We start from the raw sequence: 72,089 nt of genomic DNA, 5'->3' as shown, positions 1-72,089 counted from the left end.
ACTAAATTTCATAGTTGTATATGCCCCTCATAGAACTCTTTCTTGTAATACGATCTAAAATTTAAACTCTACCAATACAATCTTTCTTGATATATTTGGACACGTGATACTTTCAGATTTGTGTTCATTAAGTTAAGTTTAATAGTAATTTTCAAATATCAAACTTCAGGTGTATCACAAAAACAAAAGATCCTTATGTAAGTTATCGTAACATTTACATAAATGAAGCTTCATTAAACTTTTAAATCCATAGGTTAGTTCGTTTTAGATATACTAAAAGGACAGAGACCGAAAAATGGACATATACTAATTTTTAAAGCATTTCTAATGATAGACTTTGTACCGTTTTACTGGCACATTAGGGGTTAGCTTCTAAATTTAAACTTTTGTGAAGCTTCAAAAAATAAAAGAAAATCTTCATAAATAAATAAGGTTTAAACTAAAATAAAACCTCTTCTTGAAAATAATTACTGGATTTAAAATTAAAATAATAACCTCTTGATAACTTTAAATTCAAACTTATAATTTATTCGTCACTCAAAACTGTACAAAGTTCTTACAGCTTGTCTTTTATTCAATTTTCAAAATTCAAAACTTTCACACTCTAATCTGATCTGGCAATTCTTCACTTGAATTTATCTTCAAAATTCTATTTTATTTTGTAACTAATTTTCTTTACTTTACTTTAAATATTACTACTTTTCAGTGTTAGAAATTTTTATTATAAAAATTCTTCAGTGTTAGAGAATTAAACATTTCTTCAGTGTTAGAGATTTAAAAATTTCTTCAGTGTTAGAGAATTAAAAATTATTGCTGAAAGCATCCGCAGGTTCGATGACGATGAGCAAAAGATTAACTCTAGGCACTTTCAAAGTCTACTCGTTACAATAACTTCCCATCAACTGAGACGGGAGGTACGGCACGTCTACCTCACCCCACCTCTCAATTTCGTTATCAAGCACTGCCATCTGCGATGCGCGCCTCGCTGATAGCAGCCTCTTTTGTACATTCCAGTCCTTATCTTTCTTCTGGGCCTACTCCTTCCACCGGTAATCCAGTTACCCCAGAATTACAATTTAATACAATCGGTACAGACTTCAATAAAACTCAGCGAATTAGTAGAATACATTAGGATCCTAATAGCAGTATAATACGGTAGTGTGTTGTTAAGGATTCGTCAAGGCCTTCTTCACATAATACCATTAACTATCTGTATGTAAGTATATTCTTCTGTTTGTCCATACATACGATAACTCTTGATTGAATAGACAAAGATGCTTAGACCAGGCTATAGATATAGACTCTTGGTTGACGGAAGTACGCTGTCGATTTAGAGGGCAGAAAATCAAATGACAGTCAGTTTGTTTGTATGTCAGTCCGTGTGCTGTCTCTTTACATCCCGTCGTATACCTCGATACTCGGTTGATTCGGTTCAATATTGAGGAACTGTATACATCATACTAAATAGACCTATCATATTGAACAGTTGCCATAAGTTCGACTGTGTTATCAAGCACTCATCAGAGCTAAGACTTCCTATTCGTACTATTCACAGAAAAATGTCTTTCAAGAAATATGAAAGTAGGAACAATTGCGTAATGTTTAGAAAAAAATACTACACAACATGATTCATTACAGAATCGATTCCAAGTGATTAGCTGTAAAGAACTATTAGTATACCGTATAACAATTGTTCTTTGTGAAATATCGGTGATGCCAAACTAGAACAATAAAACGGGAATAAATGCATAGTAAGAGTAATTCCTAATGCTAAAGTATTATATAACAGGATGTTTAGGGGTAGGTTCAACAGTACCAGGGAAAGAAAACGCCTGAAGAAAGGAAACATATTGTGAAAAGGAAAGATGTCTGGCTGTAAAATTCTCCAAATTGTACCGAGGGAGGAAGAGAGAAAACAATTTAGGCTTTACACATTTAGACATCTCTTCATTTATTTTGTTGGCAAGCTTTCCAGTAAAGTTAAAATAAGTGACATTAACTATTCATACCAGGTGGTCTAATTTATCACATCTCCATTGTTACTTATAATTGAAATAAATTATGTCAGTTAACCATTGTAGGTTCTTACATAATTTCTATTCATTTGAGAAATGTTTATACACATATATATATATATATATATATATATATATATATATATATATATATCTGTCTACCTGTAATGGATATTTAGACAAAGTTTGTATTATAAATATCTGTAATTAGACGTAATAAATTTGTAATTTACGTTGATCATGATTCACTATGCAATTAATGCTACTATGTATAATACATTTAATGTAAATTTTAGAACTCATTATACTGGAACATACAAACCATTGTGTACAAGGGAGGACTTCGGGTTTAAAACGTTTAGTATATTGACGATATACTTAGGCACTTTCACATGCTGTCATTATTTTCTGAGCTTTAATGAAGATGCTTAATTGAGTGCCATTAATCGAGATGCTGGCAAAATGTCATTTCTGTTCGTTCTGCCTGTCAGTCTGTCCGCACGATATCTCGAGAACGAACTGTCCTATAGACTACATATTTTACATGAAGTTTCCTTTTAATATTACCAACATTAAGTTTGTAGGTGGTGAGTACACATATTTACGTTTGTCTTATTGGCAATTGTGATAAATAGAACTGTACACAAATTGAGTACAGTGACGTGCCACTTTCACATATGATATCGTAGTGCATGTAGTCTAACTGTTTGTAAAATACCTATGCCTAAGATAGATTCAATATGTAGAATATAATTTTGCCAGAACCTTCATAGCTACATCCTTAAAAACAAGTTTTAACAAGAATTTTTCCGAACTTCTTTGATGACTATCACTTAGTAGGCGGATGGAAATATTTATTTTCTTCGTGTTACCTACGTATTACTAGCCGTTATACTGTGCTTTCATATAAATTACAACATATAATGAATGTTATGTGCATTTTCCTATGTTGCATAACGCTTCTAAGAGAACTGATTAATGTAATGGAATCAATATTCTCATATTTAGACCATTTTTTATTATTTAATGTAGTATTTAAGATTATATAGTAGTGTATTGTATATTTGGAGCCCGAGACAACTAAAGAGTTTCTACTAGCACTAACAACATAAATACAATTTTGAAACAAATTCCATGATAAAATATCTTCTAAAACTTAGTGGTTAACTATCTTTTTAAAATCTGTATTTACAATATTTATTTAAGACCAATGTGCAGTGCCCTAGAGTAGATTCCTTACACCTTTTTTTGTGAGCACCTGTGTTTCACCACAATTACGATTAATGTTGTTTTGGTGGGTATATTTAAAGTAAATTTTCTTTACTAAGTGTATCAAAATTATAAATATAGTGTACTATTTTAAATCTTATGACTTAGTTTTTGTGATATTCAAACTTTAATATTGTTGCATTAAAAGTATTCTCTAAGGAGGCAACCTTACCTACCATTCCGGGTCACTGTGCTGATTTACATTCTCGATTCACATTCTTTGAAAATATGCATATCGGCACTGTAAAGTTGGTCCAATATAGTAATGGTCAAAACAAAGTTAAAAGTCTATTAAAACAAAGTTAAACCAGATATTATATTTATCATTCAACGCCAGTTTCATATAACTACAGACTGTTACATTTGAACGTGACATTTTTTATTCTTAAAGCTGTTTTAATTTAAGCTTAAAAATTAATTGTTATTTTATTTATTCAATTTTACATTAACTATGAAGGAATATTATAATGCATACCAGAACTATTGGTATATGGTCGTTTATTAAAAACGCCCGCAACTATGGTTGGAAGGGTTGATTCAATACGAATGTCGATCTTATCTATTATTTAGCTTCTTCTTAGTTGGTGTCTGAAATCTGATGGTATCACAGACTTGATTCCTGGAATCTGGAGGAGTCCAGGTGTCTCGGATATATAGAGTTCGTTTACAGCTTATTCATCACCGACATGTTTTATCTCGGATATGAGGTACTGCAACTAACAGGAAGATGAACTATAGTTAAACTCAACATTCACAAACACATGTGTGTAGTGTACTTATAATTTATGTAATATTTAAAATAAAACGGAATCTTCAGTTACTATTGGTACACTGCTAAAAGACATCCATAGTATATGCTCTCTAAGCTGCCACCCATGGGACCGAAGCTTGGTCGGATAATAAGAGGTTAGGTTGAACGGAAAATTATCGTTGTAAAATCTATAGACTATATAATTTTATAATGAGCCTATTATTATTTATAGCCATTATTTTGTTTCACTAAATTCACAAAAAAGTGTCAAAACTAATTGAAAGTAAAAATATAAACTTCTAATAATTTGTTCATGGTTACTGGGCTGAGTGCTGTTGAAATATATGAAAAATATATTAGTAACTCACTTCCTGAAACGAAAATGGATAATGAGTTGAGCGGTAGATCCAAATCGATTAAAATGTCGCCTGCTGTATCTTAAAATAACTCTAGTACTTGAGAACGTTAACATCTTATTTTTTCATGATAAAAAACCGCTATTCATGAGTTGTGAGCAAATTAAATATCCTGATCACTGATTTTTCATAGTTTATTAACTACACTATTGATAAACGTGATTCAATTTACGTACTGCGGAAAATGTTGGGGTTTCTTTATAAATACCTGAAGTAAAAAAATAGGTCCTTTGCCATAAATTTCAATAGTGTTCTGTAGCTATATGCAGGAGCCGCGCCTCAGGGAAGGACTCTGATAATGTCACACGCGTTCTTTCATTGGCCTCGCTGTGTTTAACTTGCTCTGCCCGTAGTTATAAATATGTATCAATTTACAAAATAACTGAGTTATCCTCAACTACCATGTAATCATGTATGGTTTATTATTTGATTATATGTGTTTTTAGTAATACACAGATATGTATGAAAGATTTCTATTTCCATTTCCTAGATTCCAAACACAATCTAAGGCCTATATAAAATCGTTGGGTATGTTAATTACTTAATGAAAGGCTACAAATTAAATTGTTTCACATTACGCATTATTATACTTTCTCTTCAAAATAGTGCATTTAGCAATAGTACATGAGATAAACGATACATCTCGTTAATGATTCAAAATTAAATGCAGAATAACTCTTTAGCTCTCATTCATATTGTGCATACATTTTAAAAGATTTGTATAAAAAATCAACTTAACTATGCCATCAATCTCGTGGAACGTTACATTAAATTATATCCTCACTATCTACCGGATTGGGACGGAGGACATGGGATTAATTACATTCCTAAGTCAAAGCTAATTATATCATTTTCAGGGTAATGACGAGGTTAATGAGCCAGACTTAGCATAGAAACACATGAGTTGTTTAAGTTAAGAATTATTGCAAGTGTAACATTACGTCCTCTCAGAATTGTCCTATGAATATGTCAGCGCAGTTAGTTCAGAAAGGATGTTATGATAGGATTTCAAAACCGTAACTATTTACTTGATTTAATGTATAGTATCTGTCAAACAACTGATCCTAGATAAAGGTAAATTAATTGCTATGCTTTAAATATATACACACCATGTAAATGTTCAATAAGAATTGAAGTAACTAGTTTGGTAAGAGACACATTTTCCGTTGCCAAAGGTTCAAAGATTGAGAGCTAACATTCCTATAGAAAAGTGCCAAGCTGATCGTCTTAGTCTGTAATACCTTAGCAGTAGATATTTTTTTGAAGTAACAGATAGTATTTAATATTTTAACATTTGGTTGTAATGGCATAAGGTTTTTAAACCGTTTAAAAATTAAGAAAAATATCCATAATAACATCCGCCCTACAAACCTTATCAGATTTACAAAATAAAAATGTGTAAATATAGTTACAGTTCTTTCCCACGTAAAGAAAGATGCATTGTGAAGGTATTTCAAAAATTATAGTATGTGATGATTCCAGTATTCACCAGTATATATTCTTTTTAAATTTTGACTTTGATTTTTCAAAACAAGTGAAATAATACAATAACTTAGAATTTTGTTAAACTATATTTCCGTTTAAGCCTAAAGACAGAATCCTACACAAAGGGTAGTAGTACTTAAATTTAAATGTTTATGGAAAATTTTTGGACCTGGTAAATTTAAACACAGACCTCTACATACACGCAGCAATTTTACTATAGAGATGGAATCAAGTACATAAAGGCTGTTAAGGCTGTCAACTTCTCCTGTCACAAATTTATGATTTTGAAATTTTTTAGTAATCCATGTCTAAATTTTAAAAGTTAAGGTGATAAAAATAGTTGTTTTAAATCCTAATAATATAATATTATAAATGCGAAATTTCATTTGTTTGTTTTGTTTTCACGCAAAAAATACTCAACCAATTGTACTGAAAATTTATATGGATACTTTTACGGTTCCTGAAATAGATGTAGTCTATCGAAAATCACTCATGTTTTAAACATTCTCCTGGGAAATATACGTCACACCACTTTGAAATAAATCTCAATTATCGTGAGATCCTTCCTCAGCATGAACACAATACCATACTTATTGCATAATGTGCAATTTTTACGCGTCTAATTTACAATAATCTCTAGTTAGGTTAGGCATTAGTGTTCAGAATAAGACTGCTTAGTATCAAGTAAAATTGTTCAGAAAACTTCAATATAAAACCGTAAGCTGATTCAGTGAATCCAAGCCCAATGCGACATTGGCTAATTTCCATTAATTTCAAAGTTCAAAGTAAGTTTGCACGGAGTAAGGTTGTTCTGACAAACTTAATGTCTTAAAAAATTGCAATAACTACAACTGTAACAACCAATTGCCTGACTTCTCGAGAACTCAACTGAATAAACTGAACTTTAAAGTTTCATTGTATTGCCCGTACTGTTAATCTACAGATCATTGTGCGTTTACAGGGCTGACAACAGTGCTGGCTTATAGACCCTTTAGAATGATCATTATCATGCATTCAAAGTTCTTTATGTTCTTATATTTAAAATGTAATACACTTGAATAAAAGTATTCCACTTTTCATTTTTATGTTTTTTAATCAAATGTAATTATTTAAAACGAAAATCACGTTTATGAATTTCCATGTAAATAAAATGAGTCTGTCAGTATTTTATCGGTACGTCTAATAATATAGAAACATTATTTTAATATTAGTAGTAAATGAATACACATACTCCAATATTAATTGTTATTTTTTCGAGGACTTTTAGTATCAAATATTCCATCATCAGACAACTTCACAAATGAACATTATTAGTTGTTTGTATTTTTATTCGTTTGAGAAGTTGCCTGATAATGGAATTATTTATTGTGAAAGCATTATAAGAATAAAATTATTATTAGAAAAAGTGTATTAACTTATTAGTGATATTACATTAAACTTTTTCCAATGCTTCATGATTTTTCAAACAAATTTTGTTGATAACTTTTACTTACTACATGCAAATGAAAATCTGTAGCATAATTAACAATTATATTATTAAAACTAAGACGTGAATGTGCCATATTTACATAATTAAATGTTATATTTATGTAAAGTAATATTAAAATAATTCCTGTTTGAGATATATTTATTGGAAGTTGTTTACAGTAAATAACTTATGTGTATACATATTATGGATACTTATTAAACTTTAGTAGCTTGTTAAATATCAGGGATTATAAGAGTGTCAGGGAAGTTTTTATATTACTATGAGGCACACACACACCGATGTGACAATGACCTCTTGAATGTTATGTCTAAAGAACAATACGGATTTTAAAAATTCTTTGGCATTATTTTTACGTGTAATTTGACAAGGGCTGTAACACTAAAGGTGGCAAAATATCAGTGATCAATTTCATTCAGGGACGTAATAAATAGAAATTGCCTGGTGTAAACTGTCCATAGCATTATAATTATCACGGTGCTACTACACTGTTACTATTCTTCAGGAAATTAAATTACTTATTACATAACTCCATTCGTAATATATATTAAGTACATTAACGCCCTGAACGCCTAGGTTTTTAGATCAGTTTAAGTTACAGTAAGGTTTATAGTGATAAGATTTGAACGAACTAATATTTTTCTACCCAGATTATCATATGATTCAAAGAATGATCTCTTCTACCTTCTCAAAAGCAGTAACATTATTTGTTATGTTTTTTATAACTAGTTGCTTTTCCTATGCTTTAGTTTTTAGTGAAACAATAAGGTCACATAGACGAGATTCCAGCCTATATTGCACACCACGCCTAACCAGTATACACGAACTGTCCCTAGCCCATAGCCTAAAAACTTATTTAGGTAATTCTTTACAAGATTTACTCAACCAGTGCTGAGTAAAACAGACAATACTTGGATATAAGTTTAAAACTTAAGGAGTATCGCTGAGTTCGTAAATTATATGCAAACATACTTGTATGTTCCGATAACAAATAGAAAGTTTTTCCTAATAAGGAAAATAATCCATGCCTTTAAAATATTCCAAGGTCAGTGTATTGTGAAACCTCACAGAATTCCTGAGGGTCGTCACAAAATCGGGCAACGACTGAAAGTTTGATTAATGAATATTCTTTTAATACTGAAATCATATTATTTATTATTTTTACGTGAAATAAAATTTCCGCTTCTATATATATGCTAGAACAGTTATATACATGCATGCTACAACCTGCTCTTTATCTTGATTTATTATCTCCTCATGTGTTGCACAAGTAATCCATTCTTCATCAATAATTTAATATCATTACATTCAAGTGCATCAAACAAGTACGTTTCTCTTGATTTCGTGATTTTTCGTAATTGTACTAGGTCATCCATTTCATTTAGATATTTTATAACAGATTGGTGTAATAATATTTATGCTAAAACTGTATCATTGAGTAAAATCAACCTGCTACTGAGTGTTCTCTCCGTTTAAATCCGACTTCCAATTTATTGTGAATTGAATACCAACACTAGGGTTAGATCGCGTTATAATATGTTACTAGCAGTACCAAACTTAAATAACCTTTACGAGTACTCACCCGATCTAAGATTGAGTTTAAGTACTATATCGAGGGATGTTTTTCTTTTTTCCCCAGAAGTGTAAGCAAAAAGTTAAATAAAGTCTTTTATTTCTAATAATGTACTGTTAGGTTCACTTCAAGGAATTTCCAAAAATGGTGGCCTCCGGATAATCTCATAGTACCTAAATATAAAAAGTGATAAAAAATAAATGATACAAATTACTACGTAACTTTAAACTTTAAAAAAATAAATTCTAGATATTATAGTCTAATAATTATTATCTCGTCAATAACAAACTAAGATATTAATAAGTAACTTCTAGGCTATTGTTGGCTACTGGTCAAATAAAAACCACTCACCCAGTATTGTATTTCTTGCATCCGCCACTATTGGCTGATGGTGACCATATACGATGTTACTGGTCTGGCCTTACAGATAAAGAGATATGTTGGGGGCTGTCACTTGGTGATAAGAAGTTTCTAATTTGAAGGAAACATATACTCACATTCCCAGAACAAACAAGATAATGTATATACAGATGATAAGAATAATCTATTTGATACACAATATATTTGGTAGAATTTAGTAACTATCAAATAGTATAAATATAAAAAATGAAATATATAAGACCATAAGACGATAGGAGTTTTCTATTTGAATCAGATATACTATTCCGAAGAAGTCTGCGAACATATAATGATCAATACTGACGGTTACGCGACTTTAAGCACACATTTGGAGCAAACCATTAACACATAACAAAATAAAACAATATAAGGATATACTGCTTAGTAAATGCTTAATTTATTTAAAAACATATATTTGAACAAATAAGATAACACTCTACTTATTCCACAAATAGAAACAACATGGAAGTGATAGTAAATTTAAAAACAATTATTAACATATTATATTAACATATATTGTTAACATTTCCGATTCGGAAAATTTAATATTGCTCTGAGAACACCAAAGATTATTTACACACGAATAGGAGATTCCTTAAATTAACACACTATACAAACGTTTGTAACATTGGAAAAACGGTCCGACAGTATAAATCATTAATCATAAAACGTGATATGAATTTATTATTTTTATGTGAAATGCAGTAGTTGTAGAGCAAGTACTTGCAATTTAGTTGAGATATTTAAACAAACCCTATTGGAGCCCTCAGTAACACTCCACGATATAAAACACTATTTGCTCATAATGATAAGGATTATAAACTTGACAAAACAAAATTTCGAATCATAGAGTTCCAGTCTAATAATATAAAACACAACATAAACTTTGTGATAATAATTTAATTTTTTTTTGAAAAAATAAACGTTGTAGCATTACTGTAACCTTGAATGCTACACAAACATGCCAATCTTAATAATATTATAAATGTGAAAGTTCGTTTGTTTGTTTTCCTTTTACCCAAAAATTAAACCGATCGTACTTAAATTTTATGTGAAGATTCGTAGAATCCATGGTATAATTATAGGCCTATTTTTATTATGAATATCCCTCCGGACCTTGCCTCAATCGTCTCTAATGTAGAGAAAAAATACCATCTTGCCATTTAAAGTTGGAAGGTAATAATTGAAAGAGCCTGTTAATTGTAATCAACAGTTATGTATAAACATTGTTTTATGATAACATAACCATATATATAACATAACAACAAATTTCTATTTGGTTAAATTCATAATATTAAAGCGTAGAGTCTGATTAATAGTAACAACACCTCTTATTTCAACCATTTCTGCCACCTATGATGATCACAGAGTATGCAATTATCCTAGTAAAAAATTTTGAAAATATATTGTTAACTATAGGTTTTACCAAAAATATCGTTATAATACAGTCTAGAAAATATTTAAAAATGTTGTATAACAAAACTTTAAATCAAATTAGGAAACATTCCATGAAAAAATCTAGAGACACGGTCATACAAATTTAATAAATTGATTTTAGCATATTCTTAAGAAAACTCAGTAACATTCTTGAATTTATAAAATGACATGGTAACATAGTCGTAGAATACGCTACAATTTAGTATAATACATGCATGACTTTTAACTTTCAACAAATTTAAATAGCAAATTGTATGCATGGGGTCATCACAGGAAAGGTTTAGACCCCTCCCAGTGCTCTATGGTAGATATCAATCTTTTGTGTGAGGGCTTCAATTTAGTTTTTTACTGTTCCACTATTTTTTATACTGTTGAACTTTTCTGTTAGGAAAATAAATAAAACACTTTGTATATTAATTTTTTAGAAGAAAAAAGATAAATATTAGTCATTTGAGTTCAAAAACATTATTTGTAGAGGTAAAATCACCTTCTCCAGGAACAATCCCTATTAATACGTTAATTACCTTGTACAAGTTCCTTCAATCCTAGAAACGGGTATTGCGAAGGCTGGATGAACATCTGAGGGTTGGCAACGTCTCTTGCCGTGTATTTCTTCAGGCGTTCATTTTAAGGTTTAATCCAAGGAGGTCCTTGGGTCTGTAGTTGTATTTTGAACAGAATAAAAATCCGCGGCATGCGGGGTGGGGACCGCTACAGAGGTTGACGGAATTTCAACCTCACGTGCCTGCATTACACCCCAATTGCGTTTAGTACACCATTTACAGTATAACTCATTGTTATACGATAAAGGTATAAGAGACGCGCGTTGGGTGCCCTCTGCAACTATGTATTATATACATACTTAAGTGAGAATATAAAAATATCATGACACAAAATTACCATGATATTATTGTGTACATGGTGTTAACAAAGTGGTGTCACAAAGCTTCTATGGCCGGTAGTACACACAAAAAACTTCTGTTAAAATAGGTTGAGAAATGTGTCGTTTAGCTGCTAGCAGCCATTTTGTATTTGTTTGTATATCTAAAACTAATAAAGCTACAAATACTATGGTTTACATTTAGTTATTGTTAAATAAGTGAAAGATTTAGATATATATTGCTTTGCTTTATTGCAACAAAATAGAGCCATTCAAAATTTTTAAAATAAAATAAAAAATGGCATAGTTATAAAAATACTTTCAAGTCGTATAACTTTTTTAATAGGAATAAGAATTCCAACGGTACTTTTTTCGACGAATTCGGTCACTGCATACGAGAGCACAATCATTTTAGAGGTATGCTTGCACAAGCCGGGGGCAACAAATATTTTTTAAGTTGTAAGACATCAGCTTTTTGCATCAGTTCTAAAAGATTACAAGATTCCAGATATTTCGTATTTCTTTGACCATTCCAAAGACACTGTTTAATAAAACCCACACATGAGCGAGCACGACAACTTTAAAGGTACGCTTGTTCTAGCCGAGGTCGACAAATAGCTTATGCCTCTCAACTAAGAAATGTTTTTTGCTCCTGGCTTGTGTAAAAATTTTATATTTGTTACTTTACTAGTACCTAGAGATATTAATCTTTTACAAAAAAAAAATCAAAATGGTGGCTAGTGGCTTAACGACACATTTCTTGATCTATGTTGATAAGGTATTTGAAAAATTATAAGTATTATCAGCCACAGAAGTTTATGACACCCTTCTGTGAACCCTCCAGTTTAAATTGTAAAATTAAATAGATGGCTGCAAATTTGTGTGGATTCCAGATTTTATTTAATTTTATATTTTTGAGGAATAAAAATATGTCAGAGGAAGTTATTTGAATAAGTTTTGCTGTTTAAAATACATTTTACTATCTATGTATATAAATAGTTGTAAAACTATTTACACACATAGATTTATACTGTACATCTACAAGTAATTATATTAACAATATATAAGCGTACACTAATTGCAGGAATATATTACAACAATAAACATAATTCTATAACATTTACACTACACATAATAATACAATATATTATATAATTATATTCACAAGAAATAAATAAAGCATACTGCAAATTGCCTGCAAACCATTTAAACACGTTGTAGAGTGTACAGTGTGGGTGTATCCTATATTATAGTAACATGTAAAAACTAAATATTATACGAACTTCATTTAGCATACACTGTTTTGATATACATGATCTAACGTAATGTAATGGGGGTCGTCATTTCCTAACATAATAAAATAAAATCGTTTATCATCTAGTAACGGTCCAAAAATAACAAACACTCAATATACAACAGCAACGAGAAATGCCGTTTCCGAACATTCATATACTCTAAACAACAATGTAATAATGCATATTTGCAGTATTGTAACTTTCAAAACACAACACAAAACAGCAATAAGCAATACGATTTTGGAGCAATCATTTCACGCTCAACGAACATACATTAACAAATACACAAACCAGCGGAATTTTTTAACATACAACTTTACAACACCACAATACACATCAAAAAGAGCATAAAAGTCCATTCAGATACATTATTTAAATATTATTCATGGACTAAGACAAGTTTGACGAGTTAGTATCGGACTAAAAGTGCAAAACACTTAATACTTGAAAATTTGATACAACAAAACTTCAAAGCAATTATCTCACGATAAATAAAAATATTATAGTAAATACTCACAGTGACGTAAATTATTAACACCGAACTATTATGTCTAATAACATTAATATTTCACAAATGTAAAATTCCACATACATACAACTGTATATGGACATAGTTGTTATCCATTGAACTCTATACAAGAACACTTATAAATACAGTCCGTGACGCAAATTATCATCAAAAACTGTACATAAAATTATTAGTCCGGAAAATTAACTTTCCATGCACCTAAACCTGTATAGAGATATTAGTTATCTCGTATTTACATACATGAACACTTCAGAGGAATCGTGTAAGTTCAACGAACGTGGCGAAAATAGTTATCACAAGAACTGTACATAACATTAATATTCCACATAAATTAACTTTTCACGCCCATGTACTGTACATATGTAGATGTAGGGTTTGAGGTTTTAACTTGATGAAAGAACACTTCAGAGCAATCATATCAAGTTAAACGAACATATAATAACAAATATACATCGTGACGTAAAGTATAATTACAGAACTTTACATAACAATAACAAGCCACAAAAAGTATCATTCAACGCACATAACACTGTACAAAGTCGTATGAGTTAAGATATTAACTTGTTCCTAGAAAATTTCAGAGCACCATTTCAAGTTGACGAATTAATAATAATAAATACAATCTGTAACGAAAATAATAATCACTGAACTGTACATAATAATAAAATATCACCAAAAGTAACATTCCACGCACACAAAACCCTACAAAGACATTGTGAACATCCATTTAACATGACACAAGAAAACTTCAGGGCAATCATCTGAAATTTAAAAATCATATCATTTTTTTTTTTTTTTTTTTTTTTTTTTCCTTTGGGATATTGGGGTGGATTCATAGATCCTCACACGTCAACCTGAGCTTATTGTGTGCCCCTTTGATGTTAGAGGGGTAAGCCTATCTTCGTGCCCTTAATTAGGCTAAGAAGCTTTTCCCCGATACTAGCATCTGGTTCGTCGCCTGGTTGTTTGTCACCGAAAAGAGCCCTTCTCCTTGCTCCCAGTCTCTCACAGTCCAGTATTATGTGTTTTGCAGTCTCTTCAGACTTATTGGCAGAGTCTACACTCCGAGGCCTCATTTCGTAAACCTAGAGTGTTTAGGTGTTTCCTGAAGTGGCCGTGTCCAGTGATCAAGGCAATCACTTGCTTAACCGATCCCTGCCCAGCCCCATCAGCCATCTGGTGAATCCGGAGCTAGAATCGGCAAGCAGTCTTTTGCCGAGTGCTTGTCCTTGGTGACTCTGCCACCGCACGCGGTGTGTCTTCCTGGACCATATTGTTTATACTTTGGTAAGCGGCTGACTTGCTTATACCACAACTCGGTTCTGGACCGGTGTATGGCATGCTTGCTCCGCTTTTGGCAAGCCCTGTCGGCGCATTCGTTGCCACCTATGCCTGTGTGGCCCGGTACCCAACCAACAAGACGCACACAGTTGCGTGATCCAAGCTTGCAGAGAGTGTTAAAGCACTCCCACACAAGCCTGGATGAAATGCTGTTGGAGTCAAGAGCTTTAAGAGCTGCCTGACTGTCTGACATTATACAGATGTTCATTCCCTGGGTACCTTCTGGTGAGGCCTAGGTTGGCACAGGCTAGGATACCATAGATTTCGGCTTGAAATTATGGAGCAGTTCCGACCCAAACTGCCGCTAAGGGCAGTTCTAGGGGATTGACTAAACACACTCCCATATCCAGTTCTACCTTAATAAGCGAGCCATCCGTGTACCAGACAAAGCTCTTTCTTATTGTTGGGATGTTATCTTGCGATTTCCACTCATCTCTGGAGTAGAAGTCAACAGAGAATGGCTTATTGAATACGAACTCCGTTCTCATTGTGTCGGAGACCATTTCGAGAATAGCGCTTGGGTTTACAGCTTCAGTGATGGCGCCATGGCTCGCGTTAGACGCGCCATTCCTCCACAAGCCAGCAACCATCAGCCGATAAGCTGACTTACGCGCTTCAGCTTTTATATGGACATCAAGAGGTAGAAGTCCTAAAGCCACCTCGAGGGTCGCTGAGGGACTGCTCCTGAATGCTCCGGTTACAAAGATTGTGCCAAGCCTTTGTAAGCTTTCAAGCTTGGCTTTGGCAGTTACCTGATTCACCTTTGTCCACCAGACTAATGAACCATAAGTGATTTGAGGCCTTACAACTGCTTTGTAAAAGCCATAGTGCTATGTGGGGTTTTACGCCCCATGAGAGTCCTGCAAGTCTCCTGGACGTCATGAGCGCCCACTTTGCTTTGTGCAGGATATTATTAAGATGATCATTCCACGTAAGCTTATGATCTAGAGTCAGTCCTAAATATTTGACTGTCTTTGACCACTCCAGCTGAGTGGATGCGAGTTTCAGCCTAGAAAGAGACTCTAGGTTCTTTTTCCTAGTGAATGGTACAACTACTGTCTTAGAGGGATTACTTTCAGTCCCTCTCCCTGACACCAGTTGTGTACATGTTGAAGGTTGGTATTCATGATATCAACAACAACATTTGTATATTTTATTTTCCCTGTACCATAAGGACTATGTCGTCTGCATATCCTTGGACATAGATTCCGTTGTTAGTAAGGTCCTCAAGTAGACCATCTACTACTAGGTTCCACAGTAGAGGTGACAGGATGCCTCCTTGAGGACATCCCCTTGTGGGTGCGATCACAAGCGATACTTCATTAAGATCGGCCCTGATCCGTCTGGAGCACAGCATGGCCCCCTAAGCCACCGGCACAGAGCTGGCTCGAGGCCACGTCGCTGTGCTCCACTTACCATTGCAGTGAATTTGGCATTGTCGAAAAGCTCCTTCAATGTCTATGAAGGTGCACAATGCCAATTCCTTGGCGGACAGGCTATCCTCAATCCTACTGACTAGTTGGTGCAGTGCTGATTCACAGGATTTGCCTTGCTGGTATGCATGTTGGTTGCGATGAAGGGGAGTGTCTGAGAGAACTCCCTTTCTCAGGTGCCTCTCCACCAGTCTTTCTAATTGTTTTCAGTAGAAACGAAGATAAACTGATGGGACGAAAAGATTTAGGGACAGAGTAGTCCGCTCTCCCTTTTTTAGGGATGAAGACCACCCTGTTGAGACGCCAGACTTGTGGTATGTACCCATAGGCTAGGCTCGCCCTGAATAGTTCACATAGAAGGGTAAGGAGATTCTCCGGCCCTTGTTGAATGCAGGGCCGGAAAGATTCCATCCCCTCCTGCAGATTTGAAAGGGGCAAATTTAGAAATTGCCCATTTGGCTTTAGAGAGAGTGACAATCCTTCTGGCAATGGGCCCAGCTACCACGACAAGCTCTTGGCCGTGAGCCTGCCTCGCGGTTACCAGACGTTCCAGTGTCGTCATTCTCAAAGATACAGTCAGGGAAGTGAGTCTCAAGGAGAAGTTTGAGGCTATCACTAGACCCGGAAGTGTGTTGACCTCCCTGGGACCTTAAAGATCCCAAGTGACCGGTTGGACTTGAGGCTAGTAAGCGTTGCAGTCTAGCTGCCGCGCTTAACTCATTTACCTTCTGTGTAAACTGCCTCCAGGAACTTTGTTTTGCTTTTTTAATCGCTAGGCTGTATTCTGTAAGAGCTCTATGATAGGACTCCCAGATACGGCTCCTTTTGCATTGATTGTACAGCTTCCTGACATTAGCCCCTTTTGCGAGCGAGGTCCGCAGTCCACCACTTAGTATTGGTTCGACTCTTCCCCCGTCGCAATGGGCAATTGTCGTGGAAGCTATTGATTATAGCATTCTGCAGGTCAGAAGCTATCTGATCTATGGTCTGTGAAGCATCGCACCCTTCCGCCTACCGATCCCAACTGTGACTGAAGGTCAGACTTATATCCCAACCAGTCAGTCCTCCTGGGATTGCGATAGAGGACCTCTGCAGCCTCATCTTGCAGTTAAAGCGGATATACCTGTGATCCGATAATGAGGCCTCTTCGCTTACGTGCCACTTATCAACCATTCCAAGTATACCTTGTGTGCAGATTGTTATGTCAATAACTTCTTGTCTAATTCGTGTTGCGAACGTAGGGCGGTTACCTTTATTACATATAAATAGGTCCCTACTTAGAAGAAATTGTAAAAGTGCCTCACTCTCTGGGGTTAGTGTTTGTGCTGCCCCATCCAGCAGAGTGATGGGCGTTGGCGTCACAACCTAGAAGAAGTTGTTGACGTCTGGCTTGTGCTTCTTCCACCAGGAGCTCTAGGTCTCTTGATGGAGGGAGTTCCCTGGCATCAATATGGGAGGTATACGGAGCCTACAATTGTGCTCTGCACTGTGCCTCCATTCTTCCAGGTCAGTGTGCCCACAGTAAGATCTCTGGAGCAGAATTCGTTGAGGGTTAGAAAATCCAAGCCTCTCCTCAACAGGATGCAGGTTCTGACATTCCTTAGAGAGGTGCAGTAAATTAACTTACCTTTGGTTTCATTTAGGCCCGCCACTCTCCCTTGGTGAAGCCATGGTTCTTGTATCAATGCCAGATCAAATCCCTCTTGGAGGAAGAACTGGCAGAAGGCTGCCGAGGCAGCTCTACTGTGCTGGAGGTTGATTTGTAGAACTCGTGGCATTGTCCTTGACTGTCGAGGAGACAATTGAGACCTGCCAGAGTCCTAAGTTGGCTCTACAGTTGGAAGCCTTCACAGCCTTGTAGCAGACCTCGTCCAGGAAGCAGGACGAATCCGTAACCTTTCGGGTCTGGCTTGGATGGAAGGATTTTCCACTCGTTTACATTTCAGGTTGGGGTTCTGCTTATTAAACATCTCAAGTACCTTTTCAGGTGTCCTTCTTCAGAAGCTTCGGGTGAGCTCTGAAAAACACCCTAGTGGACCTCAAGATGTCCTTACGCAGTCCCACTCTCAGAGAGATGTCATCTCCCAGAGGTTTTATCCTTTGAATAACTTCTTCCAGCCAACGTTTGGTGTGTTTCGTTGATGCAGGAAGCAATTAAAACACCTTTCTCTAGGTAGGTGCCCGCAAACGATGGAACGGAACCATCCTCCAGGGGTTGGATTTCTTCCATAATTTGCGTCCTCGATGGCTTCTCCTTGCTCTGCACTTAGCTTCGCTTCGGGTAGCCTTCGAGGGCTATGGCCATTTTGATTGCTGCGACCTCTCTGTAGGTATCATAATAATCATATCATAATAAAAACACTCTGTGACGAAAATTACTATCACAGAACTGTATATAACATCAATTGGCTATAAAACGTAATATTTCGTTAATATAAAATGTTATATAAAATAGTAGTTAAACTTTTGACTTGATACAACAACACTCAGAGCATCATCTGAAGTTTAACAATAAAATAATAATAAATACACTCCGTGACGAAAGTTATTATCACAGAACTGTATTGAACATCAAAAGGCTATAAAAAGTAACATTCCACGAATGTAAAATATTGTATAAGATAGTGATTATAGCTTTTAACTTTATACAAGAAGACTTCAGAGTAATCGTTTCCTGTTTAAAGAAAAAATAATAGTTACACTCCGTGTCAAAAATTACTATCACAGAACTGTACAGAATATTAATGGGACACAATAAGGAAGATCTCACGAACATAAGCTTTATATAAACATAGTAAGTAAGAATTTTACTTGATACAAGAAAACTTCAGCATCATCTGAAGTTTAATAATTATATAATAATAAATACACTCCGTGACAAAAAATATTATCACAGAACTGTATATAACATCAATTGGCTATAAAAAGTAATATTCCGTTAATATAATATTTTATATAAAATAGTAGTTAAACTTTTGACTTGATACAACAACACTCAGAGCATCATCTGAAGTTTACCAATCAAATAATAATAAATACACAACGTGGCGAAAATAATTATCACAGAACTGTATTGAACATCAAAAGGCTATAAAAAGTAACATTCCACGAATATAAAATATTGTATAAGATAGTGATTAAGCTTTTAACTTTATACAAGAAGACTTCAGAGTAATCGTTTCAATTTTAAAGAAAAAATAATAGTTACACTCCGTGTCACAAAATTACTATCACAGAACTGTGCAGAATATTCGTGTGACACAATATGGAAAATTCCATGAACACAAACTGTATATAAACATAGTAAGTAAGAATTTTACTTGATACAAGAAAACTTCAGCATCATCTGAAGTTTAATAATTATATAATAATAAATACACTCCGTGACAAAAAAGTATTATCACAGAACAGTATAAAACATCAATAGGCTATAAAAATTAATATACCATACATAGAAAATTTTATATAACACAGTGGTTGTACTTTTGGCTTGATACAACAACACTCAGAGCATCATCTGAAGTTGAATAATTATAGAATAATAAATACACTCCGTGACGAAAGTTATTATCACAGAACTGTATATAACATCAATTGGCTATAAAAAGTAATATTCCGTTAATATAATATTTTATATAAAATAGTAGTTAAACTTTTGACTTGATACAACAACACTCAGAGCATCATCTGAAGTTTACCAATCAAATAATAATAAATACACTCCGTGACGAAAGTTATTATCACAGAACTGTATTTAACATCAATTGGCTATAAAAATTAATATTCCGTTAATATCAAATTTTATATAAAATAGTAGTTATACTTTTGACTTGATACAACAACACTCAGAACATTATCTGAAGTTTAACAATGAAATAATAATGAATAAACTCCGTGACGAAAATTCTTATCACACAACTGTATTTAACATCAAAAGGCTATAAAAAGTAACATTCCTCGAATATAAAATGTTATATAAGTTAGTGATTAAACTTTTAATGTTATACAACAAGACTTCAGAGCAGTCATTTTAAGTTTAAAGAAAACATAATAAATAAACTACACTCCGTGTCACAAATTACATCATCTGAAGTTTAACAATATAATAATAAATACAATCCGTGACGAAAATTACTATCACAGAACAGTATTATAACATCAATAGGCTATAACAAAAATATTTCATTAATATAAAACTGTATATAAAAAAGTGGTTGAACTTTTGACATGATACAACAACACTCAGAACATCATCTGAAGTTAACCAATCAAATAATAATAAATACACTCCGTGACGAAAAGTATTATCATAGATCTGTATATAACATCAATTGGCTATAAAAAGTAATATTCCGTTAATATCAAATTTTATATAAAATAGTAGTTATACTTTTGCCTTGATACAACAACACTCAGAACATCATCTGAAGTTTACCAATCAAATAATAATAAATACACTCCGTGACGAAAGTTATTATCACAGAATTGTATTTAACATCAATTGGCTATAAAAAGTAATATTCCGTTAATATGAAATTTTATATAAAATAGTAGTTATACTTTTGACTTGATACAACAACACTCAGAACATAATCTGAAGTTTACCAATCAAAAAATATATATTTACTCCGTGACGAAAAGTATTATCACAGATCTGTATCATCAAAAGGCTATTAAAAGCAACATTCCAAGAATATAAAATTTTATGTAAGATATTGAGTAAACTTTTAACTTTATAAAATATGATTTCAGAGCAGTCGTTTCAAGTTTAAAGAAAAAAATAATAGTTACAGTCCGTGTCAAAAATTACTATCACAGAACTGTACAGGACATTAACAGGACACAATAAGAAAGATAAACTTTATATAAAGATAGTAATTATGTAAAATAATTAAGTAAAATAAAAGTAAGTAAAAACTTAGTAAAAAGCAATTAACAGTGGCGATGAAAAATATTCATGAGATGTAAATTGCAATGTATATTACACGCGGTGATCTTCAAACATAAAAGCAATTTAGAACTACACAGCACAAAAACACAAATTGTTGTTGAAACAATATTTACACGTATATGAGCAGTCAGAATTACGCTTCAAATTATAGACAACTCTTAAAGATGACGATTAATATTTTTACGTATTAAAAGATCATTTCTGATCACTAAGCAAAGATCTTTTAATAAGCGCCTAAATTATCAGAAGTTTTAACACACACAAACAATAAAAGAAATCAAATTAATAATGTAACAGTAAATAAGTAAATTAAGGGACCCTCTTTTTTTGCTATAACACAAATCAATTAATACATTTATATAATAACATTTTTACAATTGACAGATACATGATATCCGATAAATCATTACAAACCTTACAGATACATATTATAATATTTCAACACGTTTATATGTACCCTTTAAAGCCAACGCTAGCATGCAATTACCACAAAATCATAAATTATAAAACCCACATTAATTACACATTATCAAACCAAATAGAAATTCTAAACTCAAATACACACTTCATTAACAAATCGATTTTGATAAAACTATGTAATTTCTTACCTGTTACATCAAAACTGCAAACATTATAAACAGTCCAAAAATATAAAACCAACAATATTCAACGGCATTAAGAACAAAACGATTTTAAACGAACATTTAAAAGAAACGTTTTTCTCACAACAAAAAGCATTAATGCAATTATTATACGCATTGCTCACAAAAACACGCAATTTACACTGGCAATGAAAAACATTTCGTTTTATGAGATACAATTTGCAATGTATAGTACACGCTGTAAAATTCAAGTATACAGCAATTATAGAACTACACAGCACAAAAACGAAAAATTAGAGTTAACACAATATTTTTACGTATATAAAATCCCGAAATGCGGAGCACAATATACCACTTCAAGAAAAGAAAAGTTACATTTCAAGAACATTTCTGATCACTTAAAAACAATTCATCAATAATCTACGAAATCCTCCATACGAAAAATACACTTTAACAATCCAAATGCACAATATGCAACTGCATTACGTGCCAAACCATGTTAATCGAACATTCTAAAGTCACATTTTTCTCACAACATTATGCCTTTTTGCAATGCTTAAACGCAAAATCACGCAACTTACAGTGGCGATGAAAATATTTCGATTCTTGAGATATAATTTGCAATGTATATTACACGCTGTGATCTTCAAGTATAAAAGCAATCATAAATCTACACAGCACAAAAACACAAATTATTGTTAACACAATATTTACACGTATATGCAACAATCAGAAAGACGGAGCACAAAATGCCACTTCAAAACATAGAAAACACTTAAAGTTGACGCATAATTTTTTTACGTATTAAAAAATCATTTCTGATCACTACACAAAGAATATTGTAATAAGCGCCTTAAATTATTTGAAGTTTTAACACACACAAAACAATAAAAGAAATCATATTAATAATGTAACAGTAACTACGTAAATTGAAGAACCTCTTTTTTCGCTATAACACAAATCAGTTAATACATTTATATAATAACATTTTTACAATTATTACCATAATTGACAGTGTAAGACATATGTAATTATTATTAAAATAAAATTCATAGAATCGATGTACAGATAGTTGCTGGAAAGGAAGTCTTGTATTACAATTCGAGACAAACATCCTCCGGATGTAAGTAGATACGCACATCCGCCCAGACGCCGATGGTGAACAAACAGGAAATGCTTATTTGTAAAAACCGTGCGACAATGTAAGGGACAGCCATACTGATATGAAAAATTGTTACTCACCAATTATGATGGAGAGATTTGGCAGAGGTGTGGTCAATGAGCTGGCGGGAGAAGAACATCAAAACTGAAGAACAAGGAGGAGAGGTGGAGGTCGAGGCCGGGAATTCGAAAAGTGAAGTTCGGGAGTGTTTGTGTTCGTGTGCGGAAAAATATCTCTAGGCGTAATAAGTGTGATGTGTAATAAAATGTAAGTAATTTTAAGAACTTAGTATATTTTAGGGTTCATTAATCATTTTCAATTCCATATCTATTTAAATGTTCACAATTTCGAAAATGTAAATTCATGTAAATGTTTAGCTATTTTAAAGAATGTTTCTCATGTTAGTCCATGAACTCATTATTATTGCAACACTACAAAATTACTAGTAAATGTTATAATGAATTAAATTTATAATAAATTGTAATGAATAATTTAATATCAAACATGTTTTCAAAGTATTAAGGTATTAAGGTTTGTGCTTAATATGTCGATTGACGCAATCAATTAATCAATTTAATGAAATGTTGTCACAAATAAATGTGTTGGTTCATTTGAGGGTGTTTGTACTGCCAATCTAACCTATTATTAAATCCTCTCACAGCAACCCTTGCTCAAAATATGTCACAACCTTAATCTTAAACTAAACCAAACTACAAAACCTTACATGGTGGAGGCGCTAAACTCGGTTGGCATTCAAATTCCTCACATGCGCAAGCACATAGTTTCATAGGCTAGGTATAAATTAGAACTAAATAATATTCATAAGAAAGTATTTAACTAAAATAGCCTACTTCAGTGACAAACCACTCATTTACCTAAAAGACAAATTAAATTTCCAATAACTCAAAAATATTTTCAAACCCGTAATTAGAGTAACGCCAAGTAAACTAACGAGGTACGTCAATGGACATGTATAATTAAAATGGAAACCATACTACATGAAGATTTAATACCATTAGACACATATAGGACTTCCAAAAGTGACATAATAAAAAATATTAAATGAAAATGGAATACTATCTAGAGACACAGACACTGTAGCAGACCTCAGACCTTAGCGGCACTTAAGAACTTAACACGTATAAGCGCAAGTCACCCTAATTTTAAAAACCATATTTAATAATTTAACTACACGAAAAACTCACCTAAGTGAAGAGGACAGGGAAAACTATAAGGATCTAGCTACAATCGAGGATTTTCTAGTGCAGAGAACAAATTTATACGACATAGTACATAACCCTGAGGCGGACATCAAGACACAAGCACCCCCAACCTTAGCACAACATTACGAGCCACTCACACTACCTGACAGAACGAACACAGTAACCATGGGGGAAAACATACAGTTAATATCTGCTGGGACTTACACAGGTCTCCAGAGCGAAAATCCACAAGATTTTTTAGACAAATTCCTAGTGGCAGCAACTTCAAACAGATGGACAGACAACACTAAAGTTAATTTATTCCCAGCGCATTTATCAGGCACAGCACTAACTTGGTTCAAACACTACAAGCAAAAACAACGAGGGGTAGCCATACAATGGGATCAACTTGCTAAAAGTTTCATAGAGGCTTTCACTCCATTAGCACAAACCCAGAGTCTACAAATTATTTTAGAACACAAAATACAGGGAGAGAACGATATTAATAACATGCCGAAGATATGACCCCACAATACAGGACAAGCAAATTATACATTTTATCATACAGGGACTAAAACTAGAAATCTGTGAACGAGTTATAGGCCTGAAAAACGACACCTTAAGTGATCTAGAGAATAATTTAAAAAATTACAGAACAGCTAGTTCTAACACAAATGAAAAACAAAGAAAGGTACAATAGAGTTGCAGCAAACAGACCCTATAGTACACCCTTATATGAACAAAACATCATCCATAAACTACAAACAGAAGTTAACACCCTAACCAATTTAGTAGCTACCCTAACTACAAACCAAATTTCAAATCATAACCACAGGTACGAAAGGTCTCCATCCCCGTATGAAAACTCAAAATATAAGCCAAGATATGATAGAACACCTAGTCCTCACCAGAATAGATATATGGAAAGCTCAAACTACCCCAAACAAACCCAAAGGCCACCTATGATTAAACACGTTACTTTCAGTGATAGGAGAAGACAAAACCATTCCCAAATACAACCTGCTAGACAAAATAGGTATTGCACTATTTGCCGTAAAGACAACCATAATACTGAACAATGCTGGTTCAAGCAACGTTCATTAACTTCTCAAACCAATAGTAACTGCTTGGCACCTAAAACCAACAATACACAAGAGCTGTTCTGCAGGTACTGCAAGCGAAACAAACCACAATATCGAATCATGTTACAAGTCTAATTATTATAAACAAAATTATCAAAAAAACGGGAAATAGGGGGAGGTCACACTAACCCTTACCGTACTTCCCCCTTATCAAAAGCGAAAACAAATAACACCATAGATCTTAACCAAAGGAATCGACAAACTTACAAATGTATAAAGTCTATGACATTTACTCCAACTAACCCCAAAGTACTACCACTATCAACCCCTCGAAAGACCAGTTCAGAAGTGATATTTAAAGCCATAGATTATAATCAAGAATTCCCACCCTTAAAGAAGATGCAAGAAATTGAACAACCTATTATGCAGAAGCCTATACACACCATGAAACTTCAATCTGCGTTCAATCCAACCCCAATCCTAAGTGAACCAAACCCCTCGGGGACAACAAATATAAATAATAAACCCAGTTTTACAAGAAACCTTGCAGTCTCAGAAAATTTCACAGGACAGATAAAACCTAGCGTATTAAAGGTAGTAGCGCACGTAAAACAGGACCCAGATTGTAGTATGGGGGAGGTAAACACACATACTGGATTGGAAGAAACCATTGAGATAGACACTATACAGATTTTAAATCACATAGAGCAACAGAAGAAACAGAATATAATAGATCGTACTAACTTGAAAGAAATAACGCAAGACAGGATACACAGACCGAGGAAAAATAAAACATTATTATTAGAGGATATTTATGAACTCATATTTAATTGCGAAAATAAAACTACGAAGAAGATACCTGTCCTAACAATAGACGTAGCCTTGACCACAAACCCTCGACATCCAGTACCCTGTATTATAGATACAGGATGTAACATAAACATTATTAGAGCAGACCTAGTTTGTGCAACAAAATTAAATACTAGCAACATACCCTCGTTGATATCGGCTAACGGTATTCCATTAACAGTTTTGGGTTCGACAAAAATCGCCATAAAAATTGGCAAAGTAATACTTGAAGACACGTTTTATGTGACACCTGATCTAAACAGCCCAATATTGGTAGGAAACATATTCCTATTTCAGAACTGCGTGGAGTTAAACTATAAAAATAAAACAATAAAAATTACCAAATATCAGATTGAACATATAATACCTATGAATGAACAATGGCAGTTAGACATCAAGAATTTTAAAAACACACAGGAGTTAGAAGTACAGCAAATAACAGATGTAACAGCCCCACGAGACATAATTATAGCACCACATCAGCATATTAGGATTAGCTCCTTAAAAGGCATAGAGTCTCGAACAGCCATCGAAACAGATAGGAATCTAAGAATAAAAAAGAAATGTCATGCATATCTTTCAGAAGGGGAAGATGGTACAGATACAATTGTAAATATTTATAATGCATCAAATTTCCCAAAAAGGATACCCGCATATACTACGATACGACATATACATTACCCAACTCTTGAAGCACAGCCTACCCTGGAACACCATCCCACTACAACTGACACAGGAAAAAAACAATATTGACAGATAAGGACGGCATAGTATTTGATATCTCACCACATTTAACCCTCCAAGAACACAAAAAAAGTCCTTGACGTTTTACAAAAATACAGACACATATTTTACAACAAAGGTAATCGATTTAACTCCTGCAAACATACCTCCTGTTAAACTTGAATTAAAACCGAATACGAAACCTGTAACCTCACCACCGTATAGGCAGAGTAAAACAGAAAGGGAAAAATTAAACAAATTATTGGACGATTTAGTACAAGCAAAATATTTAGAGGAAATTAGAGTTAACACAATATTTACACGTATATAAATAATCCAAAATATGGAGCACAATATACCACTTCAAGAAAAGAAAACTTTTAAAAGATGACGATTAACTCTTTTTACGTATCACAAGAACAGGTTTTATCACTAAACAATGATACAGTAATAAGCGCAAAATACCAGTTCAAAACCAGTTATATACGTATATTAAAAGAACATATATAATCACTAAACAATGATATTGTAATAAGCGCGCAAAATTATCAGAAGTGTTAACACACACAAACATTTTTTTATAACATTACGCCCTTTTGGATTACCTAAATGCACTGCTTACAATAACACACAATTTACACTGTCGATGAAAAATATTTTGTTTCATGAGATATAATTTGCACCGTATATTATACGCAGTGATATTCAAGTATAAAACCAATTTTTATTACTTTTATCTTTAAGTATAAAAATAATTTAAGAACCACTTACCACAAAAACATTATATTTATTATATTACATTATTATTAATTTATTGTTCTTTGAATATTTACACGTATATGCAACAATCAGAAATACGGAGGACAAAATGCCACTTCAAAACAGAGAAAACTCTTAAAGTTGACGCATAATTTTTTTACGTATTAAAAAATCATTTCTGATCACTACACAGAGATATTGTAATAAGCGCCTTAAATTATTTGAAGTTTTAACACACACAAACAATAAAAGAAATCATATTAATCATGTAACAGTAACTACGTAAATTGAAGAACCTCTTTTTTCGCTATAACACAAATCACTTAATACATTTATATAATAACATTATTACAATTGACAGATACATGATATCCGATAAATCATTACAAACCTTACAGATACATATTATTATATTTCAACACGTTTATATGTACCCTTTAAAGCCAACGCTAGCAAACAACTACCACAAAATCATAAATTATAAAACCCACATTAATTACACATTATCAAACCAAATAGAAATTCTGAGCTCAAATACACACTTCATGAAACAAATCGATTTTGATAAAACTATGTAATTTCTTACCTGTTACATCAAAACTGCAAACATTATAAACAGTCCAAAAATATAAAACCAACAATATTCAACGGCATTAAGAACAAAACGATTTTAAAACGAACATTTAAAAGAAACGTTTTTCTCACAACAAAAAGCATTAATGCAATTATTATACGCATTGCTCACAAAGACACGCAATTTACACTGGCAATGAAAAACATTTCGTTTTATGAGATACAATTTGCAATGTATAGTACACGCTGTAAAATTCAAGTATACAGCAATTATAGAACTACACAGCACAAAAACGAAAAATTAGAGTTAACACAATATTTTTACGTATATAAAATCCCGAAATGCGGAGCACAATATACCACTTCAAGAAAAGAAAAGTTACATTTCAAGAACATTTCTGATCACTTAAAACAATTCATCAATAATCTACGAAATCCTCCATACGAAAAATACACTTTAACAATCCAAATGCACAATATGCAACTGCATTACGTGCCAAACCATGTTAATCGAACATTCTAAAGTCACATTTTTCTCACAACATTATGCCTTTTTGCAATGCTTAAACGCAAAATCACGCAACTTACAGTGGCGATGAAAATATTTCGATTATTGAGATATAATTTGCAATGTATATTACACGCTGTGATCTTCAAGTATAAAAGCAATCATAAATCTACACAGCACAAAAACACAAATTATTGTTAACACAATATTTACACGTATATGCAACAATCAGAAATACGGAGCACAAAATGTCACTTCAAAACATAGAAAACACTTAAAGTTGACGCATAATTTTTTTACGTATTAAAAAATCATTTCTGATCACTACACAAAGATATTGTAATAAGCGCCTTAAATTATTTGAAGTTTTAACACACACAAACAATAAAAGAAATCATATTAATAATGTAACAGTAACTACGTAAATTGAAGAACCTCTTTTTTTCGCTGTAACACAAATCAGTTAATACATTTATATAATAACATTTTTACAATTATTACCATAATTGACAGTGTAAGACATATGTAATTATTATTAAAATAAAATTCATAGAATCGATGTACAGATAGTTGCTGGAAAGGAAGTCTTGTATTACAATTCGAGACAAACATCCTCCGGATGTAAGTAGATACGCACATCCGCCCAGACGCCGATGGTGAACAAACAGGAAATGCTTATTTGTAAAAACCGTGCGACAATGTAAGGGACAGCCATGCTGATATGAAAAATTGTTACTCACCAATTATGATGGAGAGATTTGGCAGAGGTGTGGTCAATGAGCTGGCGGGAGAAGAACATCAAAACTGAAGAACAAGGAGGAGAGGTGGAGGTCGAGGCCGGGAATTCGAAAAGTGAAGTTCGGGAGTGTTTGTGTTCGTGTGCGGAAAAATATCTCTAGGCGTAATAAGTGTGATGTGTAATAAAATGTAAGTAATTTTAAGAACTTAGTATATTTTAGGGTTCATTAATCATTTTCAATTCCATATCTATTTAAATGTTCACAATTTTGAAAATGTAAATTCATGTAAATGTTTAGCTATATTAAAGAATGTTTCTCATGTTAGTCCATGAACTCATTATTATTGCAACACTACAAAATTACTAGTAAATGTTATAATGAATTAAATTTATAATAAATTGTAATGAATAATTTAATATCAAACATGTTTTCAAAGTATTAAGGTATTAAGGTTTGTGCTTAATATGTCGATTGACGCAATCAATTAATCAATTTAATGAAATGTTGTCACAAATAAATGTGTTGGTTCATTTGAGGGTGTTTGTACTGCCAATCTAACCTATTATTAAATCCTCTCACAGCAACCCTTGCTCAAAATATGTCACAACCTTAATCTTAAACTAAACCAAACTACAAAACCTTACATGGTGGAGGCGCTAAACTCGGTTGGCATTCAAATTCCTCACATGCGCAAGCACATAGTTTCATAGGCTAGGTATAAATTAGAACTAAATAATATTCATAAGAAAGTATTTAACTAAAATAGCCTACTTCAGTGACAAACCACTCATTTACCTAAAAGACAAATTAAATTTCCAACAACTCAAAAATATTTTCAAACCCGTAATTAGAGTAACGCCAAGTAAACTAACGAGGTACGTCAATGGACATGTATAATTAAATGGAAACCATACTACATGAAGATTTAATACCATTAGACACATATAGGACTTCCAAAAGTGACATAATAAAAATATTAAATGAAAATGGAATACTATCTAGAGACACAGACACTGTAGCAGACCTCAGACCTATCCTAGCGGCACTTAAGAACTTAACACGTATAAGCGCAAGTCACCCTAATATTAAAACCATATTTAATAATTTAACTACACGAAAAACTCACCTAAGTGAAGAGGACAGGGAAAACTATAAGGATCTAGCTACAATCGAGGATTTTCTAGTGCAGAGAACAAATTTATACGACATAGTACATAACCCTGAGGCGGACATCAAGACACAAGCACCCCCAACCTTAGCACAACATTACGAGCCACTCACACTACCTGACAGAACGAACACAGTAAACCATGGGGAAAACATACCGTTAATATCTGCTGGGACTTACACAGGTCTCCAGAGCGAAAATCCACAAGATTTTTTAGACGAATTCCTAGTGGCAGCAACTTCAAACAGATGGACAGACAACACTAAAGTTAATTTATTCCCAGCGCATTTATCAGGCACAGCACTAACTTGGTTCAAACACTACAAGCAAAAACAACGAGGGGTAGCCATACAATGGGATCTACTTGCTAAAAGTTTCATAGAGGCTTTCACTCCATTAGCACAAACCCAGAGTCTACAAATTATTTTAGAACACAAAATACAGGGAGAGAACGATATTAATAACATGCCGAAGATATGACCCCACAATACAGGACAAGCAAATTATACATTTTATCATACAGGTACTAAAACCAGAAATCTGTGAACGAGTTATAGGCCTGAAAAACGACACCTTAAGTGATCTAGAGAATAATTTAAAAATTACAGAACAGCTAGTTCTAACACAAATGAAAAACAAAGAAAGGTACAATAGAGTTGCAGCAAACAGACCCTATAGTACACCCTTATATGAACAAAACATCATCCATAAACTACAAACAGAAGTTAACACCCTAACCAATTTAGTAGCTACCCTAACTACAAACCAAATTTCAAATCATAACCACAGGTACGAAAGGTCTCCATCCCCGTATGAAAACTCAAAATATAAGCCAAGATATGATAGAACACCTAGTCCTCACCAGAATAGATATATGGAAAGCTCAAACTACCCCAAACAAACCCAAAGGCCACCTATGATTAAACACGTTACTTTCAGTGATAGGAGAAGACAAAACCATTCCCAAATACAACCTGCTAGACAAAATAGGTATTGCACTATTTGCCGTAAAGACAACCATAATACTGAACAATGCTGGTTCAAGCAACGTTCATTAACTTCTCAAACCCAAAGTAACTGCTTGGCACCTAAAACCAACAATACACAAGAGCTGTTCTGCAGGTACTGCAAGCGAACAAACCACAATATCGAATCATGTTACAAGTCTAATTATTATAAACAAAATCATCAAAAAAACGGGAAATAGGGGAGGTCACACTAACCCTTACCGTACTTCCCCCTTATCAAAAGCGAAAACAAATAACACCATAGATCTTAACCAAAGGAATCGACAAACTTACAAATGTATAAAGTCTATGACATTTACTCCAACTAACCCCAAAGTACTACCACTATCAACCCCTGGAAAGACCAGTTCAGAAGTGATATTTAAAGCCATAGATTATAATCAAGAATTCCCACCCTTAAAGAAGATGCAAGAAATTGGACAACCTATTATGCAGAAGCCTATACACACCATGAAACTTCAATCTGCGTTCAATCCAACCCCAACCCTAAGTGAACCAAACCCCTCGGGGACAACAAATATAAATAAACCCAGTTTTACAAGAAACCTTGCAGTCTCAGAAAATTTCACAGGACAGATAAAACCTAGCGTATTAAAAGGTAGTAGCGCACGTAAAACAGGACCCAGATGTAGTATGGGGGAGGTAAACACACATACTGGATTGGAAGAAACCATTGAGATAGACACTATACAGATTTTAAATCACATAGAGCAACAGAAGAAACAGAATATAATAGATCGTACTAACTTGAAAGAAATAACGCAAGACAGGATACACAGACCGAGGAAAAATAAAACATTATTATTAGAGGATATTTATGAACTCATATTTAATTGCGAAAATAAAACTACGAAGAAGATACCTGTCCTAACAATAGACGTAGCCTTGACCACAAACCCTCGACATCCAGTACCCTGTGTTATAGATACAGGATGTAACATAAACATTATTAGAGCAGACCTAGTTTGTGCAACAAAATTAAATACTAGCAACATACCCTCGTTGATATCGGCTAACGGTATTCCATTAACAGTTTTGGGTTCGACAAAAATCGCCATAAAAATTGGCAAAGTAATACTTGAAGACACGTTTTATGTGACACCTGATCTAAACAGCCCAATATTGGTAGGAAACATATTCCTATTTCAGAACTGCGTGGAGTTAAACTATAAAAATAAAACAATAAAAATTACCAAATATCAGATTGAACATATAATACCTATGAATGAACAATGGCAGTTAGACATCAAGAATTTTAAAAACACACAGGAGTTAGAAGTACAGCAAATAACAGATGTAACAGCCCCACGAGACATAATTATAGCACCACATCAGCATATTAGGATTAGCTCCTTAAAAGGCATAGAGTCTCGAACAGCCATCGAAACAGATAGGAATCTAAGAATAAAAAAGAAATGTCATGCATATCTTTCAGAAGGGGAAGATGGTACAGATACAATTGTAAATATTTATAATGCATCAAATTTCCCAAAAAGGATACCCGCATATACTACGATAGGACATATACATTACCCAACTCTTGAAGCACAGCCTACCCTGGAACACCATCCCACTACAACTGACACAGGAAAAACAATATTGACAGATAAGGACGGCATAGTATTTGATATCTCACCACATTTAACCCTCCAAGAACACAAAAAAGTCCTTGACGTTTTACAAAAATACAGACACATATTTACAACAAAGGTAATCGATTTAACTCCTGCAAACATACCTCCTGTTAAACTTGAATTAAAACCGAATACGAAACCTGTAACCTCACCACCGTATAGGCAGAGTAAAACAGAAAGGGAAAAATTAAACAAATTATTGGACGATTTAGTACAAGCAAAAATATTAGAGGAAATTAGAGTTAACACAATATTTACACGTATATAAAAAATCCAAAATATGGAGCACAATATACCACTTCAAGAAAAGAAAACTTTTAAAAGATGACGATTAACTCTTTTTACGTATCACAAGAACAGGTTTTATCACTAAACAATGATACTGTAATAAGCGCAAAATACCAGTTCAAAACCAGTTATATACGTATTAAAAGAACAAATATATAATCACTAAACAATGATATTGTAATAAGCGCGCAAAATTATCAGAAGTGTTAACACACACAAACATTTTTTTATAACATTACGCCCTTTTGGATTACCTAAATGCACTGCTTACAATAACACACAATTTACACTGTCGATGAAAAATATTTTGTTTCATGAGATATAATTTGCACCGTATATTATACGCAGTGATATTCAAGTATAAAACCAATTTTATTACTTTTATCTTTAAGTATAAAAAATAATTAAGAACCACTTACCACAAAAACATTATATTTATTATATTACATTATTATTAATTTATTGTTCTTTGAATATTTACACGTATATGCAACAATCAAAAATACGGAGGACAAAATGCCACTTCAAAACAGAGAAAACTCTTAAAGTTGACGCATAATTTTTTTACGTATTAAAAAATCATTTCTGATCACTACACAAAGATATTGTAATAAGCGCCTTAAATTATTTGAAGTTTTAACACACACAAACAATAAAAGAAATCATATTAATCATGTAACAGTAACTACGTAAATTGAAGAACCTCTTTTTTCGCTATAACACAAATCACTTAATACATTTATATAATAACATTATTACAATTGACAGATACATGATATCCGATAAATCATTACAAACCTTACAGATACATATTATTATATTTCAACACGTTTATATGTACCCTTTAAAGCCAACGCTAGCAAACAACTACCACAAAATCATAAATTATAAAAACCCACATTAATTACACATTATCAAACCAAATAGAAATTCTGAGCTCAAATACACACTTCATGAACAAATCGATTTTGATAAAACTATGTAATTTCTTACCTGTTACATCAAAACTGCAAACATTATAAACAGTCCAAAAATATAAAACCAACAATATTCAACGGCATTAAGAACAAAACGATTTTAAACGAACATTTAAAAGAAACGTTTTTCTCACAACAAAAAGCATTAATGCAATTATTATACGCATTGCTCACAAAGACACGCAATTTACACTGGCAATGAAAAACATTTCGTTTTATGAGATACAATTTGCAATGTATAGTACACGCTGTAAAATTCAAGTATACAAGCAATTATAGAACTACACAGCACAAAAACGAAAAATTAGAGTTAACACAATATTTTTACGTATATAAAATCCCGAAATGCGGAGCACAATATACCACTTCAAGAAAAGAAAAGTTACATTTCAAGAACATTTCTGATCACTTAAAAACAATTCATCAATAATCTACGAAATCCTCCATACGAAAAATACACTTTAACAATCCAAATGCACAATATGCAACTGCATTTACGTGCCAAACCATTTAATCGAACATTCTAAAGTCACATTTTTCTCACAACATTATGCCTTTTTGCAATGCTTAAACGCAAAATCACGCAACTTTTTGCATGAAATATTTCGATTATTGAGATATAATTGCTTAAACGCTGTGATCTTCAAGTATAAAAGCAATCATAAATCTAACAGCAACTTAACAGTATTTGCACACAATCAGAAAGGCGGATGAAAATATTTCGATTATTGAGATATAATTTGCATGTATATTACACGCTGTGATCTCCAAGTATAAAAGCCAATCATAACTCTACACAGCACAAAATGAACACAAATTATTGTCAGTAACACAATATTTACACGTATATGCAACAATCAGAAAGGCGGAGCACAAAATGCCACTTCAAAACATAGAAAACACTTAAAGAGTTGACGCAAATAATTTTTTTACGTATTAAAAAAAATCATTTCTGATCACTACACAAAGATATTGTAATAAGCGCCTAAATTATTTTGAAGTTTTAACACACACAAACCAATAAAAAGAAATCATATTAATAATGTAACAGTAACTACGGAAAATTGAAGAACCTCTTTTTTCGGCTGTAACACAATCATTTAGATACATTGATATATAATAACATTTTTACAATTATTACCATAATTGACAGTGTAAGACATATGTAATTATTATTAAAATAAAATTCATAGAATCGATGTACAGATAGTTTTGCTGGAAAGGGAAGTCTTGTATTACAATTCGAGACAAACATCCTCCGGATGTAAGTGGATACGCACATCCGCCCAGACGCCGATGGTGAACAAACAGGAAATGCTTATTTGTAAAAACCGTGCGACAAATGTAAGGGACAGCCATGCTGATATGAAAAATTGTTACTCACCAATTATGATGGAGAGATTTGGCAGAGTGTGGTCAATGGAAGCTGGCGGAGAAGAACATCAAAACTGAAAGAACAAGGAGGAGAGGTGGAGGTCGAGGCCGGGAATTCCGAAAAGTGAAGTTCGGGAGTGTTTGTGTTCGTGTGCGGAAAAATATCTCTAGGCGTAATAAGTGTGATGTGTAATAAAATGTAAGTAATTTTTAAGAACTTATAGTATATTTTAAGGGTTCATTAATCAATTTTCAATTCCATATCTATTTAAATGTTCACAATTTCGAAAATGTAAATTCATGTAAATGTTTAAAGCTATTTTAAAGAATGTTTCTCATGTTAGTCCATGAACTCATTATTATTGCAACACTACAAAATTTACTAGTAAATGTTATAATGAATTAAATTTATAATAAAATTGTAATGAATAATTTTAATATCAAACATGTTTTCAAAGTATTAAGGTATTAAGGTTTTGTGCTTAATATGTCGATTGACGCAATCAATTAATCAATTTAATGAAATGTTGTCACAAATAAATGTGTTGGTTTCATTTGAGGGTGTTTGTACTGCCAATCTAACTATTATTAAATCCTCTCACAGCAACCCTGCTCAAAAATATGTCACAACCTAATCTTAAACTAAACCAAACTACAAAACCTTACATGGTGGAGGCGCTAAACTCGGTTTGGCATTCAAAATTCCCTCACATGCGCAAGCACATAGTTTCATAGGCTAGGAGTATAAATTAGAACTAAATAATATTCATAAGAAAGTATTTAAACTAAAATAGCCTACTTCAGTGACAAACCACTCATTTACCTAAAAAGACAAATTAAATTTCCCAATAACCTCCAAAAATATTTTCAAACCCGTAATTAGAGTAACGCCAAGTAAACTAACGAGGTACGTCAATGGACATGTATAATTAAATGGAAACCATACTACATGAAGAATTAATACCATTAGACACATATAGGACTTCCAAAAGTGACATAATAAAAATATTAAATGAAAATGGAAATACTAAATCTAGAGACACAGACACTGTAGCAGACCTCAGACCTATCCTAGCGGCACTTAAGAACTTAACAATATAAGCGCAAGTCACCCTAATATTAAAACCATATTTAATAATTTAACTACACGAAAAACTCACCTAAGTGAAAGAGGACAGGGAAAACTATAAGGATCTAGCTACCAATCGAGGAATTTTTCTAGTGCAGAGAACAAATTTATACGACATAGTACATAACCCTGAGGCGGACATCAAGACACAAGCACCCCCAACCTTAGCACAACATTACGAGCCACTCACACTACCTGACAGAACGAACACAGTAACCATGGGGGAAAACATACAGTTAATATCTGCTGGGACTTACACAGGTCTCCAGAGCGAAAATCCACAAGATTTTTTAGACAAATTCCTAGTGGCAGCAACTTCAAACAGATGGACAGACAACACTAAAGTTAATTTATTCCCAGCGCATTTATCAGGCACAGCACTAACTTGGTTCAAACACTACAAGCAAAAACAACGAGGGGTAGCCATACAATTGGGATCAACTTGCTAAAAGTTTCAATAGGCTTTCACTCCATTAGACACAAACCCAGAGTCTACAAATTATTTTAGAACACAAAATACATGGAGAGAACGATATTAATAACATGCCGAAGATATGACCCCACAATACAGGACAAGCAAATTAATACATTTTATCATACAGGGACTAAAACCAGAAATCTGTGAACGAGTTATAGCCTGAAAAAACGACACCTTAAGTGATCTAGAGAATAATTTAAAAATTAACAGAACAGCTAGTTCTAACACAAATGAAAAACAAAGAAAGGTACAATAGAGTTGCAGCAAACAGACCCTATAGTACACCCTTAATAGTGACAAAAACATCATCCATAAAACTACAAACAGAAGTTAACACCCTAACCAATTTAGTAGCTACCCTAACATACAAAGCCAAATTTCAAATCATAACCACAGGTACGAAAGGTCTCCATCCCCGTATGAAAACTCAAAATATAAGCCAAGATATGATAGAACACCTAGTCCTCACCAGAAATAGATATATGGAAAGCTGAAACTACCCCAAACAAACCCAAAGGCCACCTATGATTAAACACGTTACTTTCAGTGATAGAGAAGACAAAACCATTCCCAAATACAACCTGCTAGACAAAATAGGTATTTGCACTATTTGCCGTAAAGACAACCATAATACTGAACAATAGCTGGTTCAAGCAACGTTCATTAACTTCTCAAACCCAAAGTAACTGCTTGGCACCTAAAACCAACAATACACAAGAGCTGTTCTGCAGGTACTGCAAGCGAAACAAACCACAATATCGAAATCATGTTACAAGTCTAATTATTATAAACAAAATCATCAAAAAACCAGGGAAATAGGGGGAGGTCACACTAACCCTTACCGTACTTCCCCCTTATCAAAAGCGAAAACAAATAACACCATAGATCTTAACCAAAGGAATCGACAAACTTTACAAATGTATAAAGTCTATGACAATTTACTCCAACTAACCCCAAAGTACTACCACTATCAACCCCTGGAAAGACCAGTTCAGAAGTGATATTTAGAAGCCATAGATTATAATCAAGAATTCCCACCCTTAAAGAAGATGCAAGAAAATTGACAACCTATTATGCAGAAGCCTATACACACCATGAAACTTCAATCTGCGTTCAATCCAACCCCAAACCCTAAGTGAACCAAACCCCTCGGGGACAACAAATATAAATAAACCCAGTTTTACAAGAAACCTTGCAGTCTCAGAAAATTTCACAGGACAGATAAAACCTAGCGTATATTAAAGGTAGTAGCGCACGTAAAACAGGACCCAGATTGTAGTATGGGGGAGGTAAACACACATACTGGATTGGAAGAAACCATTGAGATAGACACTATACAGATTTTAAATCACATAGAGCAACAGAAAAAAACAGAATATAATAGATCGTACTAACTTGAAAGAAATAACGCAAGAACAGGATACACAGACCGAGGAGAAAATAAAACATTATTATTATAGGATATTTATGAACTCATATTTAATTGCGAAAATAAAAACTACGAAAGAACGATACCTGTCCTAACAATAGACGTAGCCTTGACCACAAACCCTCGACATCCAGTACCCTGTATTATAGATACAGGATGTAACATAAACATTATTAGAGCAGACCTAGTTTGTGCAACAAAATTAAATACTAGCAACATACCCTCGTTTGATATCGGCTAAGACGGTAATCCATTAGACAGTTTTGGGTTCGACAAAAATCGCCATAAAAATTGGCAAAGTCAATACTTGAAGACAACTACGTTTTATGTGACACCTGATCTAAACAGCCCAATATTTGGTAGGAAACATATTCCTATTTCAGAACTGCGTGGAGTTAAACTATGAAAAATAAAACAATAAAAATTACCAAATATCAATTGAACATATAATACCTATGGGACATGAAACAATGGCAGTTAGACATCAAGAATTTTAAAAACACACAGGAGTTAGAAAGTACAGCAAATAACAGATGTAACAGCCCCACGAGACCATAATTTATATAGCACCACATCAGCGATATTAGGATTCTAGCTCCTTAAAAGGCATAGAGTCTCGAACAGCCATCGAAACAGATAGGAATCTAAGAATAAAAAAGAAATGTCATGCATATCTTTCAGAAGGGGAAGATGGTTACAGATACAATTGGTAAATATTTATAATGCATCAAATTTCCCAAAAGGATACCCCGCATATACTACGATAGGACATATACATTACCCAACTCTTGATGGAAGCACAGCCTACCCTGGAACACCATCCCCACTACAACTGACACAGGAAAAAACAATATTGACAGATAAGGACGGCATAGTATTTGATATCTCACCACATTTAACCCTCCAAGAACACAAAAAAGTCCTTGACGTTTTTACAAAAATACAGACACACATATTTACAACAAAGGTAATCGATTTAACTCCTGCAAACATACCTCCTGTTAAACTTGAAAATTAAAACCGATACGAAACCTGTAACCTCACCACCGTATAGGCAGAGAGTTAAAACAGAAAGGGAAAAATTAAACAAAAATTATTGGACGATTTAGTACAAGCAAAAATATTAGAGGAAATTAGAGTTAACACAATATTTACACGTATATAAAAAATCCAAAATATGAGCACAATATACCACTTCAAGAAAAGAAAACTTTTAAAAGATGACGATTAACTCTTTTTACGTATCACAAGAACAGGTTTTATCACTAAACAATGATACTGTAATAAGCGCAAAAATACCAGTTTTCAAAACCATTTATATACGTATTAAAAGAACATATATAATCACTAAACAATGATATTTGTAATAAGCGCGCAAAATTATCAGAAGTGTTAACACACACAAACATTTTTTTTATAACATTACGCCCCTTTTGGATTACCTAAATGCACTGCTTACAATAACACACAATTTACACTGTCGATGAAAAAAATTTTGTTTTCATGAGATATAAATTTTGCACCGTATATTATACGCAGTGATATTCAAGTATAAAACCAAATTTTATTACTTTTATCTTTAAGTATAAAAATAATTTAAGAACCACTACCACAAAAACATTATATTTATTATATTACATTATTATTAATTTATTGTTCTTTGAATATTTACACGTATATGCAACAATCAGAAATACGGAGCACAAAATGCCACTTCAAAACATAGAAAACACTTAAAGTTGACGCTTAATTTTTTTACGTATTAAAAAATCATTTCTGATCACTACACAAAGATATTGTAATAAGCGCCTTAAAATTATTAGCAGTTTTAACACACACAAACAATAAAAGAAATCATATTAATCATGTAACAGTAAATACTTAAATTGAAGAACCTCTTTTTGTCGCTATAACACAAATCACTTAATACATTTATATAATAACATTTTTACAATTGACAGATACATGATATCCGATAAATCATTACAAACCTTACAGATACATATTATAATATTTCAACACGTTTATATGTACCCTTTAAAGCCAACGCTAGCATGCAATTACCACAAAATCATAAATTATAAAACCCACATTAATTACACATTATCAAACCAAATAGAAATTCCGAGCTCAAATACACACTTCATGAACAAATCGATTTTGATAAGACTATGTAATTTCTTACCTGTTACATTAAAATTGCAAACATTATAAACAGTCCAAAAATACAAAACCAACAATATTCAACGGCATTAAGAACAAAACGATTTTAAACGAACATTTAAAAGAAACGTTTTTCTCACAACAATAAGCCTTAATGCAATTATTATACGCATTGCTCACAAAAACACGCAATTTACACTGGCAATGAAAAACATTTCGTTTCATGAGATACAATTTGCAATGTATATTACACGCTGTGAAATTCAAGTATACAAGCAATTATAGAACTACACAGCACAAAAACGCAAAATTAGAGTTAACACAATATTTACACGTATATAAAAAATCCGAAATATGGAGCACAATATACCACTTCAAGAAAAGAAAACTTTTAAAAGATGACGATTAACTCTTTTTACGTATCACAAGAACAGGTTTGATCACTAAACAATGATACTGTAATAAGCGCAAAATACCAGTTCAAAACATAAAAACTGTTTTAAGATGATGATTCACACTTCTTACGTATTATAAGAACATATCTAATCACTAAACAATGATATTGTAATAAGCGCCCAAAATTATCAGAAGTTTTAACACTCACAAACAATAAAACAAATCTTATGGATCATGTACATAAGAGAACCTTAAAAACTCTTTCTTATAAGATAACGATTAATATTTTTCCGTATTACAAGAACATTTCTGATCGCTTAAAAACAATTCATCAATAGTCTATACGAAATCCTCAATATGAAAAATACACTTTAGCAATCCAAATGCACAATATGCAACGGCATTACGTGCAAAACGATGTTAAACGAAAATTCTAAAGTCACATTTTTCTCACAACATTATGCCTTTTTGCAATTCTTAAACGCAAAATCACGCAACTTACAGTGGCGATGAAAAATATTTCGATTCTTGAGATATAATTTGCAATGTATATTACACGCTGTGATCTTCAAGTATAAAATCAATCATAACACTACACAGCACAAAAACACAAATTATTGTTAACACAATATTCACACGTATATGCAACAATCAGAAATACGGAGCACAAAATGCCACTTCAAAACATAGAAAACACTTAAAGTTGACGCTTAATTTTTTACGTATGAAAAAATTATTTCTGATCACTACACAAAGATATTGTAATAAGCGCCTTAAATTATTAGCAGTTTTAACACACACAAACAATAAAAGAAATCATATTAATCATGTAACAGTAAATACTTAAATTGAAGAACTCTCTTTGTCGCTATAACACAAATCACTTAATACATTTATATAATAACATTTTTACAATTGACAGATACATGATATCTGATAAATCATTACTAAACCTTGCAGATACATATTATAATATTTCAACATATTTATATGTACCCTTTAAAGCCAACGCTAGCATGCAATTACCACAAAATCATAAATTATAAAACCCACATTAATTACACATTATCAAACTAAATAAAAATTCCGAGCTCAAATACACACTTCATGAACAAATCGATTTTGATAAGACTAGTGCAATTTCTTACCTGTTACATTAAAATTGCAAACATTATAAACAGTCCAAAAATACAAAACCAACAATGTTCAACGGCATTAAGAACAAAACGATTTTAAACGAACATTTAAAAGAAACGTTTTTCTCACAACAATAAGCCTTAATGCAATTATTATACGCATTGCTCACAAAAACACGCAATTTACACTGGCAATGAAAAACACTTCGTTTCATGAGATACAATTTGCAATGTATATTACACGCTGTGAAATTCAAGTATACAAGCAATTATAGAACTACACAGCACAAAAACGCAAAATTAGAGTTAACACAATATTTACACGTATATAAAAAATCCGAAATATGGAGCACAATATACCACTTCAAGAAAAGAAAACTTTTAAAAGATGACGATTAACTCTTTTTACGTATCACAAGAACAGGTTTGATCACTAAACAATGATACTGTAATAAGCGCAAAATACCAGTTCAAAACATAAAAACTGTTTTAAGATGATGATTCACACTTCTTACGTATTATAAGAACATATCTAATCACTAAACAATGATATTGTAATAAGCGCCCAAAATTATCAGAAGTTTTAACACTCACAAACAATAAAACAAATCTTATGGATCATGTACATAAGAGAACCTTAAAAACTCTTTCTTATAAGATAACGATTAATATTTTTCCGTATTACAAGAACATTTCTGATCGCTTAGAAACAATTCATCAATAGTCTACGAAATCCTCAATATGAAAAATACACTTTAGCAATCCAAATGCACAATATGCAACGGCATTACGTGCAAAACGATGTTAAACGAAAATTCTAAAGTCACATTTTTCTCACAACATTATGCCTTTTTGCAATTCTTAAACGCAAAATCACGCAACTTACAGTGGCGATGAAAAATATTTCGATTCTTGAGATATAATTTGCAATGTATATTACACGCTGTGATCTTCAAGTATAAATATCAATCATAACACTACACAGCACAAAAACACAAATTATTGTTAACACAACAATATTCACACGTATATGCAACAATCAGAAATACGGAGCACAAAATGCCACTTCAAAACATAGAAAACACTTAAAGTTGACGCTTAATTTTTTACGTATTAAAAAATTATTTCTGATCACTACACAAAGATATTGTAATAAGCGCCTTAAATTATTAGCAGTTTTAACACACACAAACAATAAAAGAAATCATATTAATCATGTAACAGTAAATACTTAAATTGAAGAACCTCTCTTTGTCGCTATAACACAAATCACTTAATACATTTATATAATAACATTTTTACAATTGACAGATACATGATATCTGATAAATCATTACAAACCTTACAGATACATATTATAATATTTCAACACGTTTATATGTACCCTTTAAAGCCAACGCTAGCATGCAATTACCACAAAATCATAAATTATAAAACCCACATTAATTACACATTATCAAACTAAATAAAAATTCCGAGCTCAAATACACACTTCATGAACAAATCGATTTTGATAAGACTATGCAATTTCTTACCTGTTACATTAAAATTGCAAACATTATAAACAGTCCAAAAATACAAAACCAACAATGTTCAACGGCATTAAGAACAAAACGATTTTAAACGAACATTTAAAAGAAACGTTTTTCTCACAACAATAAGCCTTAATGCAATTATTATACGCATTGCTCACAAAAACACGCAATTTACACTGGCAATGAAAAACACTTCGTTTCATGAGATACAATTTGCAATGTATATTACACGCTGTGAAATTCAAGTATACAAGCAATTATAGAACTACACAGCACAAAAACGCAAAATTAGAGTTAACACAATATTTACACGTATATAAAAAATCCGAAATACGGAGCACAATATACCACTTCAAGAAAAGAAAACTTTTAAAAGATGACGATTAACTCTTTTTACGTATCACAAGAACAGGTTTGATCACTAAACAATGATACTGTAATAAGCGCAAAATACCAGTTCAAAACATAAAAACTGTTTTAAAGATGATGATTCACACTTCTTACGTATTATAAGAACATATCTAATCACTAAACAATGATATTGTAATAAGCGCCCAAAATTATCAGAAGTTTTAACACTCACAAACAATAAAACAAATCTTATGGATCATGTACATAAGAGAACCTTAAAAACTCTTTCTTATAAGATAACGATTAATATTTTTCCGTATTACAAGAACATTTCTGATCGCTTAGAAACAATTCATCAATAGTCTACGAAATCCTCAATATGAAAAATACACTTTAGCAATCCAAATGCACAATATGCAACGGCATTACGTGCAAAACGATGTTAAACGAAAATTCTAAAGTCACATTTTTCTCACAACATTATGCCTTTTTGCAATTCTTAAACGCAAAATCACGCAACTTACAGTGGCGATGAAAAATATTTCGATTCTTGAGATATAATTTGCAATGTATATTACACGCTGTGATCTTCAAGTATAAAATCAATCATAACACTACACAGCACAAAAACACAAATTATTGTTAACACAATATTCACACGTATATGCAACAATCAGAAATACGGAGCACAAAATGCCACTTCAAAACATAGAAAACACTTAAAGTTGACGCTTAATTTTTTACGTATGAAAAAATTATTTCTGATCACTACACAAAGATATTGTAATAAGCGCCTTAAATTATTAGCAGTTTTAACACACACAAACAATAAAAGAAATCATATTAATCATGTAACAGTAAATACTTAAATTGAAGAACTCTCTTTGTCGCTATAACACAAATCACTTAATACATTTATATAATAACATTTTTACAATTGACAGATACATGATATCCGATAAATCATTACAAACCTTACAGATACATATTATAATATTTCAACATGTTTATATGTACCCTTTAAAGCCAACGCTAGCATGCAATTACCACAAAATCATAAATTATAAAACCCACATTAATTACACATTATCAAAACAAATAGAAATTCTAAACTCAAATACACACTTCATGAACAAATCGATTTTGATAAGACTATGTAATTTCTTACCTGTTACATTAAAATCTGCAAACATTATAAACAGTTCAAAAATACAAAACCAACAATATTTAACGGCATTAAGAACAAAACGATTTTAAACGAACATTTAAAAGAAACGTTTTTCTCACAACAATAAGCCTTAATGCAATTATTATACGCATTGCTCACAAAAACACGCAATTTACACTGGCAATGAAAAATATTTCGTTTCATGAGATATAATTTGCTATGTATATTACACGCTGTGAAATTCAAGTATACAAGCAATTATAGAACTACACAGCACAAAAACGCAAAATTAGAGTTAACACAATATTTACACGTATATAAAAAATCCGAAATACGGAGCACAAAATACCACTTCAAGAATAAAAAACCTGTTACATTAAAACTGCAAACATTAGAAACAGTCCATAAGTTTTTCTCACAACAATAAGCCTTAATGCAATTATTATACGCATTGCTTACAAAAACACGCAATTTACACTGGCAATGAAAAAAATTTCTTATCCTGAGAATATTTACACGTATATGAAAAATCCGAAATACGGAGCACAATATACCACTTCAAGAATAGAAAACTTTTAAAAGATGACGATTAATATTTTTACGTATTACTTGAACATTTCTGACCACTTAGTTACAATTTAACAATAGTCTACTAAAAACCTATTCAAATATACTCTACGAATAACTCAACATAAACAATGATGAGAAATACGATTTCGGACGAAGTTTACACTAAACGAAGATATAGTAATATAATATTTTGCACACACGAATAATACAACTATAACAATAAAACTAATATTATGAACCACGTAATAATAAATACGTAAAGTGAGAAAATCTTTTTTCTCGCTACACCATAAAACGCTTAATACATATGTGATAACATTTCTTTATTTTACTGTCGTATGATATCCTGTAAATTATTTTACACTTTACGAAGTTATAACTTTACATTTCGACACAATTATCTGTACGTTTAAAACGATTGTTAAGCGTGCACTTTCCACAAAAACATAAATTATTGGATACACGATTACTCAAATATTTAAAGTAATAAGAATTCCAGAACTCAAATTTACACTTTGTAATGAATTACATGTATGATATGATTGTTTAATTTTTTACCTATCACATCAAAACTTTTTCATTTACAACAGACTAACAATACAAAACGCACTATATGCAACGGCATTAAGTGCAAAAGAAATTTTAGAGCAAACATTTAAAATAAACGATTTTATCCCAAAACGACGCGGTTATGGAAATCTTAAATACAATATGTAATAACACTTATTTAACTTTGGTGATAAAAGGTTTTCGTTTTATGAAATACCAAACATTATGCAATCTACAATTTAACAATTTGTCAACACATAATTCTTTATTTACACACTTTGATATTTAAGTATAAAACAATTTTAGAACCACTCAGTACAAAAACACAAATTATTTTTATAAAAATGTTTACTGATATATTTAGCAATCGGAATTACGAGCTCAAAATATATTTTTTTCAAAACATAGATATCTCTTGATACGGCTAAATGACGATTAATACTTTTACCTAATACGACAAAATTTCTAATCACTTGTAGATAAAATATTGAACTTATCACCTGTTTTTGTAAAATTTAAACATTTAAAAAACAATATATAACACACTGTATGAAACGGCGATATGTGCAAAACGATTTCAGAGCAAACATTTAAAAGAAACGATTTTACCTCTAAACGATGCTGTTGTGCAAATCTGAAACCACCGGTTACTAAAACACGCAATTAACAATGATGATGAATAATATTTCCTTTTATGAGATATATTATTTTAAAAGGACAAATTAACAATGTAGGCTATCAACACATCATTTTACATTTACATACTGTGATTTTTAAGGTAAAAGGATAAAATGATGATGTAGACAATTGTTGCATTGCTCCATACTCGCCAACATTGTCCAAAGTTTTAGAGACGCATTATTATGCCTTAATGTAACAGTACAGTAATGTAACAGTACATCAATGTGGAATAATGTTACATTGTGAAGTCTACATAGTGCATATATAACATATATAAATGTTTACAAAGCGGCATTGTTGTCTTCTATGTAACCAATGCAAATGATGAAGTATCACATTACCCGATGGGTCGCTATTTAAGTAGCAACGAAGTAAATTGGCGTGTATTTTCATTTGCGATCCATGAAAGACGCCCTACAGTTGTCTATTTGGCAGTCAATTTTGAAAATGGACAACGAGTTTATTTTAACGAAAGGAACGCGGGAGACAGAGCGGCACGTCCACCGTCGACAACATTAACAAGTTTCTTTAACATTTTCAAACGGATCATTTTAAATCCAATGGCCAATGGCGCAGTGTAGTGGGTACGGCGGTTATCGCAAGATAACCAGATCAAGCAACGCCGAGCGTGGCTGCTGCTTGGACAGGTGACCGCTGAGCGATCCTGTCCTTGCAAGCGGCCCGCCTGCCCGGTCATTGGTGGTGGTTCGGAAGTCATCCTTTAAGCCGTTGGTCCCCAGGTTAAGTGTTAGAGAGGGCTTCTTAGCCCTAACTTCGCCTGGTAAAATAAGACATTCTTTTTTTTTTATTTTACTCGCACTTTGCTGTATGATGATGTGAGACGCTATAACACATGGAATGCATAAATTGAAATCGTTTCAGCGTCGATAAACAAAGAACACCAGTTTGAAGACATCCGAATGTATTTGCTTCAGTCGTTCTGGGTCGCATCTACACAGTACATCACAATAACGACGAATGTTAATATCTGCGTTTGTTTTTAGTGAATGGTCGTAGTCCGACATAGTTTCAACAACGATGAGAACAGTTAATGGATATCTGTGTGCGACTTACCGTCAGGCATGTAAACTGTTACATTTACTCGACAACGATTCGCACTGGAATTATACGCTCAAGGAGTCCGTAATATCTTAATCGCCGCATCAAATTTGTACATTGTTTTGCGATTATCATATGGACATGTTTCCCTTCGAATCTAAAACATTTGTGGGTTAAGTATAGGGATGATATGTCTGAGGATGTTCTGCATCGTATGCGCCGTCAAACTTTGAATCCTATACTACAAATGACTGCAGAAATTTACAAGGAAATATTAATCATGATATGTGTTTATTGATGGCAAATAAAGTACTGTGTTTGGGAATGACAGCACCCAATCATCATAAATGCACTATGCATTAAACCACGAGTTGCAGTGAGAACAATAGTACGACACAGCAGCATTGGCCAAAACAGTTCGTACAAATGTTTCACAATGCAATCAACAACATTGAAATGCTTACGACACTTTGATAGAAGCTGTAAACAGTGGATCTGGTGGACTTTTTTCCTTTCATACCTCCGGAGGGACAGGAAAAACGTTCTTAATTTCATTGCTTTTAGCGAGTATTAGATCTCAAAATGTTGTAGCTCTAGCGTTGGCTTCACCTGGAATAGCGGCGACTCAGCTAGAAGACTGGCAAATCGTTCATACTGCATTAAAATTACCATTTAACATACAAATCAGCGAAAGAGCAACTTGGAACATCGCCAAAAATAGGGCAATGGCCAAGATCCTACAACTGGTATACAAATTGATTGCTTGGGACGAATGCACAATGGCCCATAAGAGGTCACTGAACAGAACGTAGAAAGATCTTCGTGACAACCAACACATTTTTGGTGATGCCATTATTCTGTTGTCAGGTGGGTTCGTCAGTCTCTTCCAGTTATGAGTAATGAGTGATGAGTTTTAGAAGCAGTTGTTAGACATTGGAAATGGAAAAAGCCCCGTGGAATCTGTACCGGATTGACATTACCCACAGATTTCTGCCACAACACAGACTCAAATGTGGAGCTTACTCGGCTTGAATATATATATATATATATATATATATATATATATATATATATATATATATATATATAGATATAGCGCAACAATTCAGTACCTTGGTTCGCAACAATTGGTTTCCTTTTAATCAGTCAACAACGTTATAAGCCAGAATGATGTAGTCAACTATGCCACGAAGATTTTAAATTCACTGGAATTGCCTTGACTACCACCTCACTAATTTCAGTTAAAAGTAGGGTCATTTGTCATCATGCTGCGTAACATTAACCAACCTCGACTGTGCAATGGAATAATACTGGCCGTGAAAATGATGATGAATAACGTCATTGGTGCAACAATCATAAAGTAAAAAAACAAAGGAGAGGACGTCTTGATCCCGATGATTCCAGCGGATGTGCCATTCGATTTTAAACGTCTACAATTTCTGTATCAGGCCTTTGCGATGACCATAAATAAACCGCAAGGCCTGACATTGGAAGTAGGCCTATGCCGAACTTGGAGCTTCTCTGTTTCGCACATAGATTATTATACATTACGCGTTCGCACGTCGGAAAACCATCATCTTTGTATCTTTATTTATTTACGCACCACAAAACAAAACAATAAATATAGTTTATCAGAAATTAATAAACATAAACATGATAAAGTCGTTTATTGTAATAAACGACTTTATCATAAAAAACGCCGTTATGCTATTCTTAAAACACATTACCCATTAAAATACTCAATATGCTATGTTTTTAAAAATATTTAGTTTTTGTTAGTTAAATGATATCTAAACTAAAAAATTAACACTTTATTAACACATTATTTCACATTTCCACAGTGTGTTCTGTAAGTTTGAAAAAAATTTAAACCACTCAGTACAAAATAATAAAACATCTTTAACGAAATTTTTGCCACATATATGTAATGTAGCAATCGGAGATACTGAGCACCAAATTACACTTCACGATCATATAACAAAATTACGATAAATTACAATTACATTTCTTACCTAGCCTAATAATGTACATATTTAATACACAACGGCGATGAGAAATAAAGGTTTGGAGCAAACATTTACGCTCAATGAACATATTATATTAAACACAATTGATCCGAATTTTAACGCACAAACACAAAACAACAATGCGCAGATAACATACATAAAACGTTTGTTAGTCATTGTAATTATATTTGAACATGATACAAATGAATGTGAAGTATTCCTTAACTGCAAAAAAAAAACAATTTTAAATAATAATATTGATTAGAAATCCTGTTTCAGATTAATAATTTAAATAACACTCAAAGCGCATGTAATAGACTAATAAATATGCAAATAAATGTAAATTTTTAATCTTAAATCACAACAACACACAGTATATATTACATTTTTATCACAACTGTTAAACACTACAGTACACGTCCAAATCATTTCCGATCTTTTATTTCATTAAATAATATATAATAATAATTATTACTTGTGCTGATGCATTTTAACACACCACATTATTAAAACCCGTCAGTAAGCTACGGTGTTGATAAATGTTTCTGTTGTTAAGGTACATGATTTCCGCATTAATTGGCGCGTTTACAAAAAATGCAATGTTGTATTTATACATCGTGTTCTTTTCATTGAGCAACCACTTAGGAATAACTTATACTATAGTTTATTTTCACGTATATGTAGCCATAGGAATAACGTAGAAAAATAAATACTCTCTGAAGCACGAAATCATAAATATCGTTAACGCATAGACGAATATTTTGCACACATACGTAGCAACTGGATATCTGGAGCTCATTTGCACATGCAAAAAAATGTTATTAGTAACTGTTCACAAATTCAAAACACTTACTAAATACTGAAGAGAAATTGATCTTTTGGTAAGTAATATGATGTACGAGCAATACGATTTTTAGCAACACTCAAATAACACATAACCTTCAAATATTTTACACACATAACTAGCAACCCAAAATCGGAAGCGCAAAGTAAAATTTCACGAAAATACAACATTGTACATAATGATTGAATATTTAATTTGACACAAGGAAAGTTTTAACAACAATCTAACAATTCAAAACACTCCAAATAACGGTGGTAAAAAATACGATTTTGGAGAAATATTTCATGCTGAACGTATTTATAATTAGAAATACGATTTGAGTGCAGAAATGTAACACTCAATAAAGATGTAAAACATATATACACAATATATGTCTCGTAGATTTAGAGTAACCAGGTGACACTCCGCAGTCTTAAAATATCGTTAAACTACAGTTCCGAATAACTTTTTTAGTAACTCGCTTTTATCTAAATATGTTTATCAATATACAAAAAATAAGGCATATAAAAAATAGTAATAAGATTTCTGTGGTGCAGTTGCACTCTACGGGACCACTCAGTAACACGCCAATAATGTAAAAATCATTTTCCGAATATGACAAAAATCTTTACTCCACGGATAAATCTCTAGACATAAACTGTGATGTCAATTCTCTGTTTTGACGAAAAAACTATTTCTACAAAAACACTGAAAAATAAACATACCATTATAACGCTAAACAGACATCACGAACATAAATCACCTGTGCACACTGATTATAAACTTTTATGATTAAAAAATTAAAATTTGGATCCAATAGTTAAATCTTCCCTGAACGTAACATTGTTTTGTAATTTAATAAATAACACACATTAGGCAAATCAGGTAACACACCACATACATTAAACACTACAAATAATGTGTAATGGGAGTTTTGTAATTTGATAAAAAATATAAAAAATTGAACGATTATCGAATTAAATTTTGGAAGTATTTTGTTGTATACGAATGAAACGTTTAAGACGCACTGTTAAGATAACTTTACAATTTGAGACTAAACGTTTTTTAGTTATTACTTCATGAGTGTTAAACGCTATAGACACTCGCTATTTAAGTCTAAATATTGAATATACAAAACACATTTATCAAAATGTAAGAAACTCTACAAACACAAGTTTTATAGATAGACAGATTTTAAAATTGACCTTTCTAATTACTTGAGTACACAGGTTTAGACACATAAGGAAACACAACATAATATAGATTTACGTGAATTCTCTGATTTGATAATTACCACATTAGCATCTAACTCCAAGGAACATGAAATACGAAATGCCTACTTGATCTTTTTACTATGTATACAAAAATATTCGGTTAGCTACTTATGTGTGTAAAATTTGCACTTTGCATCAATAAAATAAAAACTACGAAGGTAACATTAAAATAAGTAAAAAATCTTCTAAATAAATAGTTTCTTCATTAAACACGTTCAAAGTTGGCTTTTTCAAATTAGTTAAACTATATATAATTACACATTTACTTACTTTATTTTTCTATCACGCAGTGTAGATTGCTGGCTCTCATCTTTTGAAGCCCGTCGTCCATGTGGCACAACCACTAGTCGACACTAACACTTCCACTAAACCAACCAGACTGACCTTCACGTTCAGCGTCCTTCCTGACGTTGGTTGTTGCTGGGGTTGGTGGGGAGCGGGTTTTGTGGGTGGGGCGATTGTGGCGAGGGAAATCTTCGGAGTGGGGGGTTTGGGACTTTAGATATGTTTCATGTATAGTTACCATAAACCCGATTCTAATTATTTTCAACACATCTATTTAAAAAATAATCTGTGTCAGATCCTTATTATCTGTCTAATACCAATTTAACTCCCTTAAAAATAATTAATCGACGTTTATTAGTCTATCGAGAATTACGGATTACCTGAACAATCTACTAATATTTATATATAATGGAATACAACTTATTGCTAAGCCATTGAGGTAGTAGCCCATCTACTTGGCAACAACATAATGGGAAATGTAAAAAATTGGTTTTACTCTTATATTGTGTCTTATCTGTCATAAAAACTATCAACTGTAGTAAAATTTAATTCCAATATTAAAAGCTGTTTAAATAAGAAATAACATAAGTATCAAACATATTAGGTATATTAGTATAGTTTTATAACATCATTGCTTTTTCAAATGCTTAAAACTATTTTCACTAAAGTGTGTTACTTTATATAAATAAACATTAACTTCTAAATGAAAAATATAAATGAGTTTGTCATTCATATATTCAGACAAATATTAAAAATGTAATTTTCCAGTTTAAATTGGCTATAATTTACATGGAATTATTAATAACTAAAATGTTTTTAAGCCTTACACATAGCTTACAGATGTAGCCTGAAGTGTTTACAGATTTTAAAAAGTTTATTTGTTCAATTAAAGTAGCAGTACGACAATTTCAGTGGTTCCATCGTGATACTATAACTATATTACTTTCATAATATTCACAACCTCAGAACACTCGCATTTTCACGTTTGATCACTAAACACAATGTAAACAAACTCTTTGTTTGAAGGTTATTTTTTGACGATGGAAGGATTGTGAAGGAAACAGGATTTTTCCGGACATTTACCGTATTAGGTTAGCTCTTTACCTGAAGAAGAGATCAGATTGCAGATCTCGAAACGTAGTGTTACTGTTTTCTTGTTTCACTGAACGATGGTAAACAAACTGTTAGTTGTTGCGTCTCTAATGAGATATTTGGAAATAACAATTAAATAATGTCTAGCACGAAATTCGACAAACTAAATAATAGACAATCTGGGAGTTATAGATGTAGTGATTCCCATTTTATCAAGTTCAGCTACTCTAGAAACAATTAATACCAACAATGCCTTTCATATATAGATGAACTTATCACGTTACATATTATAACAATGATAGCTTTTTCAAAGCTAGCTTTGGTGTTGTATTTATAGTCTAGTGAGTTTAGATTATGTGTTTGTATTTTCTATATAAATATACGTTTTGTAAGCAATACTGTCATCAAGGTATCCAATTTTCTTTTTATGTTTCAGAACGCAATTTGTAGCGTTAATTGTTAAACTATAAGTAATCAAAGTAACTTGTTGTCAAAGACGTATCGTTACAAAAGTCAACAATGTATCAATTTTTTATTGTTATCTAAATTAACAATAATTTACGCTTGGGCAAATGTCGGAAATCTTGTCTTCTTTAATAACTAAAGGATTTTCTGGAATCTCTATATCTTAAAAACATAAAAATACATATGTAAAACATTTTTAGTCTAGTAATTTGTCTACCATAAACAAAATTTCATTAAACTATACATGGAAAGCACTATTAGGGCCTGCTTGAAAATGTATGTTTATATTGTTAGTGTTACGTAATCATTTTTCCTAAAATTTTAAAAGTTAAGTATTTGGTTTAACTTTCGTTGGAAATTTATTTAGTCTATCATAAAATCTATATTTAGAAATAAATGTGTTTATGTACTCTGATTATAGTTCGTTGAATAGCGATTGTCCCAAACGACTTCCCTCCCTTAAGTTTATAAGCGATTAATTAAGAATTTCAAATTATATTTGAAAATATGGAAGAGTCATCGAGTGGCTCAAAAGTAACGTTTTTATGAGAGGAGACAATCAATAACACCAAGCAAAATTATTTCTGAAAACGGTGTCACAAAATAAATAGTTTCAATAAAGGTTAGTCTCATTTTAAATTAAATAGGGTTAGAGACCTCTAACAAAAGAAGAAAGTTGGTTAGGTCTTAAAGTAAACTCCAACCGACAGCGCCTAGCCTACCTGGGGTTAGAGATTTGATACGTTCTAAGTAAAATATTACACAACATTCAAGTACTTAAAAAAAATTATCCTATTTGTATTTTTTAATTGCTTACCCAAATACAACTGGCCTTTTTGTTATTTGAAATGTGTATTTTTATAAAGGTTTAAACATTACAAAACTAATGTTTATTGAAAAATGGATAGGCCAAAATCAGAAGGTATATCAATCTAGCGTAATAACAAGGTAGACGTACACCACACCACGTGTCACTTAACAGGAGGCTTTGAAGAGCTTGCATGCAATATTTCAAGTCTACAGATAACTTTATCCACGATATACTTCCGGTGTACAAAATAAAATTTTGTCAGCCTACTGAGGGATGAGCGTCAACGGCACTCAAACAAATTGTTTGGCTGGAAATGCACCATAATATGATATATAACATTCTTGTCTATGTAAAAATGATGTTTCATGCATAGTTTCAATTCTTTATATGAGATTGTTTTCGAAATATCGTGCGGACAGAGAGATAAAAATGTATATTTTTAAGCCTCTTCACTAAGGCTGAACCAGTTTAAAATTTTTTATCTGCAAATCTTCCTCTAATAACGAAAAAATACCGATATTTGGGTTAACGCCAACTCATTCTCCATTTATTTTAGAAAAATTTATAGAATTATTTAAGTTTTCAAATTAATAAAATATACATTCCTAAGTTATAATTACGAAATATAAATAATCATTATAATATGTAGAGACTTTAGGTTATATTATTTTATGCTGCTACGTTTTATATGTAATTGCATTTTAAAAGTAATATATTTATTGAATTATGGTATTATATGGTATTTCAGTACTTTCTGAAATAATATTATAATTTTAAGTGGAAAAAATTTATTTTTGTGAATAAATCTAACATATTTTAAATTAGGGAACACTTATGAAAACTGATAATTTTGCTATATTTAATATAACTTTAAAAGTACTAGCTTCAATAGCTAATCTTTGTCAATAAATTAGTTTACTATACTCTGCACCACTACAACACTGGCGGTGCTGTAAATGTACACCACATAGCTGAGTCTACCTTTAACTGGTAGATGGTAATTTCTTCACCCACAACACAGACTTCTAGAAAGTTTGTAGACTGGTCAAGCCAGTAAAGCTTAGACCTTTTCTTGGAAGAGTTGATCCCTTAAGAGGTAATAAATTAGTGTTAGTCATTCTGTACAATTAGTCGGAGTTCTGTGCAACTCGGCCAAGCGAGTAAAGTTAAGCCCTTTACAATCAGTCTATGAATGACTAGGCCGCCTGAGAAATAATAAATTACAAACTGTCCATCATCCCAAGAACCCTAGACGATGACAAGGCGACCCTTGCACCCGAACGCCCACGCACCGTCACACGCGCGGCACGGTCTACCTGCCTCATTGTGCCGATTATGACTCACGTACTAGGCTTTAGTCTGCAAAACTGTCGTTTTATATAATTTCTACATTAGGATAATATTTAAGTAATCTAGGGAATCTGCGTTCTATTTTATGAAAATACAGTATTAATACGAAATACTACGACGTTTTGGATCTATCTTAGAAATAATGGGGTCAATAATCAACTCTTTGTATTGCCAGTTATTTAAACTTCATTGCAATAAACACATGTTAAAAAAAAAACAAATAAATAAAATATATTTCAAAATTACAAAACAAAAACGAGATTCGTGTACTGTTAATTTTATAATGTGACAGATTAATCAATATATTTAGTTTTTAACAATAGTTATGAAATGTACAATTAGTTATGATACGTATTCACACATATACATATTATGTTATTCACAATTGTATTATATATTAATATGATAAAATTTATAAATACAATAACATGTACAACATAACATGTATTTATTATTCAGTTTACTAGTATAAACTAGGCTTGAGAAAACGAATGACATTTAAGTAATGTATCAAATTTAATACCGTTATAGCCTAGTTATAATGAGAAAAAACACACCTATTGTAATACATCGCATTCCATGTCCTCGTCTTCATTATAACTCTCACTTCAGAGCCTGAATCTCCAGGGCACGAATTTACGAAGAAGGCTTGAGTACCAGTGTCGTCAAGTCTTTCACCTTTCCAGTTCTTGCACATCAAGTTTTTATTTAGTCAACATAATTTTTTACAATGGCACGTTACTGCAGCTACGGCTTCTTAAAATTGTTTTTTAAGTCTTTAAACTTAAAGATTTTGATTATGTTTTTCACATATTTCTTCATATATCCCCAAACCATTTCTGTTACATTGTAGCCTACTGGCAATGCTATGGCGAATGACTATTGAACCCAATTTTGTTGCAATTATGTTGGTTATGTAGGTGCCTACCAGAGGTTCGTACATTTTAAGCATAGTGCACAATTCAGGATTATTTTGTCCATGCCAAACAAAAACTCCTTTTTCTACCAGCCAACTAATCATTAAAACCTTGGTAAAGTTTGATATCGAATTCTTCTTTTTGATCTTTTTCATGATTTTTGTAATGGTAAAATCATTGACCATGCTAATTGTACCGTTGGGTGGTAAAACAGGAATCAACCTGCCAATAAACAAACATCGATAAATTTATAGTCAATGTCCGCGTGGTAGTTACCAGTATTCCCAGACTGAAAAACAAGCTGCAGTGCTTTGAAATCTTGGCTCCCTGCATGGGTTACTATTTAACGCTTTCCAGCAGTCTTACAATTGCAGTTGTTTTACAATTTCCAGCAGTCAATGCTTTGTAGTGGCTTATATTTCCATGAAGACTAAGTCATAGTCTCAGCCCTATTAGTGGTAGCTTCCATTTCCGTTCATCAGAAACTCACTAATGATATGGTAATATTGTTATCGTTTTGAAAATTTTAAATACATATGGTTTATTTGCTATAATAAACTAATTTTAACAGATAATTATTGTAATAAGGTCTAAGTCATTGATAATACAAAGTTAAGTTAGTCATTGTCCCCTTTATTTTTAATACTTTTATACCTTTATTTTTAATAAACTTCAGGAATTTTGCAATCATATTATATTTGTGTTTTCTTTAAATAAAAAAATTAGAAAATTGTTACCTAAGATCTAAATGATAAAAACATATGCGCCATTGGAACAAAAGGTGTCGGCAGAGATATATTTTTGTTGCATTTTTGCCACAATTTAACATTTAAAAAAATAAACGGCAACAATGTTGAAAAATTTAACATTGATTCATCAAATCATATTATATTACAAGTCACCAAATCTACACAAACTAACATACAATCAAACTAAAATCTTTCTCATTTTACGTTCTCAATTACATTCTCTCCTGCAAAAATTACACTGATCCGAGATCCAGAAATTTCATGAAACCTCAACGGCTCATCATGAACCTATCAACCGAATTAAATGCTTGAGACACCAAAATGCGTTTGAATCGAGTTTCTTTTTTTATGTTAGAATGTTTTATACTTTCAGGGAGCATATTAGTAATCTAACACCAAACACTCGCGACATATGTTGTGATAATGACAATTTGTAATGTTTTCAGAAGTTGGGTATATTTCTAGTTTCATAACGACGAGTGTTCTTGCAACGTTACAAATCACATCTTGATCGGTAAAGTAGGGAAACTCCAAGAACATAGAGGAAGGGCAGAGTCAGCAATCCCAGCTCTCTGAAAAGTTTTCAAAACTAATTTCTGTAGTTTAACTTGCCAATGATTTCCACAGACTTTTTTGAAGTTTGAAAACACGCTCTATTTTGCTTTTTGCTCAACTTCTCCAAAGTCTCGCTCCATGTATGTGAGTGTATTAGGACATGTTAGACCATTTTAAGGACTTCTTGGACAGAAAATGTTATTAGTTGACGCAAGGCATATAAGCCGGTGGTAACTCTAGTACGGACTTTATCAATATGGCCAACCAAGATCAGCCTTCTATTAGATAAATTCCGAGAAACTTTATGGAGTTTGCTTCCTCTAAAAGGATCTAATACACACAAAAATGAGGTCTCAATACATCATCATGTGGTCGAAGGCAGAAGCTGATAATATTAGACATTGACAGGTTAGATTTTAAGCCATTTCAGTGAAATACTGAATGCATGAATTGTGAAATTTTGTTTATTTGATTTCAAAACAGTGACTCGTGTCATCCGCTTACTGAATTAGTACTGTAGTGGTTAACTAAATCCAGTCTACGTATATCAATAAAAAAGAAGAGGTCAAAGTATAGAACTCTAAGGGCTACAATGGGCCAATTTAACTATGTTTGAAATAACAAAATATAATATATTCACGCATTGATCTCACTCAATCTTTAAGATAGGAAGTAACCCATAAATGTGCGAGAATTTAAATTCCACGCTTGTAATTATTGTAACGGTTTTTATGACTCACGTAGTAAAAAAGTTTGATAAGATCTATAAATATGCTCAGCATGTGTTTCCGTCATTCCAATCCATCATCACGTTGTCCAAAAGGTCATTCACCGCATCAATTGTTGGTTTGCTTTCCTAAAACTGAATTGTTCGGGATTCAGGTCTAATGTTATTTTCCAGAAAGGTTACAGGTCTTTCATAAAAAACTTGTTCAAAAATGTTATTAAAAACCAAGAAGAATTGAGATTGATTGATAATTGTTTGTAAGGCAAGGATTGCCCTTTTCAAAAATTTAAATTACTTTGGCTGTCTCTAATAGGGATGGGAAAGTTCCTGTTTTAAATCACAATTTGTTTTTGAGAGAGGTCCCAATATTTTGCCGTCACATGTTTTTCATGTCATCAGTCACTGAATGACATGTGCGACCTCCTATTCACCCACCGGGCGATATATGCAACAGATTCGCCAAAGTCTCTCCCACATTCGCATTAGATTTAGGTCTTTTTAAAGGCGTATCCAATGAAGGCACTGTATATTAATTCATTATACAATTCGGCGGTAGTATTTGTTTAATATATTTGCTTCTAAAACTTGGTTTTCCGTAATTGTGTCCTTAATTTCAAATTTAATCTGTTTAGATCGTTTATTTACATAGATTTTTTTAGTAATAGAAACTCGTTAATAATGTTCCATCCAGATTTTGGAACGTTTATAGACTTACCTACTCTACTGCTCTACTGAAATCATGTACGGCTTCAGCAGCTGTAGTGACTTTCCAAAGGATCCTTCGGTATATTCTGAAAAAGGGTTTTTGAGTTTTAATAAATACATTATAAACAAATTTGAACTTTCCTTTAGAAATTAAAAAACCATGATTAACAATGAATTCTTGTTCGGTTTACGGTTTTGATTCCTTGTTTTGATATTTAGTTTTCAGAATAAATAATAATTAAAACTCTGACTGACTGCTTGACACATATCATTAATATCTTCAAAACGATTTAAAAACGTCCAAGACTCTTTTTTCAAACATTCATTCGGGTGGTAAATATTTCGAAAATAGCAGCCCTCACAATGTTTGGATGAGAAATTCTATTTCTCCGGTTTGCAACAATGTACCACGACACTTACGCAAAGTGGTCAGAGATAGCAGTCCTCAAAGCAGAAATTGTAATATCTGGAACATTGGTGATCACGTTTTCGATGGTGGTAGTCATCCTAGCGGTAACTCGTGTCGTCTAGGATGACTACAATATGTCGTCGGAACAATATTTACGCAGTTGATTATATCGCCAAGCCGCTGAGTAAAGGGGTTGTTCATCACATTAATGTTTATGTCGATATTATAATAAACATGTCAAAACTTTGTAAAAGAGAGTTTAAGTGTTTTTTGCCTTTAAAAACGAGTAGGATCTACATAATCCTTTAAGAGATATTTTCCCAATTGAATTCGACTTTTGAAATTTTAAATTACTAAAATTGCTACACCTCACTTTTAGGATTGTTTTGTTAGAAATATTTTACCATTTCGTGATTTTTAATTTTGAAAAGGTTTTCTTGTTTCAGTGTTAAAGCTGAGCTCACAGACAACTCGTCAGGTTTAAGATTATCGCACATCATCATCGGTCAATCAATATTATTTGCTATATTTCGTACGTTTTGAAGAATTAATTTAATATGCTTGAATAAAATTTAAAATTTTGTTTTTTTTTAGGAATTTTTGTTAGTGGACCTAAAGTCGCTCCTTTGTTAGTTTTATACTGGCCATGCATGGCTGTAGTGTTATTGGACTCAAGAAATCATCTTCACCACAGATCAACAAAGCAGTGGTAAAATTAGCTGATTAGAGCACATAAAATTATAACATCTGATTGTTGTAGCTTACAAACAGTGCTGTCACATAGTCAGAGTGGATATGGTTTAGTACTTTGTTTTTCAAAACGCATTATCGCCCTTATTTATCAATCGATTGTCTTAGGCTTGGTATCGTTGAATTTCAAATTAACTCTGTCTAACCAAAATGTAATAATTGAGACTTTAAGCCAACATTTTGATAATAAAGCTTCTAAAATGGCTTTTTCGTAATTAGGCCTATAGCTTAAGAAGCTATATATTAAATTTAACATCATTACAACAGGCCAATTCGGGTAGTTATTTAATTTTCGAAAGTTTTAATATGAAACTTTGGTTTGTGTTTAGTTCAGGAACAATAGTTGAATATTATGTTGGGGAGTTCTGGGACACCTGTATATTATGTGTGTATGCGTGCGTGCGCGCACGAATGTGCGAATATTCCTACATAAATATGAACTTGTTGAAAATGCAGTAACCTAAATATTATAATTCAAACATAATTTATTTACAATAAAATAAATAATATTACTGTTATTTATATTAATACTTAATTGTATTATATAACTATTTTATAATTCAAAATTAAAGCTCCAACATTTAACATTATGTGAAATTTTGTCTTCATAAATAGCAATAAGACAATCGGTGTGCTAATTTTTGGCTGAGCTTTAGCGAAGCTTATCACTCGTGCGGCTGAAAAAACTTCTGTCTTCACGATATCTCGAAAACAAACAGACTTATAGATTTTAAAATTTCACAGGATACTTCATTTATATATTATCAACCCTCAGTTAGATGATAGCACGCTATGGGATTTTACTGAGCGTGCATTGGACTTATAGGTAATCATGTAGGCAACGAAATAGTTGAATAAATATATTTGTAAAAAAGCTGAGTACAGTCGTAGAATAGAGATTTTAACATATGACACATTAACTTTTGCAGATTATTCATGCAGAAAAAGAAAAAAAGAGTTAGTGAACGGCAATATTGTAAATTATTGTCATGGTCTGATTTTAGTGCATTCTTGCGTTATAGTACACTCTCTGCCTCACAGAAACTTGTATTTTTTAAAGATTGCTATGGAACTTAACGTAATAACCAAAAATGAGAAAGTATAATGTGGCAAGATCGGTAGACGTTAAATTTAACTTAACATTTTTGGATGAAACTTTTTGCATTTGTACGTTGAGAATGATAAGTTTTTTTTATGGTGCGTGACTAATCATGGAATATAGCTAAGCGGTATTTTTGTGTCAATCCATCCATCTGCAGGTCTCTCAAGAATAAAATGAGCTATAATTAGAAATTTAGCATGGAGCCTGAGTGTAGCAGGTTCCGCGATAAGTGCTGTGACGGACTCCTAAACCGTTCAATGTAGATTGTTGAATGGAATTACTGACGAAAATTGGAACAGTCTCAGTTTGAATCCAATGTACCGTAGTTCAAAAGCCTACTGTATTTTATAGTACACGCTGATTCACCATATAATTATTTACGAGTTTAACGGTCGATTTTATAACTGTAAAGCTAAGTAAAATATTATCAGAGGAAAAAAGTATTTGTATTTTAACCCTTTGATTGTCACTTAAGAGTCGTAACCAAAACCAGTAAAGCCAAAGATCAAATTCTTTCTCAGAAGTAATTTTATATCGATTTAAATTAAATCTTGATATACAGTTGCCCAATGAAAATTTTCTCACAGCTCCTAGTTTGTAATTTAACTTAATAAGTGATACCCGATTACAAGAACTTAATACTTAATGATTGTCAAAATGTACGGTTAATAGTGCATACTTACTATAACTTCCAATTGTATTACATGGAGAAAAGCTCTAGTTCCACTACTTTTTTTTATTGAAACGTCTTGTATCTGACGCTGTCTCAGACTTGACTCCTAGAATCTGGAGTCATGTTCATGTGTGGAGATCAAAATAAAGTTGGCAACGAAGAAGCTCAAAACTAACCTTTACATCCTTTTGTCTTCAGAGACCCTACCTATACAGAGGTGATGTGGAAGTCTCATTGTCTCATCTGGTGCACAATTGAGTGTATTACGATGTTTCTTAAATGATCTCTAATCACGGTGGAGCTACTGAGTTTTCTATAAATAATGGAGCTATGGTAGGAAGGGTTGATACAATTTGAATTTTTAATTATTTTCAACATTCAAATTCAGTTCACCTTCCTTTTATTGCAGCGTCTGGTATCTGAGGTCTGGTATCTAAGTCTGAGACAGCGTCATATATTAGATAGTGCAATAAAAGGAAGGTGAACTGGAGCAAAATTCAACATTTAAATCAATTACGCCTTCCCACCATAGCTACCTTAAATGGAAGGGGAAAGGTTGAAGTAATAAGAACACAATGTTGTTACTCTCAAGCTTACTCTACGGTTCCAAGACAGTAGATAGACACAACTTTAAAATACAAATTATAGTAATTGGAAAGAACAGTTCTTATGCAAAGGTAGTCTTGTATTCCTTTAGAGCTCTTAAGAAGGCAGACAAACTGTAGTTGAAAGGTTCAGAGTTGCTTCAAAGATTAAATATTTTTTTTACTGCTAATTTTACAATGTAGATTGTTAATTTATCTGATTTATGGATCATACAAGACCATCTATGCTGTATTTGGATGGGCTTTTCCAATACTGGACAAATGGATGTTCACTAATTACGTAGGTCAAATATTCAAGTTGTGTCCTCGGTAAATAACTAGCAGTAGTAATAATTAACGATATAACTACTATTAGGTCTACTAGAATAGGTGGAATTGGATGACTACAAAATATAATGAATGTTATTCTTGAAGCGGCACTCTTTCCGAAGATTGGAAACCACCGTGGCCAGTTCTTTTCTTTTATCGCTACCCTAAAGAGTGACCAGATACTGCAGATACAAATTCCTGAAATATACAAACATTTATCCAAAGAATCTCACCTGTGACTAAATTTACTTCTGATCTTCTTTTAATTTTCAACAGATTTTAAATTAGAAAGCTGATTTAACACTAGATTATCATGAAATTATTTGTATAGAAGCAGAATTACTTTTATTATTAATATAAAAATTTTTGAATACATTCTTTATTGGAAATTTCTATTTCTTGGTAATTTTATGGCCAACAAATTATTACATATATTAAATTTTGTACTTTGAAATCTCGTTAAATAGTTTGATCTGAATACATTTTCTCTTACTTCCGGCATTTATTACAACCCAGCTGTGCAGCACAAGTGAACCACAACTCCAATAACCGTGGGCGACTGTTTCACAATTTCCATTGCACACCTCTCCAAATCTTAATAAATTAATAAACTTTATTATAATCTATCACATAATTCTTAATTATTTTTGAAAGTAATATATTATTCGCTTAATCAGCAATTTCAAAATAAAACTATTCAATTATTGGCTGCGCATTATCGGAACTTTTACCTGCGTGTCTGGCTGTCAGGATATATCTTCAGAACAAATGGACTTACAGGACTTCAATTATTGCAAGAAGTTTTTTCCCACAAACTCCATAAATTAAATGAACGTACAAAAAAATTATGCCTAGTAGGATATTGTTAGAATTTCTTTAGTAACAGAGTACACATTTTTTGTACACCAAATATTATGTGTATAAATACTCTTGATAATCTATTACAAAATATACTTATATGGCTTTCCCAGCTTTCTCTACTATCTAAGAAGCTTCCGTCTAATTTTACTGACTAAAAAATCATTGACAATAGTGTTGTCTAGTGACATAGATTTCCTGTTTTAATAGTATTTATAATAAGCCTGTTAGCCTGGAACTACTCATTGTTCACTGCTTTTTCTTGTTGTTTTACTACTATGGTAAATTTTCACTAGGAAACCAAACTGATATACAACTTGCATGAAAACAAAATCAATAATTACAACAATACATTTAATTATTGTGGATCAAAACATACCCCTGTGGTACAATGTACCCTTGTAGTAGAATTCGTGAAAATGATTGCTAATTACAATCATTCCTATTCAAGGACTAAATAATATCCTAGTCACTAACAAAATTATATAAGTTACCCGGTTATGTCAAGAGCGGTATTGCATCGGCTCTCTTGTGGTCTATCCGTTGAAACGAGCAGACAAGGGTTGCGTTATACGAGATTAACAAAGACTGATCAGTTAAAACCGTGCTTAAAATTAAACGTTTTAAATAGTTGTTTAACAATTATATTACCTAGATAATGACTTTAAGAACTTCAAAACGAGACCAAATCCCAATATATTGAACCATCCAGTCATGTTTGTAATGTAACAGCAGTTTTTTGTCATAACATTTTAAACCAATTACACAATCAAAACCAATACACTTGTACCCACCTTGTATTAAGATTAGGTTTTAATAGGTATACACTATTCTGAGGTATACAGTTTCAAAATTTGCAGTTTGGTTGAAAAAATGCCAAACATTGCCTTATTTTCCTCATTGATATAAACTGAAAGTTATATTTGCAAATTTTTTGTTGAAAATATATAACAGCTAATAATTAATCATTAAACAAGTAAATTTTGAAGGATACTCACGGTATTGTAGATGAGGGGATTAGGTTGTGGGTAATTTTAAAACCAAATTCATATTTAAACTTTATTATTTATGTTATGTTTCAAATTAGATATTAGCTTCCTAATTCAATATTATGTATAGTGGAGCCAGTTGTATGGTGCACATAAATTACCTCTTGTTTTTGTACTAGATGTTATCACTGTACGTTTTTAAGGACTTTAAAAAATATATATTCGTGTTATTTCTTTGTAGTTATTTGTTTTTCTTTATTAACATTCATACATTTATATTGTTATTGTTTTAATTATTTATTTAGATATTTATACATTGGCATATAGTTGTCATGTCTATATGATTAGATGTAGTATTCTATTACTGAGCTATAGTTTTTTTGGCCTTATTTATAAACAAAAAGGCAAAATGTGCTTCTTAACCCGTAATATAATATTGTAAAGATACATTTTATAACAATTTATGAACAAACAAGTAAATATGCTTTGAAAGCATAGCAATATTTGTAATGATCTTAAATGTTATCGTAGCAATCACTAGAGTTCAATATATAATGAATACTCTATAATGAATACAGTAGGTCGGGTTTGCGGCTCTGCACTCTACTAATAAATACCTTTTATTTGATATGCATATCAACCTATGCTTACATTTAAGATTTTCTTCTGACTCCTGGCGGGCCGCCTCCCTGAAGAAGTAGCGGATCACTGAATATGTGATAAAATAGATTTTTATGTCCAGTAACTTTGTGTAAGGTTTTTTTAGCTCTATTTTAAATATTTTGTTAAATATTTAATCGACCCGGGACTTTTTGGACACCCTGTATATATACAACAATAAAAAATAAACTGATGAGCTTTTTGATTTTAACTTAACTAACCCAAAACTGTTTACAATTAATTGTTGTTGTAGAATAATAAGTTCCGTTATTTCTGAGAGGGATCGGAGTTTTGGGTTAGTAAAGTTAAAATCAAAAAGCTCATCGGTTTATTTTTTACATTAACCTAAGTTGCAAAGTCAAGCCATCTTTGAACGGCTGTCATTTTTGACTCGGTTATCCGTTTGAGGTCGGGTTTGCGGCTCTGTACTCTACTAATAAAGACCTTTTATTTGATATGCATATCAACCTATGCTTACATTTAAGATTTTCTTCTGACTCCTAGCGGGCCGCCCCCTTGAGGAAGTAGCGGATCACTGAATATGTGATAAAATAGATTTTTATGTCCAGTAACTTTGTGTAAGGTTTTGTAGCTCTATTTTTTTTTTTTTTTTTTTTATATTTAACCGACCCGGGACTTTTTGGACACCCTGTATATTTGTTACAGCTTCACTACAATCTACCTGCAGCTGGTGCAAATATTTCTCTGGGGCTTATTATTTATAACCTCCGCTGATGAACCTATCCATAATTAATTAAAAACTAAATTTATTATTTTATATTTTCCAGAGATGTTTTTGTATATTAATGATAATAAATATACAAGTCTGTGTGTCGTGTGAATGAAATATTTAATTTAATGATGAGAAAAAAATAAACGTAGCCTGCAAGATAGAATATATTACTTAAGACATTTAGTTGTTAGCTAGGGATGGAACTATTTATTTATAGGGTATTTTTGTCATGAATTTGTTTTATTCATAAGGTAAGCTAGCGGGTTGTGAATACAACGTGGTTCCTTGTGCAATGGAGTCTCCTGAAAATACCCTTTGATTGATTACCAGAGGTTAAATTAATGTTACGTTCTTCCAACAAGCCGTCACAGTCAATCCAGTAGTGCAATAATAAAATGTATCCATTATTTAAAGGGTTATGTCAATATGTAAATGTCAATTAACTCAAAATTTACAAAACAAAATCGGCCATAATTACTAATTCTGTCGTACTGAAAAATTTCTGCTAGTAATACTGTGATAGTACAACACGATTTGTAATTGTTTAACGCCTAACATCGTATATATCAAGTCTATTGGTGTTCGGTAAGTTGAAATTTAGAAAAGATGTAGTAGTTACTTCATAATTGTTCTGAAATTATTTTAAGGTCGTAAACATTGCTTTCCATGAATCCACTTGCGAATATACAATATCTCATTAAAACAGCATTCTTATCTGTGGGAACACATTAATTATCAAGGATTATAGATTTATCTCATTCATTATTACATCTTACATAACTGAAATCTGTTATTAGTTTAAACATTTCCAATTATCCCACTGACCTAAAAACATCTAGAGAACAATTTTAAATTGCATAAAACACTATGCCAGGTTTTGTTTGGATGCTTTTGTTGTTTGGAAGAAGGGCAGCCAGTACCTGCCATGACCTGGCGGCTATTTCCTGGAATTTCCCATAATCTCCGCCGACAACATCATAAATACCTGCGCTGTCTCTAGAGACGGCGACTTCTCATTATTACGGTTCTTAGAAATATTGACAATGCCGGCACTCGATACTTCTGGACAACTACTTTGTATTGATCCGTTACCTTGGAAATGTCCTCTGAACCCTTGTACAACTTTGGAAAAATGGGTTTCCATGAGATGTACTATTCTATCGACTGGACCAAAATTAATTGGCCTTATTTACAAACAAAATACCAAATGAATTCCTTAACCCTTAATGTAATTTTGTAAAGAGATAAGCAAGTTAATGTACTTAAAAACATTCTGGCAATATTTTTAAAGTTCTTAATGTTTACCGTTACAATAATTACTAGAGTTCAATATACCGGGTGAGTTTTTTAAAGTGATCCAAAAGCTAACTTTTTAATTACACTACTTAGCACCTCACTTTAAATTTGGAACTTGCTCAATTTTAAGTTTCACTCAGGAATACACTTTCCAATATTTTGAAGATGGCCACCATTTTCCAATGTGGTGGCAAGCTTTAAAATCTTTTATGAAACACTCTGTATTTTATGTTGTTTTTAGATTATACTCTAAAAAATAAGACATTTTAGCTATTGAGAGTTTTTCAATATCTCTAGTGGTTAAGGAGCTACGTGGACTGGAGGTTTTCATCATCAGTAGCATGAATTCTTAAAGCACTTTTAATCAATGTTAGTTTTATGTGTTGTTAGTGTTTTTTTATGTGTGTAGTTTGTATGTGTTTTGATATAAGACATATTTTACGCTGAGCATTAATCATATTGCTTTGATATTCATTTAACTTTTCGACTAAATGTTTAGTAAAAAAAAGATTTGAGATAAAAAAGTTTTCAGAAGCAGCGATTTAGACAGATCGCAGTTAAAGTTTTAAAAGTTTACATATATGTTTAATTTCGAAAAATAAACAAAAAAGCACCACTTCTAGATATTAAAAATAAAATAACTTATAGCCACGTTGATACCAAATAAAGTGATAAAGAACTAAATGGGGTGTGGGCCTGATGGTTCCAATGTTCCATGGGGGTTTTGCATTCGAACATAATAATTATTTCAAACTTTAAAATCGACTTATCTTCACGTAGTTGTCGACTCACAAGCGTGGGGTTCTACATTTTGGGTCGACATTGCAGCTGTACTCGGAAAAAGTGAAGATTAGTAGATTAGAAGTATAAAAGTACTCGAAGTTGTAATCAGAGACTCGGTTGAAGTTGAACTCGCGGACATGGTGCGCAAGATGTTGCTCGGCAGCAGGAACGGCAGTTACCAAGTTCACGAGAGAACAAATTAATATGCGTGCCAATTATTTGATTAACCCGCCAAGAATTTAGTTCCAAGAACATCGGATGTAACTTATTTCAACCAGTAACGAGTAACAGCGTTGTGAAAAAGTGTAGCCTATTATGTAAAATATAACCAAACAACGGTACAAGTTTATACATTAATTTTAATCACAAAATTATATTTTATATAGCCTAAACAATGTATAAAACTGCACTTTACTGAGAATGTATCACCTGCGTGATATTTATTAATTTCTGTTTACATAAAATTCTAATTTGAATGATTTGATTACGTTTTCGTATAGATAATGAATGATTTGATAATAATAGAATAGCCTAAATATAATATTAATCAATATCAAATAATGTATTCGTGTATAAAAATTAGAAATAAAAATATGTTAAAAGATTTAGCAATACCTTTAATAAGTTTACCATTTTATTATATTACTAGGCTAAATCAGAAAAATCAGGATTTTCTTTATAGTGTTAGTGTATTCTCGGATTACTAAAAAAGTTTAGACACTCTGTTTGAATACTAACCAAAATAAACCGGTATAGCTAAAATCCGGTAAAATAAAATGTATTGTGTTTATTTTTAAGTTTTAACAAGCTTAGTATTAAAAACAATCATACGAACAAATATAGTCCGGAAAAATTTAATCCTAATATGACAGCATTTTTGTTCCCGATATGTTCAATTGTAGTATTTTGTGTCTATAGCTGTAAACTTATAGAATGATAGGCCTATGACTAAAATTTAGTATTAAATTACCATAATAGGCTAACTGTTATTTTTGACCTGGTGGTCAAAATTCGACATCTGTCGGTTTATGAAGCTCTTAAATGCAACTTATTGTACGAAAGACAAATATAAATGTCATGTTTCCTCGCACTAGTGTTCTCTGTCCTGTAAAAACTAACAAAAGCTTACTCATTTACAGACAACTGAACTCCAATAGAGATTGGCGAAAAATGCATCGGCAATCCTGTTTTATAATAATATATTTTTATTTATTTACATACAAGTTAAAATACCCGTGTAAGTATATGAATGATGTAATTTATTATACATTATTATGTAATGTAAAATTACTATTTATTACTTGTTCAGAAGATAAATATACGAATATTCATGAAAGTATTGATATAGTAGTATTTACTACACATTTTACCTTATTTAGCTATTTGATTTGCGAATTACTAAACAAAAAAGCTACAATTATTTAAAGAAAATGAATTTAAAATAAAGATGCTTTACTAACACAGTAAAGATGGCGAAGTTCTAACACAACCTGGCGACCAACAGCCGGGCAGGCATTTCGGGGGAAAATTAAATCATGTGTCAAGCATCCGAAGACGAAATAAAGACTATAGAATAAAATAATCATACAAGGCGTCTGAGACCACCCGTCTATTATTTATATGAGGAGAGAGGAGTGAGCTAGAATCACGGAATATAGGCTATTTAAAACCCACTAAATAGGCCTATCTATTATATATTACCCAAAATTAGTTCTAACTGTTTCAATTTACAAGGTGTTTGTTCCTGGTATCGAATGTCGGAAAGTGATAAATATAAAACATAAATCAAGTGATAAATTATTGTAAAGCATGTTTTAAGCCAAACATTTATACTTTGTTTTACGTTTTTATATGCCTACATTTCAAAATGTGGTTAAAAATTTCCACAAGTGCAATTTTTCTGACCCTTAAACTAAGGTTGTTTTTACCAATTCGTTTGGTATATTTCTCTTCTATATAAGTTCCTTTCAAACTATACCTCACAATGCAAATTTATTAACACTTTTGGCGAATATAAAAGGGAACACAAGGCCTAAAATGTTTGGCATTAAACAAGCTTTAAAATGATTATCACTTGACCTATGTTAAAATTTAACTTTTTCGGGATTCGAAGGTATGACTCTCTATTTCAGTAGCGCTCTGTAAGTTGAAACAGTTAAAATTAATTTTATTACATAGGCGATAGCCTATCCTATTTAGTCGGTTTGAAATTTTATTGGTGGTTCTAGCTCATGCCGATCTCCAATAGTAGGCGTGTGTTTAGGGATACTGTATATTGTTTGTGTTTATACCATAAGAATCTTGAAATTATTCTCATAATCTACTTCAACATGTTAAGATGGACGCTCTCCACAAGAATCTTTATTAAGCTATTAAAAGTTTTAGGTAGGTAGTGGTAAAATACTCTGGAATTAGTATTAGCTGGATTTGTTTTAGGTAAATCATAATTACTGCTCTCATTGTACTGTCAAGTATTTTATCTGCCAGTGACATAAACCCCTAATTAAGGTTATTAGATTAGACAGTAAATAGCCTCTCCATCGGCTCTCTTGCCCCCTACCATGTTCTCGAGAGCCCCTCCTCCCACCAA

This window comes from Homalodisca vitripennis, chromosome 5 (assembly GCF_021130785.1).
Source record: "Homalodisca vitripennis isolate AUS2020 chromosome 5, UT_GWSS_2.1, whole genome shotgun sequence".
Taxonomy (NCBI): Eukaryota; Metazoa; Arthropoda; class Insecta; order Hemiptera; family Cicadellidae; genus Homalodisca; species Homalodisca vitripennis.
The sequence above is the reverse complement of the archived record's forward strand: the minus strand, read 5'-3'. Positions refer to the sequence as shown.